General features: G+C 41.5%; 3 protein-coding genes and 1 non-coding gene across 17 annotated transcripts; 3 read left to right on the top strand and 1 right to left on the bottom strand.

Annotated features, from left to right (window-relative positions):
• The first annotated feature begins 10888 nt into the window (after nt 1-10888).
• ARMCX2 (armadillo repeat containing X-linked 2) lies at nt 10889-15489 on the top strand. 8 transcript variants are annotated; one of them, XM_037988953.2, is made up of 6 exons: nt 10889-11014; nt 11269-11351; nt 11619-11691; nt 12202-12309; nt 12636-12712; nt 13067-15489. In XM_037988953.2, exon 6 carries the CDS (start codon nt 13190-13192, stop codon nt 15077-15079), a length of 1890 nt encoding a protein of 629 aa, XP_037844881.1. In that variant the 5' UTR covers nt 10889-11014; nt 11269-11351; nt 11619-11691; nt 12202-12309; nt 12636-12712; nt 13067-13189; the 3' UTR covers nt 15080-15489. The 8 variants fall into 8 exon arrangements, with proteins under 8 accessions (XP_037844881.1, XP_037844880.1, XP_037844882.1 ...); XM_037988952.2 differs by having other exon boundaries at nt 12636-12708; XM_037988954.2 differs by having other exon boundaries at nt 12246-12309; nt 12636-12708.
• An 18616-nt stretch (nt 15490-34105) lies between these two features.
• LOC119621047 (U6 spliceosomal RNA) lies at nt 34106-34212 on the top strand. Its single transcript, XR_005237573.1, has one exon. It is a non-coding gene; the product is annotated as a U6 spliceosomal RNA (small nuclear RNA).
• Nucleotides 34213-42749: 8537 nt separating this feature from the next.
• Nucleotides 42750-47458, bottom strand: ARMCX3 (armadillo repeat containing X-linked 3). Of its 4 annotated transcripts, none has more exons than XM_007992308.3 (5): nt 47306-47458; nt 46689-46768; nt 46364-46424; nt 46032-46102; nt 42750-45748 (listed from the first exon to the last, which is right to left on the bottom strand). In XM_007992308.3, exon 5 carries the CDS (start codon nt 45600-45602, stop codon nt 44463-44465), a length of 1140 nt encoding a protein of 379 aa, XP_007990499.1. In that variant the 5' UTR covers nt 45603-45748; nt 46032-46102; nt 46364-46424; nt 46689-46768; nt 47306-47458; the 3' UTR covers nt 42750-44462. The 4 variants fall into 4 exon arrangements, with proteins under 4 accessions (XP_007990499.1, XP_007990500.1, XP_007990502.1 ...); XM_007992309.3 differs by having other exon boundaries at nt 46689-46796; XM_007992311.3 differs by having other exon boundaries at nt 46689-46796; nt 47152-47458.
• A 5134-nt stretch (nt 47459-52592) lies between these two features.
• ARMCX6 (armadillo repeat containing X-linked 6) lies at nt 52593-55460 on the top strand. Of its 4 annotated transcripts, none has more exons than XM_073013521.1 (4): nt 52593-52708; nt 53009-53089; nt 53444-53525; nt 53823-55460. In XM_073013521.1, exon 4 carries the CDS (start codon nt 53969-53971, stop codon nt 54869-54871), a length of 903 nt encoding a protein of 300 aa, XP_072869622.1. In that variant the 5' UTR covers nt 52593-52708; nt 53009-53089; nt 53444-53525; nt 53823-53968; the 3' UTR covers nt 54872-55460. The 4 variants fall into 4 exon arrangements, with proteins under 4 accessions (XP_072869622.1, XP_072869624.1, XP_072869623.1 ...); XM_073013522.1 differs by having other exon boundaries at nt 52596-52741; XM_073013523.1 differs by lacking the exon at nt 53444-53525.
• The last annotated feature ends 16242 nt before the right edge of the window (nt 55461-71702 follow it).

The raw sequence follows: 71702 nt of genomic DNA on the forward strand, positions 1-71702 counted from the left end.
TCACCTAGTTTGATGGGACAGATCATGCACCCATGGTCAATTTTTTAAGAACTGAAAGTAGATGTATAACCTTGGTAAACGGGAGTTTCAGTGAGATGCACACACACACACACACACACACACACACACACTTCAAGAATTCAGAAATAAGATTTTCCTCTGAAAGCTAAACCAGTAAAACCCAGCCACAATGGATGTGACAATTGGATTGAAGGACACAATCAAAGGACTGCCTGTTCAGGTATGACAGCAAAATACGCACACACCCAACACACCAGTCAAGGTTGAGTGGGGACATGACCTTACTTTCCTTTCCTGATGAAAGGGAAGTAAGGTCATGTCCAGGCAGAAGCACAACATGTGCAAAAGCTAGGAGGTGAGAGAGAGCAGTATGCATTCAGAGATCTTAGAAAAGTTCAGTATGGCCAAAGCAGTGAAGATAGAGTAGTAGGCAGGGGCAGGGCAGTGGAAGGTCCTGTCTACCACATTAAGGTTGATTGGACCTTGTCCCCAATACATTGGGAAGCCAGACATTGAGATGTTCTCAGTCAGACATGGAAGCACTCAGATTTTAGGAAGGTGTCTTTGACTGCAGTGTATTGGAGTTGTCCCCACCCCTACCCCACAGCAGAGGAGGCTGCTGCAGATATCCAGAAGGAAGATGGCCTGGGCAAGGTAGGCAGGAGTGACATCTGGTAGGAGTGGACTGATGAGACACATCTCAGAGGTACGTGGATGGTGTCTTAGTCCGCTGGGATTGCTATAACAAAATACCTCACACTGGGTAATTCATAAACAACAGAAACACATTGCTCACAGTTCTAGAGGCCGGGAAGTCCAAGATCAAGGTGCCAGCAAATGTGGTATCTGGTGAGGATTCCCCTGCTTCATAGATGGTGCCTTGCTACTGTGTCCTCACATGACAGAATGGGCTAAGGGAGCTTGCTCCAGCCTCTCTTCTAAGGAGACACATTCCATTCATGAGGGTAGAGCCTTCATCTGACTTAACCACTTCTCAAAGGCCTCATCTCTTAATACTATCACACTGGTTATTAGGTTCCGACATATGAATTTTGGGGAGGCACCAACCTTCAAACAATAGCAGATGAGATGTGAGGGTGAGGCAGAGAAGAGAGTCTGGCTTGGGAAGTGAGGTACATTGATGGTGTACGTCATGGAGAGTGAGAACCCTTTGAGGAGAAGCAGGAAGAAGGGGAGGAAGGGAAGGAGAAACAAGTATTTGAGGAGAAAGTGGAGGAGTTCAGGTTGAGAAAAGTTGAGTTGTGGGAGGTTGTGAGTTACCCAAAGGGAGCTCTTCAGTGACCAGTTGATCATATGGATCTGGAGTTCAGGTGTGAGGCCTGCACTGGGAGATGAAGATGTGGGTGTCATCAGCTTTCAGAAACTCGAGGGAGGATCAGCTGGCTAGAGGATACCCAACCATGAAAATGGAGAAAAGAAATGAGAAACAGGGAAAACTGTAAGGCACAGACAGAGGATGCCTAAATTTTCTCACATGGTGTGGGAAAGGACTTTTGTAATCCCCCAGAGGCAATATATTTCTTTCCTTACTATGGTGGGTTCCTGCTAACAGTGTGTCTGTGTTTCTGGGGGTGGAGCAGCCTAGGGGCTGCCATTCTTTACTACCTTTGTATTCTTTAGGCCTTTGAGGGCTCTTGGCCTTAAGAGGCAGCATAATCCAGGGGTGAAGAGCACAGTTCAGACTACTTCCACTAATTTCTAGACGTGTGCACACTGGCAAAGTTGTTTAACCTTTCTCCATCTCCATTTCTTCATCTCTAAACTAATACCATTTCCAGAGACATTTTGTGAAGATTGAAATAGATGGCTCATGGAAAGCTTCATCACATTCACTATTATTATTATTATTATTATTATTATTATTATTATTCATGCTCCAAAAGAATCTGGAGGCTGCAACCCTAGGGTTTTATGCCAGGCATCAGGAGGAAAGAAGAGTGCCTAAGAAGCATACTGTCTCCCTGATTTATAAAAAATGTTGTAATTTCTAGAGGAGTGGGAAGCCACAGGGTTAGTGTGAGATTGATGAGGCATTTCTGGATGTTGATTCAGGTGCTCAAAGACAAGAGTTCCTTTTCCCAAGATACCATCTGATCTACTGCAACATACAACATGGGAAGTTCACATATTACAGGAGATTGGTTTGGAGTCCCCAAATCCTTCTTGATTTGATTTTTATTGTATGGTCAGCCAGTGAGCCAATTCTAGACTCACCCTTTAAAGTAAAACTAAAATAGGTGAAAAACATGTTTATGGAGTCTCAAATTCCTTGGGGGCCATAAATCTAGATAACAGAAAGGCACTTCTCCACTTAGTAATCAGGATTGTCATGGTTACTTAATGGTTCACATGATTCACAAGTACACCCTGCTCTCCTCTAAGGTAGTATTTATGTTTCAAAGAAACCTACATTTTTCAAAATTCCCATCTAAAAACATTTGTTTCAGTTGAGAAAGTGAAATTAAGGTCCAGAGAAGTTGAAACTCACAATAACAAAGTTATGTTTTCTGCAGGAATTTCAATAATAAAGGTTTTATTAGAGCTATAAGTGTATAACTATAAAACAGACTTCAGTGAACAAATTCAGAAATATTTGCTCAAGAGTGATATCTTTTATTTTCCTTATCACCATGAGCTCTATAACTAATAAATAAAGTTTCTTATACATTCTTATCAATTTTTATCACATTTATCACCCACTGCTAGGATAAACAAAACCAAAAGGCATCTTGTGGTGTGTCTCAAGGTTTTTGCTTTAAACGCAACTGATAATGGCTCCTGGTTTTGATGACATTGTTACCAACCACTCTTTGCACAATGCAAATTAGGTTTTCTTATTGATCAATTACATTGTATCCAGTTTGAATTATGAAAACATAGTTGTGAAAGAAATGCTCGTATTGAATAAAGTCGGCAATTAGCTGAGAATTGAGAACCTTTGTCATGGAAACATTTTCTATAGACTCTCACATCATATCCTATAATGTTCTAGAATATTTAGTTATATTACAACGTTAGAAGTTATAACTTTTAATTACAAATGAAACTGGTTGGGGACAGGAGAGGGGAGTAAATTGAATAATAGTACTGTTTCTCAGTATTTAATTATTTTAACTGGATACATACTTTTAAAATGAGAAAAAAAAACTTATTTAATGACCCACCAATGTCTATAGAGTCTTGGTTAATTTACTTATTCTCTTCCGGCCTTATCTGTGAAGTTGAGCGAGATAACTTGTGCTTTAAAAGACAGGAATTTTTCCGCTGTTAAAAACCAAAACAACAACAACAAAATAAAAGAAAATAAAATAAAAAGATAAAATAAAAAAACCCTCCTCTGTTCCGGGAAAGGATTAGTGAGGATGAAGCATCAGAGGGCTCCTAAATAAGGAGATACTTGCGTCCTACTCCAACACTTTCTCAACCATATTGCAAGCCCCAGACAGGACAGCCATGAAATGCACCAGGAAGACCGGATCCTAAGCCTAGCAACTCCAGCTTTGACAAAGATTGCTGTTCCTCCAGCACAGCACAGAAGCATCAGAGCCATTAAGCCCGAAATGAGTTTGCAATTTGGGACAATATGTGTCTCAGCAATAATCTTTGTAGAGGGGCTTGCTTTTCTGATATCTTCGCTCCCAAATTTTGACAACACTCAATGAGTGAGGGAACCACAAAAATAAATAAGGCTAATTTTTCTTCCATGTTAGCAATATGGAAGCTCAAAGTTTACATTCCTCCAAGGCACCATCTATCCCCAAGAGCCCAGGGCTACTATGTGGATGTTAGATTAATGGGCAGTCCATTTGTCAGGGTGGCAAACTCCCTTTGCCTTGATACCTTTCCATCTTTGCTTGGATCACCTTGGATTGAATTAAGTGAATGATGCCTGCCTTTTCTTTAGCAACTCCTTCACTAATTTAAAGAAATTCAGAGACAAGTTGTATGGTGGTCATTTTAACACCTGCCAAAATCTGTTTTAAACTATCCAGAGCCAATCATCCTATGTCTAAATTTCCCTCAAACTTTGTGCTGGCCTTTAATCTCATTACAAGTAGAACACGTTTTCACTAAGTGCTAAATTACATGTTATGTAGTCCTTTTCTGAAATGTATACATTGAAGGAGAAGATTTGATTCTAGGTCAAAGAGAGAAAACTAGCCTCTGAGGGTGATATTTCTGAGACAACCACTAGAAGATCAGAGAAGCACAAGCATTCTCTTCTTTTACTTTTGTTAATGGAGAAGTTGGTCATTTCCTAGTAGACTGCACACATGAAGAGATTCTACAGCTAGTAATGCTGAAATTAAGGCCTTCTGGTGGGGATGGGACACACAGATAGGAAGTACATTCTCATTGCAAGAATGCAGATTGGCTAGTTATAGTAGACACTATTGATGCCCTGTCCAGATTCCATTTATTGGGCCAGTGCATCCATCCCCTAGCTGCTGTGAGTGTTGGCTGCTGAAGATTCATACTCTTGCCCTTGTCAGATACACCATGTCTAGAAAACCTGAGGAATTAAAACCTCTCTCCTTTCACCCCACACCGCCACCCTCCCCCCTTCCCCCCCGCCGCCCCGCCACCCACTCATGCATCCTGTCTTGAAATCAGTGGGCATAAAAGCCTGGCTCCCCTATCTCAAGGTGCATTTTTTCCCTGGTGCCCTTCACGTTCCACAGTCCCCCGGACTCAGGCTGAGGCTAGACTTCAGCTGGATCATATCTATGCTTAGTTTCTTCCCCTGTCCTATGCTGCTCCCTTCACTTCCATATAGGTTTCATCTAAGGATACTCCCTCGATAAACCACTTTCACAAGAATCCCCATTCTTGGTTCTGCTTCTAGGGAACCCCACTTAAGACACCAGGGTACTAATTTATATTTCATTTCTGTCTCTGTTTATGTTTTCCACTTCCACTTTCCCTTTCTCAGTCAAGCTAACTCTGCACTTCCCTGCCTCAGAGAAAGTTTATGTCAGGACTTCCCAGAGTTCATTTCCTGGAAACCCAAGTCCATTGTGAAGAACAGAGTTCGAGGAGTGAAAGATTTCCCTCACACTAAAAAGAAAATGGCCCACCACCACCACTGAAGGGAGAAAGAAAGGGGCCTTTGAACTCCTTGAGCAGATGGGACCTCTGCCCTGCTCCCCAGCAACCCAGAGAATACAGTAGAAATTCAATGCTGATGGCCATGTGACATACCTTGGAGACTGAGTCCTATCCAGGATGCCCAGTCTCACCAAATTCCTGTCCCCTCCATGCCAAGCATGTCACACAAGCTGCTTCACTGGCCCACTGAAAGGCTCATGGAAACATGGATGACCCGTTTCACAGCTATAACAAATATAGAAAGACACTCCCCAATACCTTGGTAATGGGTAACCCCGGGGACCTGGCACCACCCCCAAATCCGTGATAGGATGTTCTGCCATCCTGGAATCTACAGAGGACTGGCTTTTTTATGAAAATAAAGATGTTTAATAATTCTTTCACATATGAGTTACGTTTCATACCTGCTTCATGAAGGGCAGCAAAAGGGTAAGTTTATGATTATTATGCTTTGTTATTATGAAACATTAATTAATAGGATGTTTATGAAGCATTTTCATTAACTAATAAAAGTAATACCCTGCAATGCACCTGAAAAAATAATTTCAGGGCAACATATACAGTATGACTGCAATAATGTTAAATACACACATCCACATACTTAGGAAAGACAAGGAGTGGTAATTGTTTGGTGGCTTATTTTTATTTTATTTCTTATAGTTTTCTGTATTTTCTAAACTTTTGTAGACATGATTATTGTTTTTCAAATCAGCTGGTCTCTTCTTTTTCTGCTCTCTACCACAGGCCAGTCAGTAGTACGAGGCACGAGCCCGAATCACCAGTCCCACTGCCATCAAGTCTGAGTTCTAAGCTCCGCCCATGCTACAGCACTGTGAATGTCTTAGGGGTGCTCCCTTAGGCTAGTGAGAACACATTGAGAGCGGGAGTTTGAAGCCGCAGTCAACTTGGATGTAGGGACTGAGTGTTTAGGGGGAGGGGAAGGAGGAAGGAAATGAACCTTTAAGCTTCTCCTCCTTTTGCGCGGAAAACCCACCACTGATGGACAGAGCAGCAGACACAGACAGACGGAAGCGAAAACCAGACAGGAACAAAGAGGAGACAATTTGGACTTAGTGCTCAGTGGATGCACCAACATCTGAATGTGCGTCCAGACCCAGACCTTTCCCTGTTCAGGGTCCAGGTTGTCAAGTCTGTCTCTTATTTCACAGTCCTCCATCGCTCTGCTACATGATAACCACTTTCTTCCCTCCACCTCCTGAAGTCACCACTGTCAACCATTTCTGCTGCTGACACTCCCCTGCCTTTGACAAGTCACAAAATGAGAACAAGCCTGGGTTCCGGTTGTCCCCTTGGGGAAACAGAGAAGTGCCTCCTAACTTGAAAATTGTGCTGCTACCTTCCACCCGGACTTCAGGAGTCTCCAATCAACACCCACCTTCACACCAACCTACAAGGATCTGGATGGGTTTCCTCCCTCTCCTCCTCCACCTTCTTAAGCCAGAGTCACACCACCTTTAAGGAAATAGGGAGCTGAGAGCTGAGCAGGAACCGCTATTTGGACCAACACACCAGCACATCAGCTCCTGGTCACGTGAAGCCACTTCACTGGTGAGTCTGGGTCCCAAATTTCCCCTCCCATTATTTGCAAGGTCCCTCACTCCCCGCCTTCCCTCCCACCACCTCCACCATGCGGGGCACTGTCACTCGTTTTCTTTTTAGTCTTTGCGCACACAACAAACGTGTCATCGTTCTCTGATTACCGGAAGAAACAGCATCTTCTCCTGAGCTACTGGTCATTTCTACTTCTCTGGGAAACAAGCCCATCCTGTTCTCTGCTCCCTTCACCACTTCTATTTGGACTCACTAATGTTCATCTCTGCAGTCCTGAAAATACTGGAAATGAAGATGAGGGAGGGAGTGTCAGGAAAGGAAACAGTAGAAATGGATTCTGTTACTTTCTTGTTAACACTATTCTATTCTTTGTTATACAAACATGCATTTTTATTGTTGAAAAATGTTAAAGAACTATTTTCATTCAAGAAAAATGATTCACTTTTATTAAGTGGCATATATAATAAACAATAATTCTCACTGCATAATGAGTTCTGCACATGTCACTCAAAGCAATCTTAAGTTTTCTACATCTTGTCCCATGACAACATCCTGATTAGGTAATCACTTGAGAGTTTACAAATCTGATGATATGCCAGAACCAACTAGGTTTATTTCTGGAATGTAAAGGTGGTTCAGTGTTAGGAAGTCATTCATTCATTTATTCATTTATTCAGCACGTGTACTGAGCACCTACTACATGCCATGCATTGTTCTTGATGCTGTGGTTACAGCAATGAATAGAGTTGACCTAAATTTCTAACCTCATAGTTCTTACATTCTAGTGAAACAGACAAGCAACCAATAAGATAAAATATATAGTATATTGTTATTAATAAGTACTAAAGAAAAAATAAAAGGCAGGAAAGAAGATATGAAAAGTCAAGATGGGATGAACTTTTAGAAAGGGTGACTAATGAAGGACTCACTAAAAAGGTGACCTTTGAGTAAAGATCTGAAGTCTGTGAGGGATCTAACTAAGTGCGGTGATGTGTGGTGGAAATACATCCCAGGCAAGAAGACGAGCAACTGAAAAGGCTCTGTAAAGGGAACATGTCCGGTATATTCCAGGAACATCAAGAAAGCCAAGATGACTGAGCAGGGTGAGTTAGATAGAGAGAGAGAAGTAGATTAGGCAGAAAAGTAGTAAGATTGAATAGGGTAGGGCCTTGTCAGTTGTAATAAGGACATTTATATTTCCTCTAAACAACACAGGAAGTGGGTGGGGAGTTTGAACAAGGGACATGTGCCTGGATGTGTTGAGAATAAACTATAGGAAGAGAAGAATGACAGGGACACTGGCCTGTCTACATCATTCCTGACAACAGCAAACCAAAGAAGAAAAGAAACCTCACAATGAAAGCATTTGATAAAATAAGTCACCATTCCTAATTAAAAAAAAAATTAGTAAAATAGGAATAGGAGAGAACTTCATTTATGTAGTAAATAATTATATGTAATTCCATGAGTCGTACTTAGATGAATTAAATTAGATATAAAAGAAGATATCCTTAACCTGATGAAGAAGGTATCAGGAGCTCTTCTGATCTGGCAGATTCATCCCTCTCTCTGGTCTATCAAGATTACAGAACTTAACGACTTGCCTCCATTCACTGATAGTATTTCTTTGTACTACATGTGTGTGTGCACATGCAAAAGAGAGAAAGAGAGGGACTGGTAAACATAAGTGAAATTAGCCTTGAAAAAAAAAGAAAATACTTCAATCCAAACAATAAAAGTTATACTAAATAATGAAACAAAAGAGGCATTCCCACTGACTTCAAGAACAAGATCAGGAGGCTCTTAAGGAAGTTCTCGTCAGTGCCAGTCATTAAGTTCTGTGATCTTGGCAGACCACAGGGAGGGACAAACCTGCCAGATCAGAAGAACTTCTGATATATTCTTCATCAGGTTAAGGATATTTTTGTTTATGTCTAATTTAACCAAGAACGACTCATGCAGAAGAAGAAACAAAAGGGGGCATAAATGTTGGAAAGGAAGAAATGAAAAATCATCATTTACAAATGATTATATATAATACCAAGATAAGCCAAAGGTATCACTTTAAATTAGAATTAATAAGACAATCACAAAAATTTGGAATTTGATTAATAAGCACAAATGCACTTACTAATATGTGTCTAAAAAGAAAGTTGGAAACGGTTGACAGTGGCTGGGAGTGGAAAAGATAACACAAGGTTCTTTCCCTGTATACTTTATATATTTCCTTATTGTTTCAAATATTTTTAACCACTAGTATATATTACTTGTATTACCAGAACAAAATACAAGATTCCTAATCTGGACTATTATACATGCATAACACAGACCCTCTTGGCCATTGTATTAACTCTGAACTTTTTGTGGGGTGGGGATTACCGACCCCTTGAGAAACTGATGAGGTCGATGATCTCTGTTCCTGAAAAAAAAAAAAAAAATGCATTTAACCACACATATAATCCCAAACAAAACTTTGCAGGTGAATGCAATTTCAGGTGGTCCACAGAGTTGACCGGGTGAGAACACCTACTCTGGGTTCATCAGTGGGGATTGTTCCCTGGGCATACATTTGGTTGAGAGGGCACCAAGGTGGATGTGCACTGGCAGGCAGTAACCTTGCAGCAAGGCTAGACTCTTCCTGTGTCCCCTGGAGCTAAGGAGATCAGAAGTGAGAGGCCCAGGAGGCTGCATCTCTTAGGCCAGGTGGTAGTAGCTGACAGTGTTTGGAGCAAGGTTCACTGGTAACCACGAATAAGGATAGACAGCAGTCAGGCCTGGGAACTTCCCCCAGCAATCACATTTTGTGTGATCACAAAAACCTTTTTGTGAAATCACAGGTTTCACAAATCGTCAGCTGCAGGGTCAGGTAAGAACAGCATTCCTTTCTATGCATCAATGGGTTACCTCTGGGAGCTTTGGGAAGGGATGGAAGGAGCCAAAGACATTTAACCAGGTCTGCGTCTTGGTCACTTGTCCAGATATATTTTGGGAGTGAGCAACTGAGCCAGGTGCCTGAACGCAGGAGATGAGCGGCTCTGGTATATGGGAGGGAGTAGAGAGACAGCACCTCCCTCCTCCTCCTGACAGGGCGGGGAGGATTTGACCACCCTGCACCCACCACACTCAGTTTCCTTGGCCTCACAGCTCTTCCTTTTGCCCAGAGTTGAATCATTAACAAGAACCTAATCCGAAGACAGGTGTTCAAAACTGTCATGGTTACAGCCATCAAATTACAGGAGGTTCACACACAGCAGTCAGCAATGGTTTGGGAATATTAAATAAATGTGTTTCTGTAACAGAACAAGACAGGATCATTTATTTATGCAACTTAAAAGCTATCCCAGAAGGAGAAAAAAGTAGCACATTATTTGTCCAAAATAAATAAGATTGGACAACTGAACAGCTCTCTGTGGATCAATTTACAGATCATATGGAAATACGCTTATCTTATTGAGAAATATTTCATTTTAGATGTTCAAATACCTTAGCATATTTTAAAAACTATTTCCTATGTGGCCAAAAGAATTCATGTTCTATTTGGTAAAAATTAACCAAAATTAATGGTGCTTTCCAATGGACGCAGGAAACCTTTTTTCTTTACAAAACATGCCCACCCTTTTTTTGTTGCTACTTCCCACATTGAATTCTTGTTTTACTGAATTTTTTTTTACTATAAAAATAAAGCATGATGATAGTTTTAAAAACAAAACAGGAGTATTCCAGAAGTACAGACCCCACTCCCACTCCTTGTCACCTTTCTGACACTCTGCCCCTTAGCTATACCGGAACAGGGCGTCAACTGCAAGGAAAATCCTGGGGACTAGGGGCTGAGGAACTAGAAGTGGAGCGATGGAAGAGTGTCCAGTAGCCCAGGAAAGGATGAAACAATTCCCCAACAAAAAAGTAAAAATTTTCAATAGCCCTCCGAGAAGATGCAGCCCCTCCCAGGTAACCAGAGAAAGGCAAATTCTGAAAGCAGGGAGAAGGGGCTACTTTGGGCCTCCAGGACTACAAAGACAAAAAAATGAGTGACAGGACCTGATGTGGTCGGGGGAGATGGGAATGGAAGTAAAGGAGGGGGCTCGTACTCTTGGTGGGAGTGGAAATTGGGGACACAAGCTTACTGGCGATGCAGTCCTCACGTGACCAGGAGCTGACGTGGGCAAAGGTACTTAAAGCCCTGACCGCCGTCCCCCGTCCTCCTCTGGGTACCAACTCTATTGCGCAGCTCGCTGCCGTGCGTTTAACCCAGGCGAGGAGGAGGAGGAGAAAATTTCCCAGACTCGGGCAGGTGGGTGCGAGGGTGGGCACAGTCTGGGACCCCTCAATGGGGTAATCTAGGGATGCGGGAGTAGGAGGCCGCGGGTGCCTCGGTCTCCCCCGCTCCTGGCCGGCTTTCCAGACCTGAGGTGCTCAGACGCGGCTCATTTTGGTGGGCGGCGAGGAAAGGGGGAGGGGGAAACGAAAAGACTTTTGATAGAGTTTACGAAGAATCCGCTTACTTCCTGTCCAGCCAGTGTTTTTGGTTTTGTTTATAACATTCAGGCCCGCATCCCGCATCCCGTCCTGTTTTGAGAGGAGGAGGGAAGAGAAATAAACGTGGCAGCGCATAGAAGGCCAGCGGAGAGGTGCGGAAAGGGTAACCAGGAGGCGGGGGTGGGGCATGCAATTTGGTAACAATCTGGGCCGTACACTCCCACCCTGACCTCCCCCACCACCGCCCCCGCACCCTCCCATCACCCAGCCGACCCTCTGTGCTTTGGGAGTGCTGGGAAATGGGTGTACCAGCTGCTGTTGGAGAGATGGCGGGTTTGGCGCTGTCTGGGCTTCACGGGAGGTGGGGGTGGGGGGGACCCTGAGAGAATCTGGTATTAAACCGCCTTGTTAACTCGCAGACTGCTTTGCAGACACCTCCGGCCCACACAGCCGTTCACCCCCCGTCTTTTCAGTCCTGGAAAAGGAATTCGGGTATGCAGGCGGGAGAAATGGCGGTTGTTGGGGGGATTTGTGGAAAGTGGGAGGTAAAGCCCATAACAGAGAAATCGTGGAAAATCTCAACCCTGAACCCGAAAAGGCAGACGTTGAGGCCCCTCTTCTGCAGGCTAATCCTAGGCCTAGGGGCTGGGTAGCGAAAGACGGGTGATCCTGGGAGGGGAACACTGAATTGTTTGGCAGGAGTCCCCCATACCGCGTCCCATCCGGCTTTTGCTGCACCCTTGCCCTCGCCCCGCTCCCCTCCCGCTTCGTTGGAGGAGAAGGGGTGTGGCGGTGTGTCCCGGAGAAATGGCGGATGGGGGCGGGGCAAAGCGGAAGGAGGGATTGAGTGCCTGGGGAGCCTGCGCAGGAGGAGGATTGAGAGGGGAGGGTGGGGCGAGAAGAGTTGAAGGAATTGAGAGGTAGAATCGTTTGACATTCTGGTGTGCGAATACGAAAAGGCAGTTACTGAGACCCTTGTCCTGGTGCTGATCCACCCACCAGGCTTTCATTGTCTAACGGCGACAGTCTATATTTCTGCTCTTCAGTCTGTCCTTAGGATGAATCTCTAACTGAACTGAAGTAAGGAGAAACAGCCTTGAATCTTTGGAGGTCAGTGTTGGGGTTGGAATTGTCTGGGGCCCCCAGGTGTGGGTGTGGCAGAGACCAGAGCAGAGTATGGGACCAGAGGCTCCTCTTGCATCTTCTCTCTTTTAACTTAAAAGACACCCTTGCCCCTTTCCCCGGGCCCTTTCTTTTTGGTGCAGAGAAAGGGGCGTGGAATCTGCCTTAGTTAATATTTGGGGGAGGAAAGGTTGAAGAGGAAAAAAGGATCCCTGATGGGGGGAAAACTTTTGACCCACAGGGTTTCAAATCAGGAAAAGAACCAGAATTCGTCCACCAAAGGCTCAAAAACGCCCTTTCTGATCTGTCCTCAGGTCTGTCTTTCTTTTGGGCTCTGTGCAACTACAGCTACAGTGGAAAAAAGCAAACTACGCTTGATCCCAGGAGGTTGGTATGTGCATGAGCAACATCTAGGGACCTTGGGGGTAGGGAGTGGGACATCATAGCAGTATCTGAGGTCTCTACTGTTTTTCCAGCTCTCCACCAGCTTTGCCGATGTCTGTACTGCCTCTCGTCCCCCCCATTTAGATGCTGCAAGTTGTAGGCATTGGCAGAGCAGGCTAAGGTTGAAGATGTAGAAAACGTTAAACTAGGTCTGTGAATCAGCAAACACAGGCCTTGACACCTGTGTTTGGGTGCTAGCCCACCGAGCAAGCATTGTGTCCCTAAACTCTTCTCTAAGTAAAACTAGTTAGACACGAAGTGAGCAAGAGCCCTAAGCCTCATTTTTATCCTTTACCCCTAGGCCCTGCCTAAGCCTCAGCAGAACTTGTAAGCCTAAACTGAAGAGCCTCACCCGGAGGAGCAGGCATCCCTTAACCTTAAGCCACTTCCACGCCCTGGATCAGTGAATAACCCCAGCTGCACCATGAGCCGAGTTCGGGATGCTGGCTGTGTAGCGGCGGGGATAGTGATAGGGGCTGGTGCCTGGTACTGTGTCTACAAATACACCAGGGGAAGAGACCAGACCAAGAAGAGAATGGCCAAGCCCAAAAACCGGGCTGTGGCTGGGACTGGAGCCAGGGCTAGAGCTGGGCTAAGAGCCGGATTCACAATCGACCTTGGGTCAGGATTCAGTCCCCCAACCCCAGTCCGCGCTGAAGCAGAGGACAGGGCTCAGGATGAAGCCTCTGCTCTGGACACAGTTGGAGCTGAGGCAGTGGCCCCAGCTGCATCCAGCGCTGAGGCTCAGAGTGGGGCAGGCGGTCAGGCCCAAGAGGCAGATGGAGCCGGGGTTGGGCCTAAGGCCGAATCAATAGTTGGGGCTGCAATGGCTTCTACAATTGCACCACCTCCCGGGGTGACAGAGGCCCTTGGGGCTGCAGAAGCCCCTGCAATGACAGGGGCTCCCAAAGTGGCAGAAGCTCCCAGAGAAGTGGAGACTTCCAGGGCAGCGGTGCCTCCTGGGACTACCGAAGCAGCAGCACCCACTGAGGTGACCGAGGCTCCTGGGGTAGCAGCACCTACCAAAGTAGCTGAAGCTCCCGGGGTGACATCGCCTACTGAGGCAGCTGAGGCTCCTGTGCCCGCAACGCCTACTGGGGCTGCAGCACCTACTGGGGCTGCGGAGTCTCCTGGAACTTCTGGTTCCCCTAGAACAGCGGTGGTTCCTGGGACATCAGCCGCCAAGAAAGCAACCCCTGGGGCTCACACTGGGGCTATACCTAAAGCCACATCAGCAACTGGAGCGGTACCCAAAGGTGGAGCCAAGGGTGTAACCAGGTCCCGGAATGGGGGCAAGGGCAAGGGCAAGAAAAGCAAGGTTGAAGTAGACGAACTGGGGATGGGCTTCCGTCCTGGAGATGGGGCTGCAGCAGCTGCTGCAGCCTCTGCCAATGGCGGACAGGCTTTCCTGGCAGAGGTCCCTGATTCTGAGGAAGGAGAGTCCGGGTGGACTGACACAGAGTCAGATTCAGACTCTGAGCCCGAAACCCAGCGCAGAGGGAGGGGAAGAAGACCCGTTGCCATGCAGAAGCGCCCCTTTCCTTATGAAATTGATGAGATTCTGGGTGTTCGCGATCTCAGGAAGGTCCTTGCCTTGCTTCAGAAATCTGATGATCCTTTCATCCAACAGGTAGCTTTGCTCACTCTGAGCAACAATGCCAATTATTCATGCAATCAAGAGACAATCCGCAAATTGGGAGGCCTCCCAATTATTGCAAACATGATCAACAAAACTGATCCCCACATTAAGGAAAAAGCCTTAATGGCCATGAATAACCTGAGTGAGAATTATGAAAATCAGGGCCGGCTTCAGGTGTACATGAATAAAGTGATGGATGATATCATGGCCTCTAACCTGAACTCAGCAGTTCAAGTAGTTGGACTAAAATTTCTAACAAACATGACTATTACTAATGACTACCAGCACCTGCTTGTCAATTCCATTGCAAACTTTTTCCGTTTGCTATCTCAGGGAGGTGGAAAAATCAAGGTTGAGATTTTGAAAATACTTTCGAATTTTGCTGAAAATCCAGATATGTTGAAGAAACTTCTCAGTACCCAAGTGCCAGCATCATTTAGTTCCCTCTATAATTCTTATGTGGAATCAGAAATCCTTATTAATGCCCTTACTCTATTTGAGATTATCTATGACAATCTCAGAGCAGAAGTGTTTAACTATAGAGAATTCAATAAGGGTTCCCTTTTTTACTTATGCACTACATCTGGAGTGTGTGTTAAGAAAATTAGAGCCTTAGCAAATCACCATGACCTCTTAGTGAAAGTGAAAGTTATAAAGCTAGTGAACAAATTCTGATTGGTTATGTACTGTCAAAAGACTTGAAAGAAATTTCTTGATTTTGCAGTCTGGAAGTGTTGAAAATTGAAAGTTACTGCTTTTCCACTTGCTCATGTAGTAAAGGGATCCTTTCAGCTGCCAGTGTTGAATAATGTATCATCCAGAGTGATGTTATCTGTGACAGTCACCAGCTTTAAGCTGAACCATTTTATGAATACCAAATAAATAGACCTCTTGTACTGAAAACATATTTGTGACTTCAATCGTGCTGCTTGGATGGAAATATTTTTACTGGTTCTTCTGAATTGACAGTAAACCTGTCCATTATGAATGGCCTACTGTTCTATTATTTGTTTTGACTTGAATTTATCCACCAAAGACTTCATTTGTGTATCATCAATAAAGTTGTATGTTTCAACTGACAAAAAGTCGTTCTAATGCTTGAATTTAAAACCCAGCTGGAGAGATAAGGTACATAAATACAGAAGGATATATACAAAGATCTATGAAAAATAATAATAATAAATAAATACAAAAGGATTACTAACAGTACCTGGGCATATGCTCTTTGTCGAATATACATGATCTGTTTAAATGAAGCAGAGGTTGCTGAGAAAGTTTCAAGGAGGAAGGGCGCATTTAAGCCGAGCCCTGAAGGGCAACATAAAAGGGCATTCCAGGAGGGGGAAATGCTTTGGAGAAAGGCATGGAAGTGAGAAATCCGTTCCTGTGATAGGAAGATAGCCAGTTTGCTTGGAATGGAAGCCATGGGAAGAGGAATAATGAGAGATAAATGTGAAAATTCAGAGTGAGGAAAGTTTGAGGAAGATCCTGAACCCCAAGCCAAAATGTTGAAATATATCCTGTCTCATTATGCAAGTCACTGAACAGTTTTGAATAAAGGAAAAATAGTCAGGTGGCAATATGAAAGATGGATTGGAGCTATGTTGGAGACTGGACATTTATTAGAAAGTTAGAATAAGCCAAGTAAGAGATGATGAGGGGTGAAATGGGGTAGTGACTAAAGGAACTGTTAGTGTATGATGATGATAAGAGACAAAACAAAACAAGAAGGACGAAGAGCTGCTGCCTGACGCTTGTCTGTGGATCAACAAAGCTGAAGGATTGTGTAACCTCATTCAGGTCCTGAGAGGGAAGAGCCCTCTTTGGGGGGCAACTGAGGAGACAGCACAATGACAAAGTGAGTCACCATTTGGGGTGAGAAAAAAGCAGTGTAGCAGAAAGAATGACTCTTGGCACAGAGCATGGTTGACTTCCTAGGGTTAGAGGTTTAGGTCTGCCGTCTTTTAGAAGAAGAGCACTGGTGAGACCTTGATGGGAGTCCCCATCCCCACTCCCAAGTTCACTTATGAGCAGGTATACCTTCCTCCCTCCCCTCTCTGGCCCACTGAAGCAATTAGAAAGTGGGAGGGTCCCAGAGATTTTTCCAAACCCAGCCTGCTTTCCTGACCCCCTTTATGGTTAACAGTATATTGTATACTTAAAAATTGCAGAAAGAGTAGATGTTAAGTGTTCCAACCACAAAAGGTAACTATATGGGGCAAATGCATATGTTAATTAGCTTGGTTTAGCCATTCCACAATGTATACATATATCAAAATGCCATGTTTACCCCTAAATATATACAATTCTTATTTGTTTACTAAAAATACATTTTTAAAAAATTGTTATATACTTCTATGTTGGCGTGAAAAGACATTAACTACATGTAAGGGCCTGTTGCATCAGTCAAAAAGTCCACACAATTAAAACTGGGTGAAAATTCTTTCAGATGTTTATTATATACATCCCTGTGTATTTTTTTTCATAAAATTGGAATCATATTGTATGATAGTGGTTCTCAATGTGTAGTCCATGGGCTACTGCAGGTCCCTGAAACAGTAAGGTCAAAACTATTTTCAAAACAATAGTAACATGTTATTTTCTGTTTTTCACTGAGTTGACATTTGCACTGATGGTGCAAAAGCAATGGCGGGTAGAACTGCTGGTGCCTTAGCATGGATTAAGGCAGTGTCCCCATACCATACTAGTAGTGATTGCATTCTTTAGAACCACTCTAATTTTTTTAATCCAAATTTATTTTAAAATGTCTTTAATAATAAAGTCCTTATTTATATAAATTGTATATGATAAAATCTCAATGATTGAGTGCATGTCTTTTTAATATTCCATGTGATGAAATAGGAAGTACGCACAAAGCATTTCTGCCGCATAGCTTAGGACAATGGTTGTCTCTAAGGTAAATATTTGCATAATCATTTTAGTTGTGCACTGAATTAGCTGCTTTTTTCATGGAACATTAGCTTTACTTGAAGAATGACTGGCAGACAAACTGTGGTTTTTCAGACTTGGGTATTTATTAGAGATTTTCTTGAAAATGAATGAAGTGAGACTTCAAGAAAAACAACTGACAGGATTTGTCACCAACAATAAAATTTGAGCTTTTAAGCAAAATTATAAATTTATAAAACTTGCATCCACAAATGCAAGCTTGACAGCTTCTCTTGAAGATTTTTCTGACGAGATCAGTGGTGATAATAATGGAGGTGATGGCCTTTTTTCTTTTTCTCCTAGGAGAAAATTGATGGAGGACCCTAGGGCTTAATGTTGTTCTTACTCAGTTTTACTGTAATCATTGTAACCCATATGACATCGAATCCATGGCGATTTAATAAATAATACAATTGCTGTGGTAACAACATGACCCTGAGTGAGGTTAGACCCAAGAATTTTTGAACCCTTACTAAGGGGAACGTGAAAATATGTCAGTCCTGGAAAAGGACTTCTGGGGTAAGATAGTATTTGAGTTTGTATTTGGAAGATGGATGCATCAGCATCTCCTGGCTTGATCCTCACTATTCAGGTAGTCTAACCAGCTTCATCTGCTCTGATTAACAGTGGAAACTTCCATAATCTTCAGGTGGAACCTATTCCCATACAGAGATGTGTGGTCTGGCCTAATGAACAAGCTACAAATCACACAATAGGGAAATGCTTTATTTCCTAAGGTCTGGATTTTTGTGCCTTAAATCACATCACATGTGAAAGTACGAGCATAGTTCAGGTGTGGCTAAATCCTAAAAGAGTAGTTCTTTGAAAGATTTAACTTCATAGAATAATAACAATAGGTACCAGGAATTGAACATCAGCTGTATAGTATTCTATTATTTTTGGAGTTCCTGGAGCTGCATTTGTTTCCACCCTTTATCAGGCCAGGTTATTCAACTTTTCCTTTGTAAGATCTATTACAATATATTTCCTTAAATTATCCTTTTGCGCTTAAGCAAAAGGCCTCATACTAAGAGTAAGATGAGAGATGGGGTAGTAAGCAATAGAGTCTCATGAAATCATGGGATATTTGGGTTGAGGTGAGCAAAATGCAAATGAGACTTCCTTCCCAATCTGGGGTCGAAAACAGTCTATAATTAATTGAGAGCTTTCCCTGTTACAAAAGTTCTATGTGACAAGGTAATTGCTCCTATAGAACAATTTCATGGGGAAGAGGAATTGAGTGGGATCAGGTATTTGTATCTAGGGACAACGAACAACTTCCAGTGAAAACAATGAGTAGGCTTGAATATGGAATTTAATGTAAAAGATAACAAGGAATCCTACTGCAAGAATCCTTTCCAGTTAAGGCTGTCATACAGAGATCTCTTGAAGAATGAGTTTAGGAATTGACCTTGTCTATTACTTAACTGTAATATCAGTTGAATTCACCACCTTACCAGGTTTCCTTAGTGAAACTGGAAACACTGGTAACCGGGATAGGTAATCTGGCAAATCTTGAGCCTTTTTGGGATTTTTGAAAATAGTTCCGACTATGCCCTGCTTATAAAGAAAATAACAATTTGCCTCATATGCCCCCACTGAAATTCGTATTTTAAAATATGAGGTTGATATTTTAAAATATGAGGTTGATAATTTAATATTAAAACCAGAGAATTAGATTTTCAGTGTGCCTGACTAAGGGACAGAGTTTAGATCAGTCCAAATTAATTGCAGTTAGAGTTCTCACCTATTGTTAATACATGAATAATATATTGATTAGCTCTAGACTCAAGTTAGACATGAATGGTAAAATTTCAAGAACAACCACTAAAATTATAGAAATAGAGTATATAATATCTAGAGCAATAAAAGAAAAAATGCACTTTGAGAAAATATTTTTAATCAAAAAGTAGGTGAGAAATGAGAAAAGTGAAGCCTCAAAAAAGGAAGACAAATAGAAAGTACATAGTTCAAATGTATTTGTAATCACAATAAGTGAAAATGGCTAAATTTACTTGTTAAATATATATAACTGGATTTTGAAAATCATCTACATGCTAAATAATAAGCATGCAGGAATTTTGAAAGCAAAAAGATAGGAAAAGTTATATCATGTAAGCATTAACCAAAAGGAGGCTGGCATAGCCAAGTAAATATGAGACTAAATAGATTTTAAAGCAAAAAACATTGTTAAAGATAAAGAGTGGGTGAATGATTAAACACACTGTTACATCCATAACATAGAATACCATTTGGAAATAAAAATGAATGAACTATTGATACATACAACAATCTAGATTAATCTCAAGGGCATTATACTGAGTGAGAAAACAAATCTCAAAAAGTCACATACTATGTGATTCCATTTTTATAACATTCTTCTTTTAGCTTTGTTATTGATACATAATAATTGTAGTATTGGTGGGGTACATGTGATGCTTTGATATGTGCCAACAAGGTGTAATGATCAAGGATATTCAGGATATCCACCACCTTAACCATTTGTCATTTCTTTGTGTTGGGACCATTTCAAATCTTCTAGCTATTTTGAATTATTGTTAACTATAGTCACCCTACTGTGCTATCGAACTCTAGAACTTATTTCTTCTATCTAACTGTATGTTTGTACTCATTAACCAACCTCTCTTCATCCCCCGCTACCCACCTCACCCAGTTCCCAGACTCAGGTAACTATCATTCTACTCTCTACCTCCATTAGATGAACTTTTTTTTGGCTCCCTCATGTGAGTGAGAACATGCAACTGCCTTTTTGTGCCTGGCTTATTTTACTTAACATAATGACCTCCAGTTCTATCCATGTTGCTGCAAATGACAGGATTTCATTCTTTTTATGGCTGAATAGTATTCCATTGTGTTATATATAACATATTTTCTTTATCCATTCATCCATTGATGGACACTTAGGTTGCTTTCACATCTTGGTTATTGTGCATAGTGTTGCAATAAACATGGGGGTGCAAGTATCCCATTGATATACTGATTTTCTTTTCCTTGGATAAATATCCAGTGGTGGGACTGCTAGATTGGATGATAGTTCTAATTTTGTTGTTTTTGAGAAACCCCTATACTCTTTTCTGTAATGGCTATACAAATTTATATTCCCACCAACAGTATATTAGTGTCCTCTTTTCTCCACATCCTCGCCAGCATGTTATTTTTTTGTCTTTTTGATAGTAGCCATTCTAAACGGGGTGAGTTGATATCTCATTCTGGTTTTGATTTGCATTTATTTGATAATTACTGATATAGAGCATTTTTTCATATACCTGTTGGCCATTTGTATGTCTTCTTTAGGGAAATGTCTGTTGAGATCCCTTGCCCACTTTAATGGAATTAGTTGGGGTTTTGCTCTTGAGTTGAGTTCCTTGTATAACAGTCTTAAAATGAAAAAATTATAGAAATAGAAAACAGATTCATGGTTGCCAGGTGTTAGGCATGGTAGGGTGGGTAGTGTGTATCACTGGAAAGGGGCAGCACAAAGGATATCTCTGTGGGGATAGAATAGTTCTGCATCTTGATTGCAGTGGTGTGATACAATGGTATAGAACTATATGATACATTTTCTACCAGTATCAAATTCCTAATTTTAATATTGTACTACAGTCATATAAAATGTAGCCATCGGGGGAAACTTTTAGGAAAGGTACAGAAGACCTGTTAGTATTATCCTTGCAATTACAGGTAAATGTATAATTATTTCACGATAAAAGTTTTTAAATGATGATAAAAAGTTAAATTCGCCAAAAAATTATAAATTTGTGAGTATATATGAAATAACCTCAAAATATATAAAGAAGCTGGGCACAGTGGCTTAGCCTGTAATCCCAGCACTTTGGGAGGCTGAGGCAGGTGGAGCACTTCAGGTCAGGAATTCAATAACAGGCTGGCCAAAATGGTGAAACCCCATCTCTACTAAAAACACAAAAAATTAACCGGGCGTGGTGATGTGTGCCTGTAATCTCAGCTAATCAGGAGGCTGAGGCAAAAGACTCGCTTGAACCAGTGAGGCGGAGGTTGCAGTCAGCCGAGATTGCGCCATTGCACTCCAGCCTGGGTGACAGAGCGAGATACCATCTCAAAACATATATATGTATATATAAAGAAAAATGTTATGGAACTATAAAAGGAACAAATCAACAATCACATGGAAGAATACAACATACTTCTCTAAAGTATTTAAAGAATAAGGAGAACAAAAAGTATTCTATTATTATATCTTGATAGTAAAGATGTAGAATATTGAGCAATGTGGTCAACAATCTGATTTAATGGACATACACAAAATCCTGCACCAATTAATAGGAGAATACACTTTCTTCTCAAGCATACAGGGACTATTTATAATAATGATCATGAATTTGGCCATAAAACAGATCTCAATAAATTTCCAAGAATCAATGTCATAATAATCACTTTATTTGACCAAAATGCAATTAGGATAGAAATAAATAACAGGGTAATATGTTTTTAAAACCATGTATTTGAAACTTTTATTTTATTTATTTATTTATTATTTTGAGACAGGTTCTCACTCTGTCGCTCGGGCTGGAGTGCAGTGGCGCGATCATGGCTCACTTCAACCTCCGCCTCCCGGGCTCAATGGATCACACCACCTCAGCCTCCCAAGTAGCTGGGACTACAGGTGCATGCCACGTTGCACGGCTAATTTTTGTATTTTTGGTAGAGACGGGTTTGTCTATGTTGCCCAGGCTGGTCTCCAACTCCTAACCTCATGTGATTCTCCTGCCTCTCTGTATTATCCTTGCAATTACAGGTGAATATATAATTATTTCACAACAAAAGTTTTTAAATGATGATAAAAAGTTAAATTCGCCAAAAAATTATAAATTTGTGAGTATTTAATAAAATAGCCTCAAAACATATAAAGAGGCCAGGCACAGTGGCTCAGCCTGTAATCCCAGCACTTTGGGAGGCTGAGGCGGGTGGCCTCCCATAGTGCTGGAATTATGGGTGTGAGCCACCACCTACGGTCATGTTTGGAAATTAAAAAAAAAAAAAGAAAAGAAAAGTTTTTTGTAGTTTATGGGTTAAAAAAGGAAGCATAATAGAAATTCTAAAACACTGAAAACTGAATAATAACAAAAACACTAAATACCAACATTTGTAGGATTCAGTAAAAACAGTATTGCTTTTTTTTCTTTATTTCTTCTAAAAGGAAAAAAATGGGATACATTTGCCGAATGTGCAGGCTTGTTACATAGGCATACGTGTGCCATCGTGGTTTGCTGCACCTATTGACCCGTTCTCTAAGATCCCTCCCCTCACCTCCCACCCTCCAACAGGCCCTGGTGTATGTTGTTTCCCTGTGTCCCTGTGTTCTCAATGAAAATATTATTTCAAAGGAAATTTATGGTCTTAAGTTTTTATGTTATATGAAATGTCTACAACAGGCAAATCTATAAAGACAGAAAGTAAAGTAATACTTGAAAGGAGAGGCAGAGGCAAGATGAAGAGTGACAACTCATAGGTGCAAGATTTCTGTTTGGAGTAATGAAAATATTCCACAATTCATTGTGGTGATGGTTGCACAACTCTGGAAGCATACAACAAAAGGTTGAATTTTACACTTTAAATAGGTGAATTGTTTAGAATGTGAATTATATCTCATAAAGCTGTTTTAAAAATCTTATGTTAGACTGGGGGAAAAAAAAGGTACACATTGATGAGCTAAGCATCCAAATCAAAAGTTGGAAATAGACTGATAGAATAAATGTAAAGATAATAAAATGAAAAAGACAAGAGCAGAAATAGACGGAATAGAAAAAAATACGTTTGATAGAATTTTAAAAAATGAAAAATTGGTCCTGAAAAGATATAATTTAAAAAGCAAACCTTTGGTAAGACTAATCAAGAAAAAAGGTGAAAATAAACAATATTAGCACTGAACAAGAGGACATAATAATGAATATGCAGTGATTTTAAGAGATAAGAGAATACCATAATTAACTTTATGACAATGAATTTGAAAATGTGGATGAAATGGATACATTATTGGAAAAATAAAACTTGCCAAAATTGGCTCAGAAAGAAACAGAGAATTCAAAGGGTCCTATAACCACGGGAAAAAATTAAATCACCAGTTTAAAAGTTCCCTGCCCCTCTCCTCAAAAAATAGACCCAGATGTAACAGATAAAGTCCAATCTTATACAAACTGTTCTATAGCCTAGAAATAAGTAATGTTCTTCAATGCGTTTTATGAGTCAAATCTTTTATATTAAAACCAACACGATCAGTATAAAAAAATGAAATTTCAAACAAGTCTCAAAATATAGATGTGAAAATCTTAAACAAAATACCAGCAAGTAGAATCCAGCAATATATTTTAACAAGTCATAATCAGAATGGTAAGGCAGAGCTGGCTTAACATTTAAAAAAATCTATCAAAGCTTAATTGATACATTCTAACACTATATGGAAATATAAAGACCCAACAAGAGCTACATCAATTTGGAAACAAAGGATACTTACTCTACTGGAAACTTACTCTACTAGATAGTAAGATACACTGTATGTGTCAGTCAGGGTAACAACATGCTATACTGAAGCAACAAATGAACCTCAAAACCTCAGTGAAGTAAACAAAGGTTTATTTCCTATTTACGGAAAATTTAACGATTAGGCAGCTCTCCAATCTTCCACGCAGTTACTCAGGAACCTAAGACTTCTTCCATCTTGTGGTTCCTCCATCTAAACACACAGCCTTTTACACCAGTTTTAAATAACTTTAACCCAGATATAACAAACATTACTTTGCTTGTAGTGTGTAGTCCAGATAGTCATATGACCTCAATCTAACTGCAAGGCAAGTTAGGAAAGTAAGTACAAAAATCATTTGGCGAGTACCAGCTATCCTTGCCATGTCATAGTAACAAAAGTAATATGGAAGAGATAAATAGATAAATGGAAACGCTTAGAGACAGACTTAAGTAGATACAGAAAAAACTGGCAGCACAAATCAGTGGAGAAAGAATGGACGGTTTAATATATGGAACTGGAAAGACTAGCTATTTGAAGAAAAATAAAGCTGGAACCCCCCTTAGCACCAAGTATAAATCCAGACTACAGAGAACAAAATAAATATGAAAGCTAAAATTGTGAACTTAATAGATGATAATATAGAAGAATATCTTTGTGGCCTAGAATTAGATAACAATTTCTTAAACAAAACCTCAGAAGTAGATGACATAAGACACAAAAGATTAATAGATTTGATTACATAAAAAATAAGAATTTCTATTCAATGAGAGACACCATAAACAAAGTTAATAGATGACAGAGAAAACTTATTTACAATACATTTAACAAAGGATTAATAGCTAGCATATACAAAGTACTCCTGCAAATCCAAAAGAAAAGGACAGGAATACACTGCCCTATAGTGACAAAAGAGGACGGACAGGTGAGATGGCTCCTGCCTGTAAAGCCAGTGCTTTGGGAGGCCAAGGCAGGAGGATAGCTTGAGGCCAGGAGTTGAAGACCAGCTTAGGCAACATGGCAAGATCCTGTCTCTACAAAGAAGAAAAAAAAAAAAACTATTTTAAAAAATTGGCTGAGTGTGATGGTGCATGCCTCTGCTTCCAGCTACTTGGAGCAGCTAGGCAGAAGGATCGCTTGAGCCCAGGAGGTCAAGACTGCAGTGAGGCATGTTCGTGTCACTGCACTCCAGCCTGGGTGACAGAGTGAGACCCTATCTCAAAAAATAAAATAAAGTAAAATGAGAAAAATAAACTGACAAAACATGACAAATATACCCCAAGGAGATGAAAACCAAAATGCTCAGAAATAAATGAAGAGATATTCAGACTCATTATTAACCAGTTAATTGCTAATTAAAATTCAATTATAAATCTGTTTATACCTATTTGGCTGCCAAAAATTTTAAAGCTGGGACATGCCAATTGTTACTGAGGGTACAGAGATAGAAGAATTCTAACGCACACAGCTAATTAGAGTTTAGACTGGAGCTGCTATTCCAAAGAGCAATCTGACATACATAAATGAATTATACATATGCCCTATGGCTCAACAATTCCATTCATTTGATATATATTCCAGAACACTTTTCACATAGGTCCATAAGGGGACATGCATGAGGACGTTCATCACAATGTATGAGGTAACAGTAAGTTGGAAGCAGTATAGATTTTATTTCCAGGAAAATGAGGAAGTAAATTGGAGTGGATGAACACCATGGTACATTATACAACAGTGTGAGACTACAGACAATATACACAGAGTGACATAGATGGATCTTTAAAAAAATATTACTGAGTGGGGAAAGAAGTCAGAATGAGATCCACAGCACCATACTACTATCTAAATCCATGCATACAAAATAAAGTAAGTTTTAAAATAACTCAAACAAACATACACATCAAATAAATTAGAAGGTTGCCTTTGGGGAGGAGATGGAAGTAAAGAATAGAGAAGAAAGGAAACAAATAAAGTAGTAAATGAATTAATAAAGAAAAGAAAATGGGTTTGATTAGATCAATGCAGATGGTATGCTACGAAGGGAAGAATATGGTTCGTATAATCCTCATCACCTAAGGTCCAAAAAAAAAAGGAAAGAAAATAATCCATTAATGTTGTAGTAGTATAAAAGTCTAAACCGCTATAATGAAAAACTCAAAAATTGTATGACTTAAAAAATATATATTCTTTACCAAAAGAGTCTGAGGTTAATGTTCCAGGTCAGCAGAGAGGCTCTGCTACACATAGCCATTCAGGGTCCCAGGCTCGTTCCATCTTGTAGCTCCACCCTTCTCTAGGTACTCAAAGTTATCTGCACTCAGCGGGTAGCTAGGAAAAGAGAGAGCACACGTCAAGCATGAGGACGTTTTATGAGGGAAAGTCTGGAACACATCACTGCTGCCACAATCCATTGGCCAGAACTCAGTCTCATGGTTGCACCCAATCATAAGGGATGCTGACCACTATAGCTAGACCACTATTAACCAGTCTAGCTGGATTCCAAGGAGTGGGCAGAAAGCATGGATATTGGAGAGCACTAACAGCCTCTACCACAGTTTGCAAGAACTTTGTTGAGGGAATTACAAAATGTTTTTAAAAGATATTAATCATCCACAATGCTGGTCTCAGTGACTGCTTTTCCTGGGCAATGGTTTACAAATGTTTTCAACCTCACTGGTACATTTCTCAGGGTTAGTTTGATGCCCAAATTTCTCTCTCCACCCTCGATGTCCATGATCAGTAATGTCTTCCATTTCCCCTGCAACTGTGTCCATCCCCCAAAACGTGAGGGCGGAGAGGCAGGCAGTGATTGGAATTAGAAAATGGACAGGATGTCGGTAACAGAGGCAGGGAATGAACATGAGATTGTACTTCCTCATATTTTCACTTCCTCATGTATTATTACTGCCTTAAAAAAATAAGCATCAGTGGCGAGGAGCAGTGGCTCACGCCTGTAATCTTTGCACTTTGGGAGGCCAAGGCGGGCAGATCACCTGAAGTCAGGAGTTCAACACCAGCCTGGCCAGCATGGTGAAACCTCATCTCTACTAAAAATATAAAAATTAGCTGGGTGTGGTGGCACACGCCTGTAGTCCCAGCTACTCAGGAGGCTGAGGCAGGAGAATTGCTTGAATCCCAGAGATGGAGGCTGCAGTGAGCCTAGATCATGCCAATTCACTCCAGCCTGGGTGACAGAGCGAGAAACTCCATCTCAAAAAAAAAGCATCAGCATGCAATTATTTTTACAATCAGAAAAAAAATGAAGTTATTGTCACTGAAAAATTAATGAGGAATTAATCTGGGAAAACCTATTAAAAAAATATTTCTGGCCAGGCACAGTAGCTCACACCTGTAATCCCAGCACTTTGCAAGGCCAAGGCAGGTGGATCACTTGACGCCAGGAGTTCGAGACCAGCCTGTCCCACATGGTGAAACCCTGTCTCTACTAAATATACAAAAATCATCCGGGGATGGCAGTGCACACCTGTAATCCCAGCTACTCATGAGACTGAGGCAGGAGAATCGCTTGAACCTAGGAGGTGGAGTTTGCAGTGAGCCAAAATCGCGCCACTGCACTCCAGCCTGGGTAAGAGTGAGGGAGACTAAGTCTAAAAAAAAAAAAAAAAAAGTTCAACTTAAGAGGGGGGAAGTGCCTTAGCACAATTAAGTTTTATGAATGTATTGCTTTTCTGCACAAGAAGAGTTTATAAACATGCTAAGGTATTTGATAAGGTAATTGGTAAGGTTTTTGATAAGGTATTTAGAAGGATTAGACTGAATCCTTCTAAACAATGAGATTTAACTCTGGGCAAAGGGAAGAGCTGTGAGATTGATGTTGCAAGGTATGAGGAATGCAGAGATGGTCCTATCCTTTCTGCCCAGTCAAGATCGGGGGAAGGTGCTGCCCCCATCCCCTCTCATATTTCAGAACTTCTCATCTCCTGCATATGGGCACCTGACTCTTGCTCACTTCAAAAATATACCTGGACAGATGACCAAGGTGGTGACCTGAGTAAATGCTTTTGGATCCTTCCCTCCTCCCTCTCCTAAATCTCCACTGGGGTAACCCAGCCCCAGCAGAGAAGGGAGCACTGTTCCTGCCACTGGAAACCAGAATGCATGCCTTCTAGACCCTTGCAGCTGAGGGTGTCCATGAGGTCTGGAGAAGTGATTGCTGGGGGAGTTTCCCTAACTGTCTCCCTGCTCTCTGCCCTTATTCACAGTGTCTGAGTGGAAGCCTCCCTGGACGCTATCTGCTGCCTCCCACCTATCATGAGCAGTGCAGTCTGGTGGGCCTTTCATGCCCCAAATCTGCATCTCCAGGGAGTCTAGGGAACCTAGCCTTACTGCACGGTTGCTGCCTTCCAGTCACCTTCCTCCTTAGTGGCCCCTCAGCCAGGCTAAGGACAGTGTCCAAGAAACTCTCACCTACTGACCATACTGATTAACTTAGACCATGTGTTCTCAACTGGACAAGTCTATAAATTCCTGGAAATTGTATACAAGGCTATGTATTGGGAGTGAGGGGAGGGTGCATATAAGTTTTCCAGGTGAGAGGCTATAAGCTATAATTATTAACATGTTTTTAATGGGAAGTATAACCCTAAATATATTAAAAACCACTGGCCCAGAAGGTCTATGTTTATATTTGTTCTAAATAGGATGATTGTTTTTAATAGTAAAACTAATATAGTCATTATAAAAATGTCAAACAATGCAGAATGTATTGTATTCATTCATTCACTTAATAGTCTCTATTGAGCGCCTATGCAAGGCATTGAGAATACAATGGTAGGAAAAACAGACTAGGTCTTGTCTTTGTATTCATGAAGCTCACAGATTAGTGGGGTATGTACATTAATCGAATAATCACATGAGTGTACAGATAATTATAATTCCACATAAATACAAAGAAGGAATGGAACACAAATATGTATATGAGTATATAGCAGCAGATCAAGACATACTCCGAGGGGCTAAAACGGGAACAAAGAAAGCTTTCCTAAGGAAGTAAAATTTGAGAGGAAATAAGGAAAAGTATAAGTACTAGGCAAAGAGGATAATATAAATGTCTTGTAATCATACATCCTGCAGAATGCCATAGCTAACACATATGTATAACTGGAATAAATCACAGTCCACAAACCCAAGTGTATAAAACATCCAGCTTATATTTTCCATAGTAATACTCATAATTTATATTTTGTCTTCTCATCCCATTGTGGTGCTGAAATGGAATCAGTTTAGGATCTGCTGTGTTTTCCGTTGTGTGTCTAAGATCAAAGATGTTTACAAAGCACCTTAGAGTTGTTGGAAGAGGTCCACATGATTCTAGTATTATTGCTCTACATAACTCGCCATTCTCATTCCTTCCTCATGACCTTTTCAGATATTGTAGCTCTCTAGTTTGCTTGTGTCAACCTTGAATGATCAAGACTTTCTGTGCTGCTTCCCTGCCTTTGCTATGCTGAGATACAGAAAACTTCGTTAGACTCTATACTATATGTCTGGAAGCAATATAAAGCAGCCATGCTTCAGGTATCTCTTAATAGGTATGACATATCACCTACACAATTTAATCCAACAAAACTGTTCAACGAATTTCCAGTCAACAGCAGACTGAACTGACTTGGAAAGCTTCCCTCTTCCCACTTGAAACTCACAGATATGATAGAATACTCACCTTCTCTAAAGACAGTAATATAGTCAAGTTCATGGTCATGAAATGGAAATCTCTAAGAAACAAAGAAGGAGCTAGCAACAATGAGCTGGAGATGAAGACAGACGGCTATTGGCTTTAAGATCTAGAGACCAGGATTTAATCCCACATAGGGACAGAAAACAATGCCTCTACGCAGTGGAAGATGGGAAGCTGGTACTGAGCTCCAATCTAAATCTAGACGCCACAGAAACACAACCAGCACATGAAATAGTAACTAGAAAACTTTATCCCACAGCAAAGATACATGAGAAGAAAGCTCATCTTTTATGTGAAGTCATGGGTGGATACGGAGCCCCCTGGGAGCAATCAGAATCCAGGCCAGCTCCATTCATAGGCTGAATTCATAATCTGTATACGTGAGAGAACTCAAAGGACATACACTAATACAAAAATTAATCTGGAACTGGTGAAACTTTTATAACCCTAGCAGAGACAAAGGCAAGGAGAAAATATAGATCTCAATAAATCACCCAGAATGCAGCACACAAAGATAAAACAGTACAAAATATGAATGAGAAGCTAGAAGACATGGCACAAAAAGGGAAAGTTTCAAAATATACCTAGAACGAAGTCCATAAAGAGAGTCTTGAGAGAATGAGGAAGGGACAATATTTGAAGAGATAGTGGCATGAATTTTTCAACAACTGATGCAAGACATGAATCCTTGAGCAGCACAAATAGAAGTAAAGCCATAGCTTGATACATCTTAGGGAAGAGCACCAACTGTACCTAACACTATATTTTCATGTGTTTAGGCTTTGGGAAATCAAAAAGCCCTTCCATAAACCCTTCCTGAAGCAAGGAATGGAAAAATGGAAAAGTAAGAAATATTCTGGGAAACAAAAGAACATAAGTTTATATATAAAACATACTATTCTGTCATATATGCACATGTGTAAATATTTACAATCTCTAGTGAAATGGTAAATATTTTTTTAAGAAAAAGTAAGAAACTGGCCGGGCGCGGTGGCTCAAGCCGGTAATCCCAGCACTTTGGGAGGCCGAGACGGGTGGATCACGAGGTCAGGAGATCGAGACCATCCTGGCTAACACGGTGAAACCCCGTCTCTACTAAAAATACAAAAAAAAAAACTAGCCGGGCGTGGTGGCGGGCGCCTGTAGTCCCAGCTACTTGGGAGGCTGAGGCAGGAGAATGGCGTAAACCCGGGAGGCGGAGCTTGCAGTGAGCTGAGATCCGGCCACTGCACTCCAGCCTGGGCGACAGAGCGAGACTCCGTCTCAAAAAAAAAACCAAAAAAAGAAAAAGTAAGAAACTGTTTTCAAATAAAGGAGGATATAGCACTCTTTCCAGGATTCCAGTCAGAGGGTACGTGACAATGTTTAACAGTTTTCTGTATCTGTCATCCCATTCCTTCGTAAATCATTGAACATTTTCTTCCTTCTGACTATTCAGAGGATTCTCTTGGGAACATATACAAAACGATCCCATTGAGAAATGATCCCATTGAGAAATCGTATCAGCTGTTAGTCAAGCCACAGTCTCTACCCAGCTTAACTGTCCTGCTTTCTCCTGACACTAAATTCTGAGCATAGTTATTTTAAAGCTACAACTAAGGTAATCAACATACAATAATGGTAGCTGGAGCTATGTGCTACTGTGAAGTATCAGAGACTGCGGGTGTGGTAGCTCACACCTGTAAACCCAGCACTTTGGGAGGCCGAGGTGGATGGATCACCTGAGGTCAGGAGTTTGACACCAGCCTGGCCAACATGGTGAAACCCCATGTCTACTAAAAATACAAAAATTAGCTGGGCATAGTGGTGGGCCCCTGTAATCCCAGCTACTTGGAAAGCGGAGGCAGGAGAATCGGTTGAACCTAGGAGGCGGGGGTTGCAGTGAACTGAGTTCAGGCCATTGCACTCCAGCCTGGGCAACAAGAGAGAAATTTCATCTCAAAAAAATAAAAAGAAAGAAAAGAAAAAAGAAACATCAGAGACTTGTAAGGGATGGGGAAGACAAATTGAGAGAGTAAGTATATTATGGATTACAGCCTGAAGATATTTGCTTAAAATCTTTAATCCATCACTTAGGTAGGCCTCTCTAGGTATGTCTAAGAAACAGTATATGAAGCAAAATGTTGATGCAGTGAAGAAATACAGAATCACAAAATTGATTTCAATCAATCCCAGTTTTGCCTATCCCCCAAAAGACCTTCCTTGGAGTTTTCCATTCTCCAAATTTCTCCAGTCCCTTGTAGTATTTCCGTAGGGGACAATTCATATCCATTGTCTGTGCATTTCAAAATTTATATTATTTCTGACTGAAATAGAACTATAGAAAAGAGTCAAATATCATTTTTAGCAGAAAGCAATAACAACACTGGAAGAAATAAAATTAAAACAGGAAAAATAATTTCTGGAATTGAGAAACATGATTTTCAAATTTTAAAACTCAGACTAAATGAAAGAGATAATGTCACTGTTGAAAACTGAATAAGCAGCCAAGGTGATCAGGTGAAAATTTAAACAATAAATGAAAATGATGAAGGAAAAGATAAATCTTGGATGACCCATCCAAAAGGCCCAATACATTAATGACTTTCTAGGATGAGGAAGAGAAATAGATGAAGAAGTGATAGGTAAATAAATTATGAAGAAAAAATTCTCTAATCTAAAGAAAATCTTGAGGCTGAACAATAAAGAGATACCCCAAGTGCCAGACACCATTATTTTTTAAAAGTTCAAATGCCTAGAAGTATCATTATAAAATTCATAAATTCCAATGATAGAGAATATTATAAAAAAGAAGTTACATAAAAAGGAAAAATATCTGACAGGTAAATTATTTTTACTTGCCATCCTGGAAGTAAGAAAACAAGGAAATATCCACACACTACTAAAAGGAAAGAGTAGTAACCCCAAAATTGTGTGCCCAACCTAGATAATCATTACAAGTCAAGGTGAAGTAAGATACTCAAGCATGCAAAGATTCAGAGAGAATACAATCCATGTCTAAATTATCACAGGTAGCATTTATTGAGCAGTTAGTACTTGTCAGGTGCTGCTCTGAGCACTTTACATATCTTTACATATCAGCTCAACAACTTATGAGATAATCCAACTCTTAGCTTCATTTTCGCATAAAGAAATTGAGATAGACAGTGGTTTAAAACTCACCCAAGAAAATACAGCTTTTAAATAAATAGCTTTTAACTCAGCCACTGTCATTCTGAGATCACTAATTTAACCACTATGTACTGAATGCTATTTGGACTTTGTATAAATGTTTCTAAAGGTTTCCTATTTTTGAAGTCAGGGAGCAGTGGGAAAATAAGGCACCTCAGCGGGTGGTGTAATTATCTCATTTGGATTCAACAGTAGAGAAACATTGTTTGATTTTGAGTGCTAGCACTCATGGAATGAAGTGTGCAGAAAAGCATAGTAAATTTTCTGAATTCACAATATAATGAATGTGTGAGAATAGAAGTTTGAATAAACCAAAAAAAAAAAAAAAGGAAAAGGAAATAGGACTCAACAAAATAAAATTAATAGTAAAAATAATAGGAACATAAAACAAAATGAAGAGAATAAAATCAAGGGTATTAACTGTTGCGCTAAAGGTAAAAGGGCACAGACCATGATAGTGAATTAAAAATCCAACTATATGTTCTTTATAAGAAACACACCTACAACACAGCAACAAAGAAACATTGAAACAAATCAGTGGGTGAGGAGGTATCAGGCATAAGCAAGCAAAAAGAAAACATGGTTGAAAATATTAATATAAGCCAAAGGAAGCTCTAAAAAAACACAGTTTAAATCATTATTTGTGTGAATAAAAATGGCACCTCTAAAGAAATTATAATAATCTTGTATGTACCAAACAGCATTGCAACTAAACAGATAAAGCAAAAACTGTTAGAATTACAAGGAGAACTTTAATACACCTCTATCGGAATTTGACCAACCCATTAGATGAAAAGATAATCAAAGACATAGAGAATAAATAATCAAACAACAATATTAACTCAATAGAGAGAAGTTTGCATGATATAAGGAGAGAATGTGCATCTTTTTTCTTACATGTATAAAACTTTTAAGAAATCAATCATGTCCTCAAAAACATAAAAATACATTAATAAATTCTAAAAAAGAGAATATATAGGCATATCCTCTTATCTTAACAAATAAAATTAGAAATAAATAATTAAAATGACCATAGTAATTGCCTGATAATAGAGCAATATTTTCCAAAATAACCCCTACGTCAAAAAGAAAATTAAAAATAAAGTTGCAAGTTATATGGAAAGCAAAGAAAAAGAGAACACATCATATGAAATCCTATTGTGGCGTGGCTAAAGATATACCCAGAGAAAAATCCATAGTCATAATTACCATTATTATTCAATAAAACCATAAATAAAAGAAATACACATTCTTCTTGAAGAAATTAGAAAGCACGACAGAAATAATCCAAAAACAGTAGAAGAAATTAGTAAAATTAAAGTTTAAAATAATGACCAAAAAAAGCCCATTGTAAAAGTGATAAATAGTGCTCGCTTCGGCAGCACATATACTAAAATTGGAACTATACAGAGAAGATTAGCGTGGCCCCTGTGCAAGGATGACACGCAAATTCGTGAAGCATTCCATATATTTTTGAACAATGAGAACACATGGACACAGGGAGGGGAACATCACACTGGGTTCTGTTAGGGAGTGGGGGGCGAGGGGAGGGATAACATTAGGAGAAATACCTAATGTAGGTGACAGGTTGATGGGTGCAGCAAACCACCATGGCACGTGTATAACTATGTAACAAAACTGCACGCTCTGCACATGTAACCCAAAACTTAAAGTATAATTTAAAAAGTGATAAAAAGTTGTTTTTTTAATCACCAATAAAATACATAAACATCATGAGTATGACTAAGAAAACACAGAGAAAGCAAAAGCATACAAATTGTGATTAAAGGGTTGAACCACACAAATAGATGTGATTATTATAAATCACACGGGTAATTTATTATTATATTATAATTGTTATTATTATAATTTTACACACAAACATATGACATCAAAATTGATAATCTAAAGATAACATATAATTTCCCAATAGAATAGAAGTTACCAACATTAACTCAAGAAATAGAAAATTTGACTAGACCAGTTACTACAGATGAGATTGGAAATGTGTTTGTAGATTTACCATTGTAAACAAACCAAAAGGAAATAATTTTGCAGTTGGGTTCTAACTAACCTTTAAGGAAAGGATAATACCAATGTTATTTAAACTCTGCCAGAAAACAGGAAAAAATGGAAAGTTCACTAACAATTTTATAAAGCTAGCAAAGCTGAGACCAAAATCTGTTAAAGATAGCACATAAAAAGATAACTATAAGCAGTTATCAGTAATAATATAAAAAACAGAATAAAATATTAACAAACTCTAAAATATGTAGACAAACAGATCTCAGAAGTATAGCAAGAAAAAAAAAACTATGCTATTACCTGATAGGGATAGATCCACAAAGGCAAAAATAAACAGTCAAATACCAAATTCTTTTTTGTTTTTTGCTTTGTTTTGTTCTGTTTTTGTTTTTGAGACAGGTCTCACTCTGTCGCCCAGGCTACAGTTCAATGGCACAATCACGGCTCACTGTAGCCTCGACCTCTCAGGCTCAGGTGATCCTCCCACCTCAGCTTCCCAGATAGCTGGGACTGCAGGCTGAATTCTCTTTTCTAAAAAAGTTTTTTTCTATGTGTATTTTGAGACAGATAGTGTCTTTTTTCCCCAGGAATTCTATCAATATAGTTAATTACATAAAAAATTTGAGGAGGCCAATGCGAGTGGATCACCTGAGGTCGGGAGTTCAAGGCCAGCCTGACCAACATGGAGAAATCCCGTCTCTACTAAAAATACAAAATTAGCCTGGCGTGGTGGCACATGCCTGTAATCCCAGATACTCAGGAGGCTGAGGCAGGAGAATTCCTTGAACCTGGGAGGTGGAGGTTGCCGTGAGCTGAGATCGCACCATTGTACTCCAGCATGGGTGACAAAAGCGAAACTCTTATCTAAAAAAAAAAAAAAAAAAAAAAAAAATTAAAGGAGAAAAAGTGCATGATTCTATTAATAGATGCTGAAAAGCAAACAGGGAAAAAATCAGCAGCTAATCCTAACAGACACTAATAGAAATAGAAGGGAATTACTTAAATATTAAAAGCACTTTTTACCAACAATCAACAGCAATCCTCATTCAAACCATGAAATTCTAAAGTAATTCCCACTAAAACCAGAAACAAGTCACTGTTACTCACAATTTCCATTCTTATTCAAGTGTTTTTTGAGATTATAACTATTGCAATAAGAAATAATTAGAGTAAAATTGGGAAAAGATAAAATTAATTTATATTTACAACTGATAACGATTGTATTTTTCTAAAAACAAGGGACTATTTAAAAATTAGAAAGTCAATAAGCAAACTAGAAAAGGTGGTGGGACGTAAGATAAATATTTTTAAAATCAACAGCTTTTCTCTATTCTAGCAAGTTTTTAGAGAGTATTACACTACAGAGCCCATGGATCAACATTATTCTTTTATTTCTTTTGATTAAAAGAATATATATCACTCGTAAATGGCTATCATCTATCAAACTCATTGAACTAGTGCATAGAATGGTTGCATCAACTGCTAGTTCAACCAATTGTATCAGTCTCAATGTCTCTGATACTTATTTTACTTTTTTATTACACTATTATATGATTTACTATTTTTTCCATTTGTACCCATTTATTTTATAAATTTAATCTGTATTTCATCATGCTTGATAAGCATATTACTTTATCTTGTAAGTGTCCACCAAATGTCTTAACTTATAGTGCCTAAAACCTCTATATCTGACAATTCATTTTATGCTTCAAAAAGATCAGTTTCTTATCTTTGGTTCTAAGCACACATGATAATATATAGTAACTGTCTTGTTGGAAGACTGGAATAGCCAGCAGACTTTCAAACTCTCAAGTACACTGATTAGATTATTCATTGTCATATGTCCTAGGACAACATTAAGATTGGTTTTTTTTGAATATTTAATTTTAATCTTTATTTTTTGGGGGTACATAGTGTGTATATTTATAGGATAAATATAATGTTTTGATACAGGCGTGCAATGTGAAATAAGCACATCATGGAGAATGAGGCATCCATCCCCTCAAGCATTTATCCTTTAAGTTACAAGCAATCCAATTACACTCTTTGAGTTATTTTAGAATGTACAATTAAGTTATTATTGACTAGAGTTGGAAAAACCTAAGATTGCTTTCAACGAAGTGTTGTCACATTCACTCAGGCCACTTATTAGACTACCTTTTACAGATTGTGACAATATGTATATTTGAAGACAATATAAAAATTATTTTTAAATCATGGAGTGGAAAAGGCCGAAGCACAACCTCAAACCTAGAAGCCATAAAGGGAAAGGCTGAGGGATATGACTACATGAAAATGTAGATCATCTACAGAGAATGACACCATGAACACAGTTAAATGAGGTAAGATATGCATGGCAGAATAAGTGTGATGTATTTTAAGTGAAAAAAATGGTTACAGAATAGAACACTATATGGACTATGAGTTCATTTTCTGTTAAAAATGTGAGTATGTATAATATCTATTTATGTATATGCATAGAAAACATCAGATTGGTAATAGTAGGTAACTGTATAGATGGATGGAAATAGGGCAATTTGCATATTTTACTTTATATATTTACCTGTTTTAATTTTTAATAAGCATTTGTTATTTCTATGGTCTAAGAAAACACAATAAGGAATATTAAAATACAGCTCATTGTGAAAAATAATCTCTCAGAGTGCTGGTAACTCCCAAATCCATCTCCAAGTGGTGGTCAAATGGCTAGTTCAATGCAAAATCCTACCCTCCGATGCAGAGGCTATAATATGGTCTTTGTTCCCAGATGCTAATTTTTTCTCTTTCTACGCTGAAACATACATATATATATATATGTGTGTGTGTGTGTGTGTGTGTGTATCTGAGACTTCTATCAGTAGTTTAAAAAATAGTTGAAAAACAGGTATGAGCTGAGAGACGTAAAAACAATTTTTTTTTTGGAATACCTGAAAAACAATTTCAGGGTCTTAGTAATACCATAATATTTCCCCAGTTATAACCATAGCCACCTAAACAAATGTAATTTATATGTGGCATATATTCATAAACATTCACAAGTTATGATATTCATAATAAAAGGGTTTACCTTTATATTAGAAGAAAAGCAGCCAGAATTCATTGAATTTTCATGAATGACATGGTGCTATTTAACACTTCGAATATTTGGCTATAGATTACATGGACCAACTTAAGAAGAGGTGATGATTGATGATTAATAACTGATTTTAAAGAATCATTCTCCAAGTCCATTTGAATGGATCGAAGATCTATAAAGTACTTTAAATATTGCTTGTTTTATTCAGTCTTCTTTATATTCCATCATTTCTAATATCAAAAAGGGAGTCCATTTGAACACATTTTAAGTGATGGAAGATAATAAAAATCAAAAGTTTTGCTTTATGAATTCATTTCATTCAGTCCGGATTTTCATTATAGCTTATTGTAAGGGGACCACAAAAATTAACATGAAGATAGTCAAAATCACAATTTAGTGAACAGAGGACTGAAAACGGAAAAAAATTAAGAAGGAACAATTTTGCTCAGGTTTCAAAAACATTTAGTAACTAGGTATCATTTCCCATTAAAAAAAAATCTAGGCCGGGCACGGTGGCTCACGCCTGTAATCCCAGCATTTTGGGAGGCCAAGGTGGGCGGATCACGAGGTCAGAAGATCGAGACTCCATCCTGGCTAACACAGTGAAACCCCGTCTCTACAAGAAAAATCAGAAAATACAAGAAAATCAAAAAATACAAGAAAATCAGCTGGGCATGGTGGCGGGCACCTGCAGTCCCAGCTACTCGGGAGGCTGAGGCAGGAGAATGGCGTGAACCTGGGAGACAAATCTTGCAGTGAGCCGAGACCACACCACTACACTCCAGCCTAGGCAACAGAGCGAGACTCCGTCTCAAAAAAAAAAAAAAAAAATCTAGAAAAGGAAGAAATTAATCAACATGCATGGGAAAATGCATTGCAAATACTACAGTTTCCTCCTGCTGTAAGAGCATATATCTTTCAGAAAACAGGATAAAAGCTCCACAACATTGGTCTGGTCAACGATTTCTTGGACATGACTCCCAAAGCACAAGAAACAACAGCAGAAAAAAGCAAATGGGATTGTATCCAACTAAAATGTTTCTGAACAACAAAGGAAACAACAGAGCAAAGAGATAACCCACAGATAAGGAGAAGATATTTGGAAATTACATACCTGTTAAGGGGCAATACCCAAAATATATAAGTAACTCAAACAACTCAATACTAAGAAAACAACCCAATTAAAAAACGGGCAAAGGATCTGAAAAGACATTTCTCAAAAGAGACAAACAAATGGCCAACAGATATGTGAAAAAAATGCTCAACATCTTTAATCATCTGGAAATGCAGATTAAACCACAATGAGACATCACCTCACACCTGTTAGGGATAGCTATTATCAAAAATATAAAAGACAATCTTTTTTGGTAAGAATGTGGAGAATATGAAACACTCAAACATTGTTGGTGGGAGTGTAAATTAGTACAGCCATTTTGGAAAACAGTATGGAGGCCCCTCAAAAAACTAAAATTATAATTACCGTATGATCCAGCAATCCCACTTCTGCATATATATTCAAAGTAATTGAAATCGGTATATTAAAGAGATATCTTCACTCCCATGTTCGTTACAGCATTATTCACAATAGCCAAGACATGGAAGCAACCTAAGTGTCCATCATTGGATGGATAAAGAAAATGTGGCACATGCAAATGGAAATACAATGGAAACAATTCAGCCTTTAAAAAGAAGAAAATTCTAGCCAGCCAGGTGTACTGGCACTGGCCTGTAGTCCTAGCTACTTCAGAGGCTGGGGTGGGAGGATCTCTTGAGCCTAGGAGTTTGATATCAGCATGGGCAACGTAATGAGACTCTTATGTCTTATGTCTCTTAAAAAAAAAAAAAGAAGGAAAATTTGTCAGTTGCAACATTTACAATAACGTGTTAATCTAGAAAGCATTGTACTAGGTGAAATGAGTCAGGCACAAAAAGACAAATAATGCATGATCTCACTTATATGTGGAATCTTAAAAAGTTGAATTCATAGAAGTAGAGTTGAATGGTAGTTACCAGGGGATGGGGGTAAGGAGAGGCACAAGGAAAGGAGAGCTGTTTCTTAAAGGGTACAAAGTTTCAGTTAGACAAGAGGAATAAGTTCTTCTAGTAGTCTATTTCACTGCATGGGGACTATACTTAATAATAACATATTGTATATTTCAAAATTGCTTAAAAAGTAGATTTTAAATGTTCCCACCATAAATAATTAGTATGTAAGGTGATGTATATGTTAATCAGCCTGTTTTAATCATTCCACAATGTATTCATGTGTCATAACGTGACACTGTACTCCATAAATACATACTTTTATTATTTGTCATTTTTAAAAAATAAAATTTAAAAAAGTAATCACACTGCTAAAAATAGTATACTACTCTTAAACTCTGTTTGATAGCCAATTTGATCATATATGTTAATAATCCTAAACTACCACCCATTGATGTTCTGCCTCTGTTAAAGGGGCATCTGGGCAGACAAAATTTATAATTGTGTCCAGGGAGAAATGTACTACATCTCTTGAATACAAGAACTGGATTTCATCAATAACTTTATCCTCACAGTGGAGATGGATCCACCAGGTTCTCCTACTTTGATGGCACCCTGTCAGAATAAAGTTACCTCTCTGATAAGGCTTCCTTCACTCCCTTCTCCCTTCTCCCTCCTCTCCCACCTATACCCGGAAACCATACATTGCCCAAGCCCTTAGCACAATACCTGAGAGGGTCCCACTGGAGAGGGTCAAGCACTGAGCTATGCCACTCAGATAAGTAAATATTACTTATCCTGCTAATACCACACCCTCAGAGCAGGGCAGATCAGGGACCCCAGGATGGTGGTGAGACAGCTCTGGCTTAAAAGCAAGAAAGAGCCATGGTTTAAACAGAAAAACCAGAAAAAATCTTCAGCCTGGGATGTGATGCAAAACAAATGTAAAAAGCTACCATTGAAAATAGTATGAATCATTATCTAAAAGGCCATTCTCAAGGGAACTTAGCAAAGAAATTAATGAAAGAGAGCCATAAACATAAAATTTGCCTGAACCACATCAATTTGCTAAGCCTACACTCAGAATCTCTTTTGAAAAAAGACAGGTAAAATGTGAATTTTTCAAAAAAGAAAATCCATTTCCTGAGCCTTGAAATATTATGTATATTGGCTGACAATTTACAACAGAACAACACTCCACTTTTGTAAAATCGCCTTTGAACATGTTTGCACTGGGATAGATCCACTTATATTCCTAAAACTGTTAGACGAGAACAAAACCTAAATAGCAGGACATCTTCTGAGTTTCTGGTTTCCTTGGTTTTGCAGGAGCTGCCATCCTCTCTAAAGAGAAGACACTGCCTCCTCCATGTGCCAATGGGCTGCCACAATCAGCTAGAATCCTAGAACTCTGCCCCTTCCAAGAGGATTGAGAGTGACAACCTCCTATGTGAAAACATTGGGACATCAACGTGTGACCTGGCTGCCTGGACCAGGCAGTCACACATCTATCTCATACCACCTTTCCCAAACTCCGGGTTATTCAGTCTAAATAAGACCAGGTGCAGGACATCAAAAATTCATGCAGTGCACGTGTGGCCATGCCAAGCTAAGACTAGTTCCTTCTCAGTGTCTTTTTGTCCAACAAAGGTTCCAAAAATTCTTGGCATTCAGTCACACCCAGGGTCAACTTATGACCAGAGCAACGACAATTATTATTCTGTATTAAATGCCCACTGATAACATGGCATGGTGTCATGGGAATTGAAGGGTCAGAGAAGCCCAGAGAGGCTACCACCAATGACCTCCCAGAAGGAGAAAATAAAGAAAAGTAGGAGGAAGGAAGTGGAAAGAAGAATGAGAAGGAACAAAGCAAAGGGGAAAGGAGCAGATGGGTGCTAGTCAGGCCTGTACCTGCCTCACTGGGGCTTTTTACTACTCGAGTTAGCCTCATTTTCACCCCAGGTGTAAAAGTTACTCCACATCTCAAGTTCAACATGGCTTGATCTGAATTTTTGTTAGATGTTCAAGCTACATATCTGGGTCAAGGCACAAGTTTGTACTCATCAACTCTATTTTTTCAAGTATTATATCTCCAATGAATGTTATTCTTTTTTGAGGAGAAAAGTTTTAAATCAGGCACTGAAAATTTATCGATAGTATGATCCAATTTTATGTAAAGAATATATAAGTATATGAATAGTAAAAGTGTCTGGAAGGGTATACATTGCTTAAATTCTGTGCTTCTCTCCCTAGCTGCCCAAAACAGTTCTTTTGCAGCCCTTCACTCTTTGACTCTGCACCTTCTCTCTGAAGGGCCACATCTACTTCCATGTGCTCCGTTATCATCCATCCTCCAATGGCTCTCAAATCCTTATTTGCAGCCCGTTCATCTCCTCTGAGCACCAGATCAATACATTCAAATGACAATAGCATATCCCCATCTGAGTGTCACACAGGTACATCAAACCGAATTTATTTTAAAGGAATTAATCCTCCCCACCCCATCTCCCCACAAATCTTTTTCTCTCACCTAACAATAGGAGCAAGAAAAAATGTTAGTTCACTTTCCCATCGCCCCACTTTTAAAACTGGTGTTACATGAGTTTCTACATATGCATGATTTAGTAGGCTTACCATACCCAGCAACTTTAAGTCAACCTGGTTTTGTCTGTACCACAAACATTACAGTACATACAGAGAAACTTGTATATAAAACCAGGTAAGTGAATAGAGGATTTTACCCTTTCCTGGCCTCATATATAAAGCAGGATAAAATCCCCCAAACAACTAGAAATATATTGCAGAGGCTGGTGTGATCATGTCTGAGGAAACACTTTGGATTTTTAGAAAAGAAAGAAAACTACTCCTGTGAGAAATTATTTTAACAGTTGCCTTGCAGGAATGACAGAACTTTACACAGTAGTCACTTAATAAATGTTAACCTTTATTGTTACTATTATTTATTAAATGACACTAAAACATGGCAGAATGCCCCAGCAAAACAAAAGTCAACCAAAAAACTATCAACCCTGCATTCTAGGTAATTAAGGGTGCTCAATTTTCTTAATTAACTACTATGTGCCAGAACATTGTAAGTACTTTGCATATATTACCTCATTGAATCCTCACAATAAGCCTTATCTATCATTTCAGAGAAGAAACTTCAACCTACCTCATTTTTAATCTAAATATTTCTTCCATTCAATATGTGTTCCAATCAATCACTTGCTTCATTCCCATCACTTTTCTTTCTCAAAAACTTCCTAAAAATCAATACCCATTTTAGATAAATAAAAACACATAGATGAATAAAAAGTAAAAAAGTAAAGATCACTCATTATCCTTCTACCCAAAGATAACTACTGTTTCTATCTGGATATCTATAACTCCAGTTTTTAGTGTCCTTTTAAACATATGTTTTATTAGTCTCAAAAAAATGGAATTATACTTCAAATACTTCTATCTACCCATTTTTTCTTTCTCACTTCACAATGCATAATGAATAGCTTTTCCTGGCAATATAGATTTCCATCAGCATACTTATCCTACTGTGTGAACATTCCTTACTTTATAACCAATCCAATGTGCTAGATACTTAAATTGTTTCCAATTTTTACTAGCTTAGACAGTGCTGGGATGAACAGCCTTTTACATACAATCTTTGGGCAATTATTCAATTACTTCCTTAGGACAAAGGGTTTACATAGTTTAAGGCTTACGATCTGTATTACCAAATGGCCACCACTAGGGTGTGAAAGGCTCCATTTTGCCACACCCTCACTGACACTATAGAGTAACAGATACTTTCATATGGACCCCAATTATTTTCTAGTAAAAAAAGATTTAGTGGGTCTGGGTGTTCAGTGGGATAATATTCAAACAACTCTCCACAACTGGCTTCACCCAGCTTTCCAAAATTATCTACTCCCACTCTCCACACTCTCCACTCTAAGCAGAATGATCTCCTGACTGTCATAGGAAGAGGGTTCCTACTTCCATGCCTTTCTCACACCATGCCCCCCTCGTCTTGTCTCATGGAATTCCCTAACCACCCTACCCGATGCAGGACTCATTTTCAATTGCCACCTCCTCCATGAAGCTTTAGCCGACTAGCACATCCCACAGAAGCTTTTGCCTCCTTTGTGCTCTCAGAGGGAACATCTGACAATGAGTACATGCTTCAGATATTCTGTTATCTTTTGGTTTGTACGTTTCTTATCTCTCCAACTTGATTATAAACTGAAGGACAGGGATGGTTTCTTTCTTTCTTCTTTTTTTTCTTTCCAGCATTAACATACAACTTTATTGATGATACACAAATTAAATCAATGAAAATGACAGAAGGGAGCTTACTTATGATGAATTGGTTCACTGTCACTTATGCAGAAGAAAAGCAAAATATTTCAATCTAGGCAGCGAGATAAAAAGCAACAAACATGTTTTCAGAACAAGTAGTGATATTCATTCATCCATCTTAAACCTAAAGACCAACTCGGTTAAATATCAGCATTGATGATACGATATGATATTCATTATTCAAAACTGGTAGCTGAAAGGATTCCTTTACCATATAAACAAGGTGGAGAAAATGAATAGTTTACAATGTGTGTTGCTTCCGAATTACAAAATCAAGGTGTTATTCCTGGCTCTTTGGGAACATATGTTCAGCCAGTTTGGCCATGAATTTTCCAACTTTTACTTTCACCAAAAAATCATGGTGGCTTTCTATTCCCAGAACCTTATCAGCACACACTTGAAATTCTTTTAAAAAGAAAAAAAGTGAACCTTCACCGAATTGATTCTGAGTAGGTTCATTTTCTTCCCATTTGAAATTATCATTTATATTCTCAAATATGACCAGAAGTTTAAGAATAACTTCTTTGTTCTCCTTCTTATTAAAGAGGAAGCCCAGTGAAGATGGTACTTGGGCCCTGAGCAGTTCCCTAGTCATGGCTGGATTTTCAGCCAAATTCAAAAGGAGTTTCAGAACCTGAAGTTTGGTTTCTTCATTTCCCGCTGAAAATAAACGAAAAAAGTCAGAAATGGAATTAGCAAGCATGTGCTGATACTCATTAGTAACAGTCATATTTGTAAGCAATCGCAGTCCAGCAAGCTGCACAGATGAGTTCAATCGAGAAGTGATTGTGTCATCACACACTTGATTCATGTATACCTTAAGCCTGCGCTGATTTTCAGCATTCACACTCAAGTTATTCAGGACAATTAAAGCCTTTTCCTTAACTATGGGATCCCGAGTATTGAGAATCTTTGCGACAATTGGGAGACCACCGAGATCACGAATAATATCTCTGTTAAATGCATAAGCAGCATTGTTACCCAGAGCAATTAAAGCTGCTTCAAGAATATAAGGCTTTTCAGACATCTCAACCAAGCAAAGAACCTTTTGCAGCTCTTGAGGGGACAAAATGGTATCATCTGAATTGGGAGAAGCCCGTTTCTGGACAGCCCGACGCGCCCGGGTAGCCCTGGCCCTTGCCCTGGCCCTAGCTCTGGTTCCAGCTTCAGTCCCAATCCGGGCCCAAGGTGGGTACCATACTATACTCTTGCTCTCATTGCTGTCATCATCATCATCAGACCAGTCATTATACCTGGCCCCAGAACAGTCCCCAGCATCATCCACATCCCCAGATCCACCCTCAGCCATTTTTTCCTTGTTCTGTTTTCTTCCCCTAGTCAGTTTATAAATGCAATAGCAGGCGCCAGCCCCAATCACCAGGCCTGCGGTCACCCAGCCTACTTTCCTGGCGTAGCCCATGCAATCGTCCCTGACAATAGCAGGGACCAAGGAATAGAGTAGTCACTCAGGCTGGGGGAGGAAGGCTGCGGGACTGGGCTCAAGCCTGTGGAGGGTGATCGTCTTCAGCCACTTCAAGGCCACAATAGCTGATTCTGGAGGTTGACCTAGGAGTGGAAGAAGAAAATCGGGTTTGAGTTTCTCTTCTGCTTGTGTTGTCCCATGCAGGGAGTTGTGCAGAGGGACAAGATAATAATAATTGAATGCTAGGTAGGAAATGTAGATTGTTGACAAAATCTCTATGCCTCTCATTTCAGCCTTTCCTTCCCCACCCCAGGTCACCCCGCCCAAAGCCTAGATAATGCCAGTGGAATCCACGGATTCTGCTGGGGTCTCAGTCACCACAACCTCAGATGTCCCCAGGGACCTGACTAGAACCCTTGCACTAACCTCCTCAAGACAAGCAGTTCGCCCCTTCTTCTGTTTCCTGGTGGTGTGCCACGCCCAACAACCTTTCCAATCTGCAGAGAGACCAGAGCCAGTGAGAACGGAGCGCTTGATGGATTGACTGTTGATTTGTTGCTTTCCTGATTCACCATTCCGGCTATCAGGTTTGTTTTTAACCTCTTTATGCCATCCCAAACATGCACAGGTCTGCCCCCTCCCTAGCCTGAAATGGGAGGGAGGTAAGGAAAATAAAGCAGGATTGGAAGAGCCTGTCCAAAGTGCGAGCGATTTCTAACCCCTCCCCCATTCCAGGCAGCCCCCACGCCCACACCGACCTCTACTGATCGGAGGAAACTTCCTCCCTCGCTTCAAGCGGAGCCACCTGCTACAGCAGACCTGCAGGATGACAGATCGAAAACATGGGGAGTAAGTGCTGTTGAGAGAGGAGGATTATGAACAAACTATCCGATAGGTTTCCCTGCTGTCATTTCCCCCACTTCCCCCCCACCACACACACACAAAGCACGCCATTTCGCCACAGTCCGGGGAGTGCAAGAAACACATTCGGACTCAGACCTGTACCTAGATTATTACCTTCTCTGCCTTCTCCCCACCCCCGCCGCCAACCCCGTCCCTCCTAGAGTCCCCAGATGGTCTTACCCTCAAATCGACCTTCACCGATTAGGATTAATTTCCTTCCTCTTCTTTTGCCTGGCGTTGTGCCGCAACCTACAGAAAGACTGGCCACCCGGGAGAGGCTTGGACCCACTAGACACAGAGCCATGGTCAGGAAGACACAGCCACAGGCAGAAAGACGGGAAACTGCCGCCACTGCGTGCTTGGTGGACGGACTAGTCCCCAGAACACAAAACTCTTTTCTAATTCGGAGGCCTGGTTGTCAGAGGTTTCCCACCCCTATTACCTCTCTTGGGGTTCTGCTGACATATCACGTTGCATCTCACCACCCCCGCCCCCATATCCAGCCATTCCCCTCCGGCACTGTCCTGGTGGACTAGGGGCCAACACCCAGGCCACAGCTCCCTTTCCGGATTGCGGGCCTAGGCTCCCAGCAGATTCCCATCTCCCGATCTCTGAGCTTTTCCCCAAACACTCCCCAGCTCACCGTTTCGCAGCATCGAAATGGGCTGCAGGCGGGACATATGTCTTGGAAAGCGGGCGGCGAGTGGGAGAGACGACGGAGGCGCCTCAGTACCCGCGACGGTCTCGGCCCTACACCCTGTAGCACCCTGACTTTATGGAATCTCCCAGGCACTGACCTGCAGGGATCCGGGACAATTTTCTTCTCCTCTTCCTTTTTCCCTCCGCCGCAGGCCCGCCCGCCCTCAGGGCAATGGGGAGCTGGTACTCAGACGGGAACAACGACCAGGACAAGAAGGACTTCTGCACACGTCAGCTCTTGGTCACGTGAGAGCTACGTCATCCACCAACTCGGGTCCCCAATTTCCCCTCCCACCAGCAGTGCGGCAGAAGAGGGCCCGCCCCCCTCCTTTCCCTCCCCCACACCAGGCCTTGTTACTCTTTCTTCTTCGATAATCTCATCACCTTGTAGTTGTGTTTCCCTTCCACCGATTACCAGAAAGGGACGACATCTTCCCTTGGGGCTACGGGCCACTATTACTTTTCATGAAAAATTGCCTCTTCCTTCCCTAGGCTCCTGGGACAGCAGCCTCTCCCTCCACCTTCCCTCCCCCGAGCTATTAAAGTCTACCATTTCCTCTGAAATCTAGTCCCAGATCTGAAAGGAACAAGCGATCGGAAAAGAAAATCTGGAATGAGAGTGTGGCTTTTACTTTCTTAATACTTTGTTATTTTTGTTCCGTCCTCCCCCGCCCCCAGCCTGCATTCTTTTTACGAGAAAAAAATACTATAAAGTTATTTCCATTTTAGAAAAAAATGAGTGGAAGCTGGAGAATGATGTTGGGTGATGGCCTCCAAAAGTCCCACATTTTCTCACTTGGTGGAGAGTGTTACACACTTCACTCAAAGCAATCTTAATGTCTTCTGGGGCCTAGCACACAGCACAGCCCTGAATGAGCTAATCAGTGTGTCTGGCAATATGTAAATCCTCTGACTAGACCAGTCTTCTAAATAGGAGAGCTACAGACTTTCACCTGCACCCATTAGCAAGGTGGAGGCATTGAAGCCACAAAAGCCAGAACGCAGAAAAAAAAAAAAACCTGAGGAGAAAACATAAGTGCACAGTAGGTATCTGTGAGATAAAGCATGCACACTGAAAAAATGAGTGTGCATAAAAAGAACATTACAAAATATACTTGGTCAAAATAGATAGTATCATCTATAAACGAAATAAGTATTAGAGGAACACAGACCAAGACAAAATTGGCTGAAACTGGAAACTAGCAATTAGTATGAAACTATTTCACTCACTGGTTTGATAAGCTGAATAATTCACCCATCATCAATGATTTAACTTTTTTAAAGTAGGAAAAGGAATAAAATAATTACATCCCCTCATTATTTAAGTTAACCAGATTTGATTTCAGTGGCTTGCAACTAAACAATCTTAACTAAAGCACAATACAAAAACAGGTAACAATACAAAAAGTAATATAGCTTTTCAGAACATAGGGTCTTCAGTGAGATATTCCTTAATAGTTTGAATAAAAGGTTATTATTTGAGTATAACTTTTAAAATACCCAGACAATATGGGAGTAAATCAAGAGACTGAGGAGGTTGAGAACAGGCAAACCCCCAGGAAAATTCATATCTATGTAACTTCTGGGAGGCAGTACTAGAATGTGATTGAAATTTATTTAGTAAACAGAAACCAAATCAACTGTATGATCCTGTGTTTAGAGAAAGATCATGTGTAGCAAAGGGGCTCATTCAAGCATAGGAACATATGAAAAGGACAGTCAGAAGAAAGTGTTGGTATTTCTCACCCAAGCACTGTCTGGAGGAGAAAAAGTGTTGGCTAAGGAGAATGGAACATTTCACTTTCTCTGGCAGAGTCATGCCCATGATGTGTAATAGTACTTCATGCTTCCTCAGCTGAAACTCCCTTCTTAAGATGAACAAATACCCTCGCTTTGATTGCAGGCTCACCAAACAACCTTCGAAGGTTGTGTTTTCCGAAGTAGTAGCTTGTCTACAGGGAAAGAATGAGCAGGTAAGACTGACTGAAACCTCCAGTACCCCCTGACAGTTGTATTTCTCAGGGCAAATTATTCAGTTGTCACTCCTGTTGAAACAGCCTCCCTTGTGGTCTACTTATGGGGAGAGAATGCAGAGATCCCTAGGTTTGAGCATTCAGATCGATTTATATATAAGTCTCTATGAATGGGAGACTTTCCTTGAGGCATCCAGAGGCAACTCTTCTCAGCATACAAACAAAATCAGGATTTGGTCATGCAATACTGAGGAAGAGACCCTGAACTACAGACGCAACCTTGTGGGAATCCTGTGGGAGAAGCCAAGTGGCCTTGGCTCAAAGGACAACCTTGTGCATCACCATTTCATAACCATACCTTTCTAATGTTTAGTTAATGGTGGAAATTACAACTAAGATACTCTGTGGCATATTATGCCCCCAGCACTTCCATTATAGATAAACAAAGGGTTAATTTCCAAAGTGGTTAAAGGGCTCCTGCAAATCAACAACAACATCTGAAACAGTTTAAATTTCTCCCTGGGAAAAGAAAGGAAATGCATTTTACATTTTACATACCCTATTGTTTTCCTCAGCAAAAGGGTGGGTATTGTGCCCAAAACAGACCAACCAAAAGCTGTCTTACTAAAATTTCAATCTTCATCAGAGAAATAAAAACCTGAAAACCGGTGGACTTGTGACATCCTGAAAAGACATCTATCAATTTCTCCTACCTAAACCCCTCAGAAATGAGCTTGGTCTTCAACATTTCCTCCTTAAGCTAACCAGGCTTGTTCTATGTCGCTTGCAACCAAACAACCTTAAGTAAGACACAATACCAAAATTACACAATACAAAAAGTAGTATCTTTTCAAGATAACGTCCTTCTATAATTTATTTTTTTCACCCTCCGCAATTCCATTAGTGTCACCATTTGCTGATCTTTTTTTTGTTTCTGGGTACTTTATAAGTTACATATCACACGTGAACTGATTTAAGCCAAAAGTTAGTGTTTTAGCAGTGGTTTCACAGTAGTTTTTTGCGGGCTGAGGAACTTTTAACAGTCCTGTCTGAGGACTTCTTTAAGCATTTTCCTTTCTCACTTTTGAATGGTATGTGAGCCTTATAACATGTCCTTAAGTAAATATTTGTTGGTAGATGTATAATGGAGAGAAAAGTAGTTTTTTCTTTGTTTGTTTGTTTGTTTTTAATGCTAGTCTCCAGGTAGGAATTGGTAGAATCTTGGATCAGAAGAACAAAGAGGTAAGAGAATCAAAAGGGTTTTTATAACCATGGGATTTTAGGAAGTTTTAGACAGGGAGTGGATTCAAACCAGGAAAGGTCTGGCATACTGGGAGAATGGTAGTGAGAAGTTATACATTGGACTAACTGGAGAATATACCAAAAGGGTGGAGATAGGTTATACTAGTGAGGAGAGGGTAGGAGTAAAGTTTTTGTCCTTGAAGCCTGACTAAGTGTTGTGAAAGTAAGTTCTTATTGTAAAGCCATGTCTGTGACACCAAGTCATCTGTCTTTATTAAGCTTTACATACTCCTTAGTTTTTTTAATGTACATATTCAAAACAAACAAAAGCCACTTATACAACTACTTAGCAGCCAAACACTGAATGATGGACTGCTGAATCTGAGAATTCTGTTAGTAAACCTTCATAAGTATAATTCACTTGTCTAGGGGAAGTAAATAAAGGGTCATGAAAAAAAAAAAAACAAATGAGGTAAAGATTTAGAAAGATAAGATGTGATATTGGTGAGTTTGGACTATAAAAGGGGAAGACCAGAAAGTTGTGACATATTGACTTCTGAATATTCACCAGCAAGGCACTAGGACTCCCTGGCTTGCCTCCTGAAAGGGCCTCCTCCACACAGGGGCCCCTCACTGGGGAGCCCCTCCCTCTGAGGTGTCATATTTCAATGTTCTAAGAGGTTGCCTGGAGTGTCTATATTTAGAGTATGACTCCTCAGCAGGGACAGGTGGATGCTTGAGAACTAACTTCTGCATACTTGGTCCCTGAGTTTTGGGATTATTCTGAGGGGCTTGTACTGGTGGCTCAGTGAAATTGTAACAGAAGGCAGGAAGCGTAAAGCCCTCTTTTTTCTGGCAACTGCTTGAGATCCTGTGCATTGCCCTTCCACTTGTGAGGGAAAAAAATGACACAGACATGAGGGGTGTTGCAGTGATTCACAGTCACCCACAGACCCTCACCACCATCTCCACTGGAAAATGCTGAACACTCACCACTGCTAGGGTAGCATACAATACATGAATGGCAGACAGCAGCGAGATCACCAACAGTGTCATGATGGAAAGAAAATTACCTCAAGTCTCATTTTCATCAATAGGATAACAAGAAATTATCTAATTTCTGGATGATTTATGGGTTGCACCACAAACTTCAGAATAGATTTTAAATAAAGCCCTGTGAATTAAAGGCAGGCTAATCTGTGGAGTCACTAATCTGTAAAGTTCATCTGAAGATGTAAGATTCCTCTGAAGTTGGGGTTTGCAAAAAAATCTGTCTTTTGAAGCCAGAGTGAAAGTCACCCAGCAATCTTCTATGAAGATGTCAGTCATATTACACCTAATACTATGAGTTCATCCAGGAGAAGGAAAGGGACAATAGTTCACATACTTAAAATGGTCAAAATTAGAACACTGACCTTCTCAGTATAGATTCATTTGTCCATCAATTTATAAATCCTGTTGAAAGCACAACTGGTTTTGTTTGTAAGGGTATGTTTTTAATATGTTGTTTGAAAGCTGCTATTTCCTGTGCAGTCAGAAGAAAATATTTTCAACTTAACACAAACTAACTTCACCAAATCAATGAGGCCTCCCTCTTAACTGGGAAATCTTGCTTATGTTATATAAATTTTTGTGTAAAAAAAAAAAAAAAAAAAAAAAAGGTTTGATTTATTTCTTCTCCAAGTGGGAAAAGCTTTATTTTTTTTTTCCGATTACAAAATAGTGTAGTTCAAGTCAATAAAAAAGAAAGGACAAAATATAACTTAAATGTTATTAAAATACTAATTAAAATCTCACCACTGCCTGGACTTCCGTTTCTGCCCCTTCCCCCAATGTTGATGCAGACAGAGACTGAACATGGAAAAGGGTAGAAATTTAAGAAAGGGGCTGCAGGAGTTCCAGAGCCAAGGAAAGGATGAGACAATTCCCCAAGAAGTGTAAGTGAAGGGTAGACCCAGGAAAAGATGCTGCCCCTTCCTGGAATTAGAGAAACACAAATTGAAACACCAGAAAGACAGAGCCATTTCTGGTTTCTGGTATTGTTACAGAGGAAAAAAGTGACAGGGCCCACTGTGGGGGTTGAGGGGGAGATGCAAGGCAGGCTGGCGCCTGCCGCACTGCTTGTGGGAGTGGAAATTGGGGGCCAGAGCGCACTGGTGACGTGGCTGTCACGTGACCAAGAGCCGCCTAGAGCACAAGTCCTGCTAGTCGCCTCCGTCTGGGTACCAGCCCCCTATTACTCTGCAGGCGTGTGAAGAAAGAAGGAAACTAGCTCGGACTGTGCAGGTCGGTGCGAGGATGGGCGCTGCTTCAGAGGAGGTATGGGTGGAAGAGGGCCAAGAACGCCACAGATCCGAGTTCAGGCCGATCACAGCTGGGTCCTTTCTCGCCTACTTTCTAAATACTGCCACCAACCCCCACCCCACCCCGTGCTCATTTTAGCAGAGAGAAGTGGCGGGTTTCGGGTAGGGGTGAGGGGGAGTGAATGGCGTTTCCAGAGATTCCGAGAAAAGAAAGGTTCCAGTGTCCCGGGTGCTGGTCCGTCCACCAAGCACTCCGTCCCCTCGGTCCCTTGTCTGTTTGCAGGTTTGTAGGTCTGTTGGCCTGTAGGTTTCGGCACAAGTCTCAGCGAGAGAAGGAGAAACTGCCTTGGTTGGAACCTTGCAGGTCAGTGTGAAGGTGGGATTAGCCCAGGACCACGGGTGGGGGTGGCGGAGGAGGGGGGCTGGGATATGAGAGGGCCGGGTCCGAGTCGCCCTCTCCTGGCCCCTTCTTTCTCCACACCCCCTCCCATTTCAGTGCAGGGAAAGGGGTGTGGCGGCCTTTGCTGGGGAAATGGCGGACGACAAGTGGGGCGGGGGAGGCCTGCGTCGGGAAAGTCAGTAGAGTATGAGAAATCTTTTAAACTCAAGTGCCTAAAATTCACAAAAGCAGAAATTGGGACATGTGTCCTCAGTCCATCCACTATACTTTCATTTCTCCATTTCCGCCTACCTGTCTTTGCATTTGCCCTTCTGCCAGACTCTATCCTCTATCACTGTGGAGGGACCACTGACAACAGAAGACAAGGGAAAACCAAGGAATTTACCTGACTTTGGTAGAGGTTAGTGAGAGAAACTGCCCTTAATCTTTGGAAGTGGAGGTCTGGTGAAGGAGACTACCTGAGAGGTACTCACACTGTCACCCTCCTAGCTATCATAGCACAGACCCGTCTCCTGCCCTTCCCTGTGTGGACCCAGAAAGAGAAATGGGGGCTCCTGAGGTCCATAGAGGAAGACAGAAAAGAACAAAGAAATTATATCCTGTTAATCTGCCTTTCTCACCAACTCAAAATCCACCCTATCTGTGAGGCACAAAGCCAAACATAGTCCCGAGCCCTAATATTCTGTTTCACCCATAGATTCATCACAAGAGAGCTACAAGAGCCTAGAAGAAGCTAAAGACGGCTACCCTCCATCCTTACTCACCCTGGACCTGAGAGACCTCTTCAATCAGGTGGAGCAAGGCCCTCTCCTGTCCTGCCCCAAGGCTGGCACGGACTTGAGCATGGGCCGGGCTCGGGAAGTGGGTTGGATGGCGGCAGGACTGATGATTGGGGCTGGTGCCTGCTACTGCGTTTACAAACTGACCATAGGAAGAGATGACAGTGAGAAGCTGGAGGAGGAGGAGGAAGAGGAGTGGGACGATGACCAGGAGCTGGATGAGGAGGAGCCTGATATTTGGTTTGATTTTGAAACTATGGCTCGGCCCTGGAGTGAGGATGGGGATTGGACTGAACCTGGGGCCCCAGGTGGCACTGAGGACAGGCCCTCAGGGGGAGGCAAGGCCAACCGAGCACACCCAATAAAACAGCGGCCATTCCCCTATGAACATAAAAATACTTGGAGTGCTCAAAATTGTAAAAATGGCAGTTGTGTTCTGGACCTCTCCAAGTGTCTTTTCATTCAGGGAAAACTGTTGTTTGCTGAGCCCAAGGATGCGGGCTTTCCATTTAGCCAGGCTATCAATAGCCATTTGGCCAGTCTCTCAATGGTTAGAAACACGGGCCCCACACCAGACCCCACTGTTAGAGAGGCTTTGTGTGCCACGGATAACTTAAATGCCAGCATTGAAAGTGAGGGCCAGATTAAGATGTACATCAATGAAGTGTGTCAGGAGACTGTGTCACGTTGCAGCAACTCATTTCTGCAGCAGGCCGGATTAAATTTGTTAATAAGCATGACAGTTATTAATAACATGCTTGCCAAGTCCGTTTCAGACTTGAAGTTTCCTTTGATATCAGAGGGAAGTGGATATGCTAAGGTTCAGGTTTTGAAACCACTGATGGGTTTGTCTGAAAAGCCAGTCTTGGCGGGGGAGTTAGTCGGTGCCCAGATGCTCTTCTCATTCATGTCCCTCTTTATCAGAAAAGGAAACAGAGAGATTCTCCCGGAAACCCCTGCCCCATAAACGGCCCTCTGGAACACAATGGGACGGAATCCACCCACAACGCGCTTGGTTTGCAGATGTCAAAGAATCTGCAGAGGGTGCTACTGAAGATCCAGCCTTAGCCAATCACCACCTCATTGGGTGAAAGTTCCAGGGCTCAATCCAGGACCACACTCTTATTGGCCAGGCAGGGGCTCCCACAGAGCTTTGAGTAACTTGTTGGTTGTGCAGTCTGCAGGCAATGTTGGCACTGTAAATTCCTCCCTTGCAGCCTCCTTCATGTGGTGAGGGGATCACTTCAGCTGCCTGCTGTGGACAAAGAACATCAAATTACAGCTATTGTTGCCTGTGGTGGTCTCCCTGTCCAAGCAGGACCGCTTTGCAGAGACCAGTCGCATATCGCAGCTTGAGCTGAAAATGCATTTGTTGCAGCTTAGGTTGAATTATTTTTCGTTTACTCTTTCTTCTACACGCGCCTGATGGATAGTGAACCTATTCATCAAAAAAGTGCACTGCTCTTCTGTCTATTGTACCGACTTAACCTCTTCCACCCAAGTCCGCATCTGTGTGTATCATCAATAAAGTTGTGTGCTTTGATTGGCAGAAAAGAGTCATGGTCCTTGTCCTTGAGTTTACAGTCTGCACTGAGAGAAGGACAAAAAAAGCACGATAAACGCCAGCTGACTGGGACTTCTGTTCCCTGACAAATGCCGGCTTATCTGTGCTCACAGGAGGCAGGGATAGAGAGGGGCTGCAGTGCTCAGAATAAACTTCAAGAAGGGGCTGGGGGCGGGGGTGGGAGGAAGGGAGGGGCACAGCGGGGGAGTTCGTGGAATTAGGATGGAATGTTGAGAGGACTGAAAGAGACAACACCCGTGGAGCAGGCAGCACCGTGCCCGGCACAGAGAAATCTCTTCTTAATGTCTTTTCCTTGACTGCCAGGCTGGAAAGAAAGGTCAGTAACCCCGGCCTTTTCGTTTGTCTGCGCATCCCGACGTGGGGATGGGGACCGGGGTGGAGCGGGTGGGGGAGCTCTACCACGCATCGGGGCGCATTTATTGCACAAAGGTTGCCGCTTGCCCAGCACCTACCCTGTGTAGTTCTGTCCCTCCTGCGAAGCCACGGGGAAATCTGCTTCCAGCCCTCCTTCTCTCTGCCTTGGGATCCCCGGCGCTACTTCCTGACAGAGTGAGAGGGTTGGCCGCTGCTCCCTTTGGAGCAACCTCCTTTCTTCCATATCCCCACTACCTTTGGTGGGACCCTGGAAGGGGACAGTGGAGCCTGCCATCAACTACCCGCGGGGGTGATAGGGCAAATGCTGAGGGCACTTGGCACGACCGAGGTCACTCCATCCATCCGGAGACACCTCCACACTCTCCATCTGAGGTCCCTGCACTTTGCCAGGAAAGGAAGAGCCCGTGGGCACAGAAGCACTCCATGGGTCAGGGCAGCTCGTTCTGCCCCTGACCCGCCCCCACCTCCAACATTACCAGATCCTGCCCAGCAGGTTTAGCCCCTGAATCAGCAAAGCCAGGTTCCCTGCATGTTTGTGTTGTGTGTGTCAAGAAGTGGTCCCCTTCCCTAAAGCCATGGCAAACCCAGTAAACACATCTGCTTCCTTTGGGCAAGGCTGCTGCCGTGCCGGTACCCTCTCGGTCTCCCAGGGCTGCTGCTGTGGGTCACTGTGTCCTGGGCGGCCGCCATCTCTATGGTGCTGGGCATTCGGCTTGTTCTCTTCCACACAGAACAAAGCTTTCTTTTCTTGTCTTATTCTCCCTTCCCCGCGCAGCTTGGGTTCCAGGTGGGTTACAGCTTTCCTGCTTGTACCATCTGCCCCACAGTCCGTGCTGGCCAGAGGGCCTGAGTGCCTGCCAGGTCCCCTGACCAACTCTGGGAAACCCTCCCACCTGGAATGGGGACCAGGCCTCTTCCCAGGCCCTGGTGTCTGGGATGGCCAACAAACGACTTGCAGTTATTGTGACACCACACCCCCCATCAAGGCTCACACTGCTGGGGCTTCCTTGGCTGGCTCTGGGAGCCCTGTCTCAGTTCCTAAGGGTTCCTAAGAGCTGTCAGAAGGACCACCCTTTCTCCCAAGCCATCCACAGTTTCGCCGGGCAATCTGATTTCAAAGGGGATTTCCCTGCAGACAGCTCCGCAACCACTTTTCCCAGTGGAGCCTGCTTCACCAACGCTGTCTTCAGTGACACCTCATTGCTCAGTCTCTTTGAGCACAAAGGCATCCTCCTAGCCTGTGGTCCGGAATTACCATGCACGTCCCTACTTCCCTGCATGCTACCAAATTTCCCTTTGCGTGCACTTGTCCACCATCTCTGAGGCACTTGACACAGTGAGGCCGCAGCTGAGTCCTAACTCAGGGAGCGCCCCAGAGGCTTTCTGCCCATCTCCTGAGCAAACTCTGTTACAGAAAAGCCCATCAGCGTCCAAGCGTCTCCACGGCATTGTCTTGGCCCAAGTCAAAACCCTCCTGTCCATTTGCTGGCACTGCCCTCCCAAAAGCACTCACGCACAGCCCTTCTGTCCTGCCCCCTCATCCCCTGACTGGTTGCAGTGCCTGGGTACGAGCCCAGTTCCCGTGGATTCTGCCTCCCTGGGATGCGCAGGGGAGTCAGGAGCATGCCTGCCTCCCAGGGCCTGATCAAGACACTGAGAGGTTCTCAGCACTGGCAAGAGCACCGGTGCCCCCATTCCATATGTAACGCAAACATAAAAACAGCCCCGAGCCATCAATCACAATACATACCTGCCTGCTGCAACCAAAAGACAGTCTTTCTGGGCTTCCCCGTGGCAAACATTGGGAAAGGTCATCAATCCTGAGCTTGCCACATTCTGTGGGGAGTGCTCTGCCTTGATGGTGCCACCCCAGCCTGAGCCTGTCTCTTGTGTCAATCTGGAACTGCCGCCACGGGCTGTCTTCCATCTCCCGAAAGGGCCCCCTGGGTTTTGCTTCTCATCTATCTCATGAGCTCGTTTCCATTTGGTGCCTGTAGGCACTGACTGACTTCCAGACCAACTTCAGGTGGCCTCCCCAGCCTGCGGCCTCTCCTAGGGATTTTGTGGTTTGCCACCCCCACCCCGCCCCGCTCCAGGTGAGTGCACACAAGGTTGCAGACATCCAGCTTCCCGGCAGGCGCGTCCTGTCTCAGACACTGGATCCTCACCGGGGTACTGTGCCACTCTCAAAGCAGTGTCCACCACAATCCCCTTACTTTTAAGTGCCACCCTGAACCAACATAGCCCTCACCCAGTCTGTCCCTCTGACGATGCACCACTTGGCAAAGAGTTGGGTGGCTGTGGCGAGGGGTTGCTCTTGCCTCTCTTCTGAGGGACACTGGCTGCTCTATGATGCAGATGGGCACTACACCAGAGTCCAGCAGAGTGCTGCAGAGGGCCGGCCTTTGCGCCATCTGTTACAAATGCCAGATGTGTCTTCTCACTGGCTGCCACTTCCCTACTCTCTGTGATCATGGCCTCCTTTCCATCCTGGAGGTCCATTTTCCCTTACTGCCTCTTGTTTTGGTGTGAAGTTTAGGACAGGCTTTCCCACTTTCCCATGAACACAGTCTCCTTGGCAGTTTTCTCGTTCTTTCACACCTTTCTATTCAGAGTTTTGTCTCATCGATCTGTCTGGAATTTACTTTTGTGCAAGGTGAGAGACAGTGATGTGACTTGACTTCTTTTCCCTCATGATTAGCCGATGAGCCCAGCACCACTGGTTGAGCACTCCGTTCTAGTGCTGTCTGTGGCACGTTCTGGGATCCTCATGTGCCCAGCTGCGCACCCACTCTGTGGTTTCCAAGCATTAAAGTTTCTCCTGAGGCACATCCCTTTCCCTCAGGAACCTCTTATTGACTTGGAGTCTCTCAGCTCACTAGGTGGCCTAAGGCAGGTGGTGTGTGTGTGTGTGTGTGTGTGTGTGTGTGTGTTAGTGGGGAGAGCTGTGTTGGTGCTTGTGAGCAGGCCTCTGCTCCAGGTATGTTCTCAGGACATATTCTGGCCCACGGGAAGCTTAGGAACTCTCATCCTGCGGACCTTTGCACCATGGCAAACTGGGCACTGGTCTCTCTCCTCTCCCAACTTACTATATCTGTGCAAGACAAAAGCAATTTCCTTTTCTAAGTATAGACTTGCTGTACTGACCTGTATGGTAGTCATTAGCTACACTTGAAATGAGATCCTTATGACATGTTGCAACATTGCCAATGTTTTCACTCACCCCATCTCTTGATATCTTTGTGTATGTGTGATTTATTTCATCACTTAGGAAATTGAGTTTTCTGCTTCTGTCAATATTTTTCTTTTAGGACTTCTATATGTACTGTTTTCTTGCTTCTTCTTTCCTTCCTTCTTTCCTTCCTTCCTTCCTTCCTTCCTCCCTTCCTTCTTCTTTTTCTTTTCCATGACAGCCTTTCCTTCTCAAAGTTATAAGAAAAGCCTTTGCCTATTTCCTTAGAAGGAATACAAACACAATATCTTTTTTACAGTTAGCTTCACTGTTAACCTACTAGTAGTGTGTGTGTGTCTGTCTGTCTGTACAGACAGTTTGAGGTAGATTTTCTATCTTAATTTTCTCTAAATATATTATTAATTATGCTAATGTCATTTATTGTAGAACACACGGTTTATGTTTTGATTGAAATTATATTAACTTTATGGATCAAATTGGCAAGGATTGGCATCTTAGAATTTTATCTATGTACAACTATTTAGACCTTTTTGTCACTTGTGATATTTTCTTTATAAAGATCATTCACATTTCTTTTTGGGGTTATTCCTAAGGATTTATCTGTTTTTCTATGTGGACACGATCTTTACCTTGTCCTATAATACTATGCTATTTTGACTCTGCTGTCCTCATCCTACGTGCCAGCACACAGGCCGTGTCTTTGGCTTCTACTGCTTTGAGAATAGCAATGAAAAAATTGGACAGTCAAGTGCCTCACCATTGCTACTCTCAAAGAGGAGGGAAGGAGGAATAAACAAAGCATTTGGACCTAGTGTTCTACAAATGTTCTTTTCCCAGAAATCTTTCTAAAGACCCTTTCCCTGCCTTCGTTTTATTTTTATGTTTTCTTTCTCCCCCACTCCCCTGGCAGTGGAGTAGTCCAAACTAGTTCTTCTGGTTTATTCAATCATGTTTCTTTCGACCCTGGCAAGGTCTTTATTAAGTCTAGCCATCAGTATTCTATTGTTCTTTGTTCTCAACTAGCTGGATATGGGATAATTTTGAAGGAAGGAAAGGCAATTTGATGGCTCAAGCTATCACCACAATTAAGACTCCAGATAACCGTGTTACACAACCCTCTTCTGAATAAATATTTGCATCTCACAAAGACCAATTGTTAATGCATAGATCTATATCCAGAGTTCTGTATTTTTAATTATCCAGTCCTTTGAATTGGGTCATAGATGAAGTTGACAACCTCCCCTCTCAGCTGAGGATGGGGCATGGAGGTAAGGGAAGTGTTGGGAGATGTTATCACCAGCCTTCTCTCACAGCCTTTTCTAGCCTTCCACTTGAGCTGTCCCATGTTAGACTCAGCATTTTTTCAGCTTGTTCCTATGGAAGTGAAGAAACTAACCCCAATACTCTTAAATTTCCCAGTAATTTATCTGGTCATACCTGATACCCACCACTCTCTAGGGTTTCAATTTGGGAACTGATTTGGACCAGGACACAAGAGATTAGCTGTTTTTCCTTCATCTCTCCTCTCTCCTTTCCACAAAGTTTCTTTCTGATAAACATTTCCTTTAGGTCCTGAGTTCTCACTACTTTTGGTTTCTATTAAAGATCTTTGGTCAGAATCTCCCAGGCCTGGTTACCAATATGTAATGGCAGCTTTTGGAATTTAGGAAAACTTGAAATTGATGGCTATGAATTTTTAAAATTAGCTTTGAGAACTCAAAGTTTCTTGAGCAAGGTACTGGCAGTACCTTTCTGCTTCTTATAAGCCATAGGGTCTATTGAGGTGCTGTCAACTTGCACATGCTTCTTATTTTTGAGAAATGTACAAACAGAGAAATATTCTAATTACTTACTCTTGATGGTGAATAATGAAAATGGGCAGGGACACAGGGGCCAAGTTGACAATGAGAACATTGCCCTGTACCCTTTGCCTCAGTTTTCAGGAGGATAGAACAAAGAAAGACAGATGTACATGGAATGAGGAAACTCTACAAAACATATATTAGGGATCTCACATGATATCTACAAGGCTGGGCAAAGATCAGTCAGCCAACTCTTTATATTTTACATTATTATTAGTATTATTATTGAGACAGAGCCTCGCTCTGTCTCCCAGGCCGGAGTGCAGTGGCGCAATCTCGGCTCACTGCAACCTTCACCTCCAGGGTTCAAGCGTTCTCCTACCTCAGCCTCCTGAGTAGCTGGGATTACAGGCGCATGCCACCACATCCAGCTAATTTTTCTATTTTTAGTAGACATAGGGTTTCGCCATGTTGGCCAGGCTGGTCTCAAACTCCTGACCTCAGGTGATCCGCCCACCTCGGCCTTGCAAAGTGCTAGGATTACAGGCATGAGCCACCGTGCCTGCCTGCATTTTATCTTATTTTTAAACTTAATTTGTTTTTAAAAACTGGTAACACATCCTAGTGGTTCAAAATTCAAAAGATAACAAAGGGTATACATTTAAAAATCTTTAACCCCCTCTCTTACCAACTACTTGCTTCTCTCCCACCAGAAGCAGTTTCTAATGCATTATTCTAGAGATATTATACAGACACACATAAACACACAAATAAACACAAACACACACACACACAGAGCAATATGTAAATAACCTTGTCAATCATTGGTTATCACTGGATTAAAAATTCGCTTTTCACTTTATAACTGAATAGTATTTTATTGCATTAATGTGTCATAATTACTTAGTCGTGAATATTTTGTGTGTTTTTCATTTTTCTTGCTATTATGAATAATGCTTTAAGGATTAACTTTATACACATTTAGTCCTCTGCCCTGCTCCCTTTCCTCTTTTCATGCACTTTTAGTTGATTAGATTATATTTCTTAGTGTTTATACTATTCAATGTACTTATACCTGTATCACCATATTTGTCTGGTTTAGGTGGTATCTTTTGACCTCAGTCATTAAGGATAAGAAAATCAACATATTTACATTACCTCCCACCTTGTTTTTCTTTCCTCTTCCAATTGTTGTTCATTGTATAATTGCTTCTCCATCTGAGTGTATCACCATTACATTCATTCTGTAAACATAATCACCACATTTGTTTTGGTCTTAGTCCTAAATGTACATAGATTTGACACTAATTACTATGCTTTTGCCATAGTTTCTCCCTTCCTTGTGCTTCTGCCATTTTTGCTTTCATCTCTGTGACTGTTAAATTTCTTTTTTCACATTTTTCACAGAAGCCTCACAGATCACATTTCTTCTCATTCTTATTTTCCCATTCCTTTATTGAGGTCTTGCTTACTTGCTTTATTAAAACTTTCAAATTCATATGAAATATTTGGTGAAAATTTTCATCTACTTTATGGTAACATTTTTCAGATGAGTTTTCATCATCTGCCATTTAGTTTTCATGTCCCTTTTCTCTCTTTTTCATGTATAATTTGTGTTTACCTTGTATACCAGTTTCATTTTAATTCACCATATTTAGGAAATATCAGGTTTTCTCAAATCAGTTATTTGCAGATAGTTCTTCTAAGATTAGGGCCAGCGTTGTCTTCCGTAATGTCAACAATTTTCCTTGTGGCCCAAGCCATTACAAAGAGGTAGCTGGGGCTTTGCAAGACAGCTGGGGCTATCTCCTGCTACTCAGGGGCAGGGTCAACTATAATGTTACCAAGCGAACAGGTTACTTCCTGCAAACATGACCTATCTCTGTGATTTCTTTATCTCAATCTCTTTCTGTTTCTTATAACCCATAGGGTCCATTTAGGTGCTGTCAACTTGTGCATGCTTCTTATTTTTGAGAAATATACAGTCTCTCTCTTTTTGGAATTTGGTGTTGCCGAGTGACTGACTCGAGAGTGCAGCTAGGGAGTTTCTGGAAAATTAACTGAACAGATTATAAAGTATAAAACCAATTTACAAATCCAAGGAGACACTCTCTGTGAAGGAATCAGAACCCAGAATACTGAGAAGCTTGGTTTGGACAGAGCCTCTAGTAAGGCCCACAATGGCAAACAACTCCATGTTCTCTGCCATCCTTCCTGAACGTTCTTACTACACAGTACAGGGAGCAAAGGAACTCAAAACAGTTTCTTCCTGTTCTTGCAACTAAGCTCATGCCAAATAAGAGGAAAATGGAGGACATTGAAGATGCTTCAATCACATCCCACTGCATCTGTAGGTGAAGTAGATTTCCATTATTAATTTTTATACCATTCATCACACTCCATTGTAAATTCCTGTTTTCTTTGACTATATTTTCTACTAGGTAATAAGCTGTATTAACACAAGAATGGTGTCTGTTTTGTTTACTATTGAATCTCCATCTGCCTGGCACATAATTAGTGCTCAATGCCTACTCTATTTGACCATCGAGGCCTGAAGCTGCAGTTCTGGTTCTGGAGAGTAGTTTGTGCTTATTTACATGTTTTTCAAATGGCTTCAATAAATGTGCATTATTTTTGCAAAGATACAATTTGTTTTTAAAAAATCTAAAACCGTATTTACGGTATGGTCCTAACTAATTTAAGCATTAAGATGCATAAAAAAGACTAAAATATTACACACTCAGTATATTGCTGTTCCTTGGGGTCCTGTTCTCAAGTCTCTTCTCTTTCCAGGAATCTCATCCACTGCCATCATTTCAATTATCATCTATATATTAATGACTCACAAGTCTATATATCTTGAGTTCAGGATTAACTTATTTGATGCCTACAGATTACATATCTCACAGATATTTCATGCTCCACATATTTGAAATTGGAGCCATTATTCCCTGCTCCTACAACAAAACTATTCCCCCACCTGTATTCCCTGTCTCCATGAAAACAACCATCATCCACCCAGTTGCACATGCCAGAACCCTAATCATTGTTGACTCTTCCATCTTTTTCACTCTATATTGCCAGCTTGTCACAAAGCCCCATTGATTCTACCTCATTAATGTTTTTGAATAAATATTAATATGTATCAAAACAATACATACACTTGACAAAAACTCTATAGTACAGAATTTATAATAAAAACGGTTTTCCCTTTTGAATTTGCCTAGACTCAGTATTACTTTCTAGAATGCCAAACTTTTCTCAACTTTTCTGATTTTTAACTCCTTATGATGCAGTGGTTCTCAATAGGAGTGATATTGCTCCCTAGGGGACATTTGTCACTGTTCAAAGACATTTTTTGTTGTCACAACTGGGGAAAAGAGTGCTACTGGTGTCTTGTAAGCAGAGACCAGGGATCCTACAATGCACAGGACAGTCCCTGGCTTAAAATGTTAATAGTGCCTGGGAAATCCTGTTCTTGTGGTTATCTTCAAGACTCCTAAAATACACTTGTATTCCTAACAAATTTTTGATATGAAAATAAGACACTTTAGCTCATTTATATTATCATACTTTCTCCCCCCTCTTATTCCCATTTTTTATAGCATTATTATTATTTTAGTTTAATCATGCAGTCCATAGATACTTCTTGAGCACCATTGTGTGCCATGCACTATTCAAAACATTTGAAATTTCGTAGTGAGCAGAGGTAGCCTTTATTAAGCTTGCTTTCCTGTGAAAGAAGTAGGCAATAAAAATAAAACATAGAAAGTAGCTAAATTTAACTTTAAATAATATACATAAAACTTTATTTTATTTCATAAACTTCCACTAGTATTTCTTTACTTTGCACTTTGTAAAGTGAGGATATCCATTCCACTATTCTTTCTTCTGCCTTTTATCACCTTCTATGCCACATTCTGTTAGCTACACTGAACCTCATGTCTACTTATAATCTCATCCCCACAGGTGACATGTGAATCAGTTTCTAAAACTATAGAAGATGGGTTCAAGTGCTAGGACACTACTTGGCTCAGCAATGAGCAGCATTTACGTAGTCATAATAATCTAAACACACTTCATTGTTCTCAATGTCTAGAGTTGAAAGCAGAAAGTTTTAATGGGAGAAACACCTGGTTGTTACAGAATAGAATATAAAAGTAAACTGGAACTTAGCTGCATGCAGATGGTTATATAAAGCCAGAAGCTCAACTGCATTCTCTCCATTAGAAAGGCAAGCTCCCTTTGATTTTATGATCCCATGAAGGTACCCTTTTGAGGATAATATCACGTGACTAGTGTTCAGATATCTCAGATACTTTCACAAGTTCAACCTAAGCCTTTCTTGGGATGTAGAAGGGTTGCCTTTATATCTATTTGGTCACTTCAGACTTCTCTAGGAGCCATGTAACCATCGTCTACTTATGTACTATCTTCTGGGGTTGCACAGCTAGGTGCAAGGTAGAAATAAACTATATCACGTTATGAATGCATCTTACCCCAGGAATATTTACCTGCATCACTCTTAGTAACTTGGGAGCTAGTTCAAGCCTGCCCCATCTTATGTGCCCAGGTCAGATTCAACAGACACCTGGGATTAGGTTATGATTTAATCGAGGCCACTATAGTTTAGAAACATTCCACCTCAAGGCCCTTGAGTCACGTAAGGGGGACTATTCTTACATTCGAGACTTAATAGATTATTTTTCCTTATATTCCATCAAAATGCTGAATTCATTCTGTATCTTAATTTGCTGCACTTTTGGAGCAAATACACATTTTTGTTTTGTTTTGTTCATCTGTTGTCTATTGTTGCATTAAAAAAACACTCCAAAACTCAGTGACTTTATTTTTTTTTTTATTTTTATTTTTTTTTTGAGACGGAGTCTCGCTGTGTGGCCCAGGCTGGAGTGCAGTGGCCCGATCTCAGCTCACTGCAAGCTCCACCTCCCGGGTTCACGCCATTCTCCCGCCTCAGCCTCCGAGTAGCTGGGACTACAGGCGCCCGCCACCACGCCCGGCTAGTTTTTTGTATTTTTAGTAGAGACGGGGTTTCACCGTGTTAGCCAGGATGGTCTCGATCTCCTGACCTCGTGATCCACCCACCTCGGCCTCCCAAAGTGCTGGGATTACCGGCTTGAGCCACCGCGCCCGGCCAAAACTCAGTGACTTTAAATAGCCATCTTATTTGCTGGTTATTTTGTGGATTGGTAGTTCCTATTGGGCATATCTGGTTGGTTCTTCTGCTAGTCTTGCCTGAGGTTATTCGTGTTGCTGGAGTCAACTGGCAGATTAGCAGTCCTGTAGCTAGGACTGCTATATCCAGAAAATTAAAATACAGTATGCCCAGATTAATTTGAATTCAAGTTGAACAATTAATATTTTTAAAGTATGTCTCATACAATATTTGGAAAACACATACACAAAAAATTTATTTGATGTTCAGCTGAAATTCACATTTAACTGGGATTCCTATATTTTATCTGACAATTCTTTCTAGGATTCCTCAGTTGAAACATTTCATCTCTGTTCTATGTGGTCTCACCCTACACAGGTTAGCCTGGGCAGCTCCACACATGGTGGTTTCAGAGCAGAAAGAGTGCAAGCCTCACTGAAAATGCTCTGTCCAGGCCTACTCTTTTGTCATGTTTCCTAATATTTAAACTGGTCAAAGCAAATCATGTGCCCAGGCCCAGAGTCAATGTGGGAGGGGACTATACAATGGCATGGATACAGGGAGGCATGGTTTATTGAGGGTCGTTACTGTAATATTTTCTTAGATGATCATCTAATTGTTTTCCTTCCCTTACTTGCTTTTATCACACCCTCTAGTTTTTCTAACCTCTCATTTTCTAACCTCTCAATTCCTTTTACCAAGTCTCCTTTTATTCATTAGTTCATCCACTACCCTAAATCTTCTATCATATTGCTCCACTTTGGCCTAATCAGGACCTGTTATTTGACCATCACCTTAAAAGTAACATTTATTACTTTTCCAAGTTGGGATCACTATTTCCTGGATTCCATGTGTACTTTTCAATTGATTACTACCTCATTTTGTGGGAGTCATGTTCAAACAATTTTCTAAGGAAAACTCTACGGGAGGTAAACTTTCTAAGTAATTATAGTCCTGAAGACATCTTTACTGTCACATATACCTGCTTGATAGTATGTTTAGGAATAGAATACTAGAGAAAAGTATATTCTCTAAGGATTTCAAGGCATTTATACATCGACATTTATCATCAAGTATTATGACTAGGAAGTCTGATGCCAGTTTGATTTGTAGGTGGCATTCCCCTTATCCTGGGAAGATTTTAGGGTCTCCTTTCAGTCCTTATTATCCTAAAATTTCTTGAGAATATGTCTAAGTGATGGAATTTTTTAAATTAATTGTATTGGGTACACAATACATCTTTAGTTTTAATTTAAAAAAAAGATATATAGAGAAAAAACAATGAGGATCTATGTATACATCATCCATAATTAGCAATGTTAATGTTTTCTTTATATTTGTTTATAATCTTTTTCTTAATAGATAAAATTAAATTGTATATATTGTTGGAGTCACATTTTCCTCCAGCCATTCCCAGAGGCAATTGATATTGCAAAACTGATGTACATCTGTCAGTGTCCATTTTAAATACTGCTATAAATATATGTATCAATATAACACATAGTTTCATATGTTTAAAATTATATAAATGGCATTATACGAAGTCTTTCTGCAAATTGATTATTTCATTCAACATTAGGTTTGTGAAAATTGTCAAGCCTGATACATAGAGATCTAGTTCACTCTTTCTTTTCTTTTTTTTTTTTTTTTGAGATGGAGTTTTGCTCTTGTTGCCCAGGCTGCAGTGCAATGGCGCGATCTTGGCTCACTGCAACCTCTGCTTCCTGGATTCAAGTGATTCTCCTGCCTCAGCCTCCGGAGTAGATGAGATTACAGGCATGCACCACCACACCCGGCTAATTCTATATTTTTAGTAGAGATGGGATTTTCTCCATGTTGGTTGGCTGGTCTCAATCTCCTGACCTCAGGTGATCCGCCCACCTCAGCCTCCCTAAGTGCTAGGATTACAGGCGTGAGCAACCGCGCCCAGCCATTCACTCATTTTTAATGCTTTATAAATCCCATTATATAAATACATGACATACTATTTATTCAGAAACCTCCAGCAAACACCAACCTTACACTGAAACATCGACCATTAAAATCAGAAACAAGACAAACATGTGCTGTATCATCAATACTGTTTTTCTGGAGGTCCCTGACAATGCAATGAGATAAGTAAAAGAAATGAACTAAAAACTATTGAATAGGAAGAGATAAAACTGTCAAAATTTGTACAGTACATTTATCTACTTAAGAAGTCAGAAAGCAAAAAAAGAGACAATGTAATAAAATTAATAAGAGAGTTCACCAAAAGAGTCTGACTGTAGAATGATAATGCTACATCAACAACTTTTACAGAAACCTGCAATAATTGTCTTTTAGTAAATTTATTTACCAATGGGACATGGATAAATAAGTACAAAATTCAAGAGGCACAAAGGACAGAAAAGACAATTAAATGAGTTATGGATCTTCTCCTTGCAGATCTAATATGTAATACATGCCAGGAGCAAAAAAAAAAAAAAAAAAAAAAAAAAAAAAAAAACTCAGCAATCATTTCTTTGTGCATCATTCCAGAGATACTCCACACTATATTTAGGAAAAGTATAATTACATAAAACAGTATATAGTGTTACAGGATATACAATATTTACAATTATATACACAGTACACTGTTCTGAAACTTTTCTTGTACAGATATAGTAATTTGGGAGAGGAGAGAGACCAGTGCCCAGTTTGCCATGGTGCAAAGGTCCGCAGGATGAGAGTTCCTAAGCTTCCTGTGGGCCAGAATATGTCCTGAGAACATACCTGGAGCAGAGGCCTGCTCACAAGCACCAACACAGCTCTCCCCACTAACACACACACACACACACACACACACACACACACACCACCTGCCTTAGGCCACCTAGTGAGCTGAGAGACTCCAAGTCAATAAGAGGTTCCTGAGGGAAAGGGATGTGCCTCAGGAGAAACTTTAATGCTTGGAAACCACAGAGTGGGTGCGCAGCTGGGCACATGAGGATCCCAGAACGTGCCACAGACAGCACTAGAACGGAGTGCTCAACCAGTGGTGCTGGGCTCATCGGCTAATCATGAGGGAAAAGAAGTCAAGTCACATCACTGTCTCTCACCTTGCACAAAAGTAAATTCCAGACAGATCGATGAGACAAAACTCTGAATAGAAAGGTGTGAAAGAACGAGAAAACTGCCAAGGAGACTGTGTTCATGGGAAAGTGGGAAAGCCTGTCCTAAACTTCACACCAAAACAAGAGGCAGTAAGGGAAAATGGACCTCCAGGATGGAAAGGAGGCCATGATCACAGAGAGTAGGGAAGTGGCAGCCAGTGAGAAGACACATCTGGCATTTGTAACAGATGGCGCAAAGGCCGGCCCTCTGCAGCACTCTGCTGGACTCTGGTGTAGTGCCCATCTGCATCATAGAGCAGCCAGTGTCCCTCAGAAGAGAGGCAAGAGCAACCCCTCGCCACAGCCACCCAACTCTTTGCCAAGTGGTGCATCGTCAGAGGGACAGACTGGGTGAGGGCTATGTTGGTTCAGGGTGGCACTTAAAAGTAAGGGGATTGTGGTGGACACTGCTTTGAGAGTGGCACAGTACCCCGGTGAGGATCCAGTGTCTGAGACAGGACGCGCCTGCCGGGAAGCTGGATGTCTGCAACCTTGTGTGCACTCACCTGGAGCGGGGCGGGGTGGGGGTGGCAAACCACAAAATCCCTAGGAGAGGCCGCAGGCTGGGGAGGCCACCTGAAGTTGGTCTGGAAGTCAGTCAGTGCCTACAGGCACCAAATGGAAACGAGCTCATGAGATAGATGAGAAGCAAAACCCAGGGGGCCCTTTCGGGAGATGGAAGACAGCCCGTGGCGGCAGTTCCAGATTGACACAAGAGACAGGCTCAGGCTGGGGTGGCACCATCAAGGCAGAGCACTCCCCACAGAATGTGGCAAGCTCAGGATTGATGACCTTTCCCAATGTTTGCCACGGGGAAGCCCAGAAAGACTGTCTTTTGGTTGCAGCAGGCAGGTATGTATTGTGATTGATGGCTCGGGGCTGTTTTTATGTTTGCGTTACATATGGAATGGGGGCACCGGTGCTCTTGCCAGTGCTGAGAACCTCTCAGTGTCTTGATCAGGCCCTGGGAGGCAGGCATGCTCCTGACTCCCCTGCGCATCCCAGGGAGGCAGAATCCACGGGAACTGGGCTCGTACCCAGGCACTGCAACCAGTCAGGGGATGAGGGGGCAGGACAGAAGGGCTGTGCGTGAGTGCTTTTGGGAGGGCAGTGCCAGCAAATGGACAGGAGGGTTTTGACTTGGGCCAAGACAATGCCGTGGAGACGCTTGGACGCTGATGGGCTTTTCTGTAACAGAGTTTGCTCAGGAGATGGGCAGAAAGCCTCTGGGGCGCTCCCTGAGTTAGGACTCAGCTGCGGCCTCACTGTGTCAAGTGCCTCAGAGATGGTGGACAAGTGCACGCAAAGGGAAATTTGGTAGCATGCAGGGAAGTAGGGACGTGCATGGTAATTCCGGACCACAGGCTAGGAGGATGCCTTTGTGCTCAAAGAGACTGAGCAATGAGGTGTCACTGAAGACAGCGTTGGTGAAGCAGGCTCCACTGGGAAAAGTGGTTGCGGAGCTGTCTGCAGGGAAATCCCCTTTGAAATCAGATTGCCCGGCGAAACTGTGGATGGCTTGGGAGAAAGGGTGGTCCTTCTGACAGCTCTTAGGAACCCTTAGGAACTGAGACAGGGCTCCCAGAGCCAGCCAAGGAAGCCCCAGCAGTGTGAGCCTTGATGGGGGGTGTGGTGTCACAATAACTGCAAGTCGTTTGTTGGCCATCCCAGACACCAGGGCCTGGGAAGAGGCCTGGTCCCCATTCCAGGTGGGAGGGTTTCCCAGAGTTGGTCAGGGGACCTGGCAGGCACTCAGGCCCTCTGGCCAGCACGGACTGTGGGGCAGATGGTACAAGCAGGAAAGCTGTAACCCACCTGGAACCCAAGCTGCGCGGGGAAGGGAGAATAAGACAAGAAAAGAAAGCTTTGTTCTGTGTGGAAGAGAACAAGCCGAATGCCCAGCACCATAGAGATGGCGGCCGCCCAGGACACAGTGACCCACAGCAGCAGCCCTGGGAGACCGAGAGGGTACCGGCACGGCAGCAGCCTTGCCCAAAGGAAGCAGATGTGTTTACTGGGTTTGCCATGGCTTTAGGGAAGGGGACCACTTCTTGACACACACAACACAAACATGCAGGGAACCTGGCTTTGCTGATTCAGGGGCTAAACCTGCTGGGCAGGATCTGGTAATGTTGGAGGTGGGGGCGGGTCAGGGGCAGAACGAGCTGCCCTGACCCATGGAGTGCTTCTGTGCCCACGGGCTCTTCCTTTCCTGGCAAAGTGCAGGGACCTCAGATGGAGAGTGTGGAGGTGTCTCCGGATGGATGGAGTGACCTCGGTCGTGCCAAGTGCCCTCAGCATTTGCCCTATCACCCCCGCGGGTAGTTGATGGCAGGCTCCACTGTCCCCTTCCAGGGTCCCACCAAAGGTAGTGGGGATATGGAAGAAAGGAGGTTGCTCCAAAGGGAGCAGCGGCCAACCCTCTCACTCTGTCAGGAAGTAGCGCCGGGGATCCCAAGGCAGAGAGAAGGAGGGCTGGAAGCAGATTTCCCCGTGGCTTCGCAGGAGGGACAGAACTACACAGGGTAGGTGC

This window comes from Chlorocebus sabaeus, chromosome X (genome assembly GCF_047675955.1).
Source record: "Chlorocebus sabaeus isolate Y175 chromosome X, mChlSab1.0.hap1, whole genome shotgun sequence".
NCBI classification, from domain to species: Eukaryota; Metazoa; Chordata; class Mammalia; order Primates; family Cercopithecidae; genus Chlorocebus; species Chlorocebus sabaeus.

What these genes read in the sequence shown, in the direction of transcription:
- ARMCX6 (XM_073013521.1), top strand. Translation starts at nt 53,969, where the DNA reads ATGGGCCGGGCTCGGGAAGTGGGTTGGATGGCGGCAGGACTGATGATT.
- ARMCX3 (XM_007992308.3), bottom strand. Translation starts at nt 45,602, where the DNA reads ATGGGCTACGCCAGGAAAGTAGGCTGGGTGACCGCAGGCCTGGTGATT.
- ARMCX2 (XM_037988953.2), top strand. Translation starts at nt 13,190, where the DNA reads ATGAGCCGAGTTCGGGATGCTGGCTGTGTAGCGGCGGGGATAGTGATA.